This window comes from Phyllobates terribilis, unplaced genomic scaffold (genome assembly GCF_046119375.1).
Source record: "Phyllobates terribilis strain yellow unplaced genomic scaffold, ASM4611937v1 Scaffold_3__8_contigs__length_932513732, whole genome shotgun sequence".
NCBI lineage: Eukaryota > Metazoa > Chordata > Amphibia > Anura > Dendrobatidae > Phyllobates > Phyllobates terribilis.
Window position 1 is genome coordinate 170,108,125 of NW_027362763.1, and position 72,089 is coordinate 170,180,213.

The window sequence follows — 72,089 nt, forward strand, 5'->3', positions numbered from 1 at the left end:
GCTCTCCCACTCCTCCTCTACTTTATTATAAGACCCTGATAACGTCTTCTCCAAACCCCTAATTCATTATAATCAGGGACTTATAATGAATGTGTGGGGGTAGGGTGACTCAGAACAGGGACTAGGACTATGTGCACACATTTAGGATTTGCAGCAGAAAATTCTGCTGCAAATCCTTTTGTGTTGGCAGGAAATACGCTGCTTAAAATATGTGTTTTTGCCGTGTTTTTTACATGCATTTTATTGCGTATATTTCCCCACTCATTAGAATGGGTGAAATATGCTGCAATAATGCTGCAAGAATTTATGATGCACATTTTAATTTGCTGAAAAACTAGAAGGAAAAAATAAGCAACATGTGCACGACAATTCTGAAATCTCACTTTGCTTATGACGCGCCCCCTAGGCCGTGGGGTACTCGGCAGCCGGGCCTCTGGTTGCCGGTATGGGGGTTATCACGGTGGCTGGCCCGGTCCGTGACCCAGGGCGGTCAGTAAAAAGGGGGGAATTATTATATGGGATTGGAAAGTTTGTGACGCCACCTGTGGTGTCTGGTGAGGATCACCAGCGCTGCAACAGTCCTCTGAGGCAGATGTTAGGGCAGCTTGTGATGGGATGGCTCCCCACAGGTGGAGCAGGCCTCAGGGCAGAGTAGGTGAATGGTGGTTGTGCTGGGCGTTGTAGTGCAGGGAGGGAATGATGGCGCTGATGAAATAATTGGACAGAGGTGGTGCAGTGCAGTCATCCGTGTCTTTACTCACAGTTCTTAAGGCAGTCCACAGGTGCACTGTACAGGTTAAGGCCTCCCACGTCGTCCTGCGTTCACTGGGCAGGGGTTCAATCCTTCCTCAGGCAACTTGGAAATACCTGGCAGAACCCCACTTTCTCGTGTTCCTATTTTGACAATCTTCACACTAGGTCCTTCTCCCTCCTGCTCTGCGCTGCCCACTCTTAGTCCTGTTCAGGTACTCTAGACCCTCAGGAGACTAGAATGCGGCTACGATCCCTCTGTCTTCTGACAGATGCGGGGTGTACGGGTGCCGTCCTGCACGCGCCGTACCCCCTGGGATCCTTTCTTAGAACGGAGCCTACTCCATGCTCCCCACCTGGGCCTCCTGACTTGGCCCTACTTGTGGAGCAGATCTCCTAATGAGACTCTGCTCCCAGACTGTTCTTCTGAACTGTCCCGAGATGTTCTTCTGAACAGCTCCCTAACTCAACTGCCACCCTAAGATGGCTTCCCTATTTTATACTCCTACCAAAGTGCTCCCTCTAACTACTTCCTCCACCCACACACACTACTGGTTCCCCCTACCTTTGGGTTCCCCCTCACTCCAGCCAGGGTCAGGGTTCAGCAGCTGCGCTCTGCATGTTGCCCCTCCAGCCAGCCTGGAGCAGTGTAGTGTTGGATGCAGGTATTTGGGGTGCAGCACTCCCTCCTTACCTGAGAGAAGGAGACACCACACCTCTGGGTGAGGTGCAGTACCTCTGTGGCGACTGAACCCTCAGGGGCGCCACATTTATACTATAAAACATTATATATTTTCCACATCAAATTTGTGCAGAAATAAAGGAATAAAAACTCAATGTGTGCACATAGCCTTCAAATGAATTGGGAGTGAGAGTCATAGAGACTGATTAATTTTAGATTTATTGGGAGGTGTAGATTATAGGGGGCACAGTGCCGGCTTATCAATTTATATTTTGGTGCATGGTCAGTAGTATATTAAGGGTGGAGTACATATTTGTATTCAGGGCGCACTGCGGGGGATTTTTCATTCAGGAGACGAATGTATGTAAAATATATATATACAGTATATATATATATATCACCTTGTTATTTTCAGGGCTGCGGTGATCAGTGTGACAAAACGAATCGAGGCTGGAAGATGTCGACACAAGGGTCTGACCAGATGGAGAAGAAGTATCAGAAAATGGCTCTAATCAGAAGAGAGATCATCGGTAAGTAACTGGATGTAATTATTTATTCTTTATACTGTAAGACTTGGATTAATTCTGTTATTTGTAAAACAACCTCCCTTAGGGCAGATTCTCACATTCGTGTGTTATGTCCGTGTGCGGCCAGATTTTTTTATCAGATGGCATCCGGACACAGAGTTTCAAAGATCCATTCACATATCCGTGAAAATCACGGATCTGAGAATGAGATCTGGGAGACTTAGAGCATGTCTATTTCTGATTATATTTTGAGGATCAGAATAGGACTTACACAATGGGTCTGTGTGCAGTCTGTCAAAAAAATCAGGCAGCACACCGACACTTCACATGGATATAGAAATGAAGCCTTATTATGTATAGCACAGTACTGTAGCATATAATGTACTTTTTTGTTTTATATAGCAACATTCCTTAGTATATATTGTACTTTCTTGTTATATATTGGGCCGTCCCTTAGTATATAGTGTATGTTCTTGTTATAAATAGAGCAATCCTTAATTAAATACTTTCCTCTTTTATAATATATAACACCATCCCTTATTACGTAGCATCCTATCTAGTTATGTACAGCGCTATCCCTTAATATATGGCATTCTCTGAGAGGGCACTGTGTAATATGGAGCAGCAATATACAGTACATAATGAAAGGAAACTATGTAACATAAAACATGTACATATATACAGTACAGACCAAAAGTTTGGACACACCTTCTCATTTAAAGATTTTTCTGTATTTTCATGACTTTGAAAATTGTACATTCACACTGAAGGCATCAAAACTATGAATTAACACATGTGGAATTATATACTTAACAAAAAAGCGTGAAACAACTGAAAATATGTCTTATATTCTAGGTTCTTCAAAGTAGCCACCTTTTGCTTTGATGACTGCTTTGCACACTCTTGGCATTCTCTTGATGAGCTTCAAGAGGTAGTCACCCTCAGAAATCACAGGTTAACAGCAGCTCAGATTAGAGACCAGGTCAATGCCACACAGAGTTCTAGCAGCAGACACATCTCTACAACAACTGTTAAGAGAAGACTTTGTGCAGCAGGCCTTCATGGTAAAATAGCTGCTAGGAAACCACTGCTAAGGACAAGCAACAAGCAGAAGAGACTTGTTTGGGCTAAAGAACACAAGGAATGGACATTAGACCAGTGGAAATCTGTGCTTTGGTCTGATGAGTCCAAATTTGAGATCTTTGGTTCCAACCACCGTGTCTTTGTGCGACGCAGAAAAGGTGAACGGATGGACTCTACATGCCTGGTTCCCACCGTGAAGCATGGAGGAGGAGGTGTGATGGTGTGGGGGTGCTTTGCTGGTGACACTGTTGGGGATTTATTCAAAATTGAAGGCATACTGAACCAGCATGGCTACCACAGCATCTTGCAGCGGCATGCTATTCCATCTGGTTTGCGTTTAGTTGGACCATCATTTATTTTTCAACAGGACAATGACCCCAAACACACCTCCAGGCTGTGTAAGGGCTATTTGACCAAGAAGGAGAGTGATAGGGTGCTACGCCAGATGACCTGGCCTCCACAGTCACCAGACCTGAACCCAATCGAGATGGTTTGGGGTGAGCTGGACCGCAGAGTGAAGGCAAAGGGGCCAACAACTGCTAAACATCTCTAGGAACTCCTTCAAGATTGTTGGAAGACCATTTCCGGTGACTACCTTTGGAAGCTCATCAAGAGAAAGCCAAGAGTGTGCAAAGCAGTCATCAAAGCAAAAGGTGGCTACTTTGAAGAACCTAGAATATAAGACATATTTTCAGTTATTTCACACTTTTTTGTTAAGTATATAATTCCACATGTGTTAATTCATAGTTTTGATGCCTTCAGTGTGAATGTACAATTTTCATAGTCATGAAAATACAGAAAGATCTTTAAATGAGAAGGTGTGTCCAAACTTTTGGTCGGTACTGTATATATATATATATATATATATATATATATTTATATATAGACATATATACAGTACTGAAGCAACCTACAAAGATTGGCTGCAAGCCAATAGGCCTGAGAAGTAGTAAAAATTATACATGTGGCCATTACAGCATATACGCAAAACCTACAAGTATGACCACATAAGTCTTAAAAATTATTTTTATTAAATCCACATAAAAAATGTTATACATCTAATAAAAAGTGGGTGATAACATTACAGATAAAGTATATATATTGTAGCACTCTATGTTTAAAGGCAGTAACATGAAAGGTATCCAGTCCACATTACATTCTTATCATAATGTTAATAAGGGTACTAATTAGAAGAGAATGATAAAACCCATATATCCCAAATACAAAATATGCATTGTGCTTTAAGTAGTGGGGATATACATAAAGATACCATTAGGATATGGTGGGCATAAGTCCTGAATAGCACAGACCCTAGTTTTAACCACACATATTAGCCATATATTGATATCATGGTGCAAATATATATTAACTTGTGATGTCGGTTCTTCCTGGAGCAGCCTATATATACAGAGAGGAAAATAAGTATTTGATACACTGCCGATTTTGCAAGTTTTCCCACCTACAAAGAATGGAGAGGTCTGTAATTATCGTAGGTACACTTCAACTGTGAGAGACAGAATCTTAAAAATATTTCAGAAAATCACATTGTATGATTTTTACTTAATTAATTTGCACAGGGGCCCCAAGCTGTCAGTGTCCGACCCTGAACAGGATGACTACTAATGACTTGGTGCTAGACCCTCCGAATGCTCTCAAATTTTAGACAGGTGAGTTTAATGTTATGGCCGAGTGTTCATGTTTTTTTAAAGGGGAAAGGAATACACAGCCGCAGCTTATGTTCTATAGACACAAAGCATCATGCAGACTGAAATCCAACTTGGCAAACATATATAAAGTCATGGTCGAAAGTGTTGGCACTCTTGAATTTGTTCCATAAAATTTAGTATTTCTCCCAGAAAATGTTTGCAATTACACATGTTGTGTTATACACATGTCTATTTCCTTTGTGTGTATGGGAACAACAACAAAAAATGAGGAAAAAAGGCAAATTGGACAAAATTTCACACAAGTTAGTTGACTCAATCTTTGCATTGTGTCTCTGTGTCTACCACACTAAGGATGGAGAACAAAAAGAGGAAAAGAGAACTATCCGAGGAATTGCGAACCCAAATTTTAGAATAATATCAACAATCTGAAGGTTACAAGTCCATCTCCAGAGATCTTGATGTACATTTGTCCACGGTGCGCAACATAATCAAGAAATTTAAAACCCATGGCACTGTAGCTAGTCTCCCTGGACATCGACGGCACAGAAAAATTGATGAAAGCAGGATAATCTGGATGGTGTAAAAGCAGCCCCAGTCAAGTTCTAAAGAAATTCAAGCAGTCCTACAGGCTCAGGGTCCATCAGTATCTTCGCAAACTATCCGTCTACATTAGAATGAAATTAAAAGCTATGGCGTGAAAACAAAGAGGACCCCACTGCTGATGCAGAGACATAAAAAAGCTAGACTGCAGTTTGCCAAAATGTATTTGAGTAAGCCAAAATCCTTCTGGGAAAGCGACAGATGAGACCAAGATAGAGCTTTTTGGTAAAGCACATCATTCTACTGTTTACCAAAAATGGAATGAGGCCTACAAAGAAAAGAACAAAGTACATACAGTCAAATATGGTAGAGGTTCAAAGATGTTTCGAGGTTGTTTTGCTGCCTCTGTTACTGGGGGCCTTGACTTAGTGCAAGGCATCATGAAATCTGAAGATTACCAAAATATTTTGGGTCGCAATGTGGCACCCAGTGTCAGAAAGCTGGGTTTATGTCCTTGGTCATGGGTCTTCCAGCAAGACAATGACCTCAAACATACTTCAAGAAGCACCCAGAAATGGATAGAAACAAAGTGCTGGAGAGTTCTGAAGTGGCCAGCAATGAGCCCGGATCTCAATCCCATTGAACACCTGTGGACAGATTTTAAAATTGCTGTTGGGTAAAGGCGCCTTCAATATGAGACCTGGAGCAGTTTGCACAAGAAGAGTGGTCTGAAATTCCAGTTGAGAAGTGTAAGAAGTTTGTTGATGGTTATAAGAAGGGACTGATTGCAGTTATTTATTCCAAAGGGTGTGCAACCAAATATTAACCCCTTAATGACAAGTGCCATACATGTAGGCACATGGCATGTCTCTCCCTTTGGCGCAGGCTCCGGAGATGAGCCCGCACCTTTCCGGGTACATGACAGCTAATCTGATCAGCTGTCATGTGCCCCTAACAGCTGCAGGTGGAGTCACGATCTACCCGCGGCTGTTAACTAGTTAAATGCAGCTGTCAATCTCTGACAGCAGCATTTAACATGGCTGCGGCTGAAGGACTTTACTAGTTCTGTCCATCATTGCCTGTGTCACATGACCACTGGTCGCTGACGGGTTGGTCTGCAGGAGACTCCTGCAGTTGTCATTGCTAGGATGCTATGAGTGCCGCCCAGTGGTCAGCGCTCATAGCAAGTGAGCATTTCTGCTACACACAGGCGATCTGATGACCGCGTGTGGTAGGTGCTGGGTGCTTGCTGGATCAGAAATGGGTTCTGAGTCATCAGTGGACTCTGTGATCTCCCATTCTGGTCCAGCCAGGGCTGATGCTGCTCAGTATCGCCGTCAGTCCCAACGCCTAGCCAATGCACGAGATGTACAAGTGATATCTCATGTATTTGTGCCTAGCAACATGAAGCACAGGTTGCGGAGAGAGACTAGGCTACGGCAGCCTAAGTCCGAAAGGCACCACACTGAGCATGCCCGTGACCTGGCGGACCATGATTGGTGGTTTGGCAACCACCTGACCCGGTGACCTGGCACCGCCTGATTGGTCCACGGGTGGCGTCACCAATGGTGCGACGGTGGGCAGGGCTTAGTTTTTAAAAGGCCCGCCCACAAACATGGCGGCGCGCTCTGATCTTTGAGCAGTGATGGTGTTGTGTGGACGATTGGCCTTTGAGCTCCACGTGTGCTTTAGTGGAAATAGGCAGGTGTAGTGGAAATAGGCAGGTAGCTTGGCCGTACAGACTGGCTCTGACTAGGGGGTCGCCATACACCCCGAGCGGTCTGCAGATGCCGTATTCCCGGTGCCGCCTGTGAGCCACGTGGAGTGATCCTCTTCAGTCCGGTAGCACTTCACACCGGCGTGAGTCACACACGCATCCTAGCGCCCACTGCGTAGCCCCTGTGTTGTTAACAGGGCTACAGCTACTTCCCCGGTCTCGCATCTCCCGTGCAGTTAACGGAGATAGAGCGAACCGCTATACCCGTTCCTGTGTGCAGTAACACGGAAGGGTTTATCATTTAAGTTGGTTGTCTTCCTTCTCACCCGGGAGGTGTTCGGCAGCAGTCCTCCAGGCTGCATTGCGGACCCCGGGGTCAGTTGCTTTCCATTATAATAAAGTTTGTTTGCAACCGTCCCCATAACAGCGTGTGTGTAGCACAGGCGATCAGATGATCGCAGCTTCTAGTCTCCCAAGGAGACTATTGAATCATGTAAAAAGTAAAAAAAATAAAGTTTTTATAAATATTAAAAAAATTTAAAAAATATAAAAGTTTAAATCACCCCCCCTTTCGCACCTTTCAAAATAAAACAATAAAAAAAACAAGTATACACATAATTAATCCGATCGGTAAATGGCGTAACGAGAAAAAAACTCAAAACGCTAGAATTACAGGATTATGGTTGCCATAACATTGCAATTAAATGCAATAACGGGTGATCAAAACATTGTATCTACCCCAAAATAGTATCAGTAAAAATGTCAGCTTGGTGCACAAAAAACAAGCCCTTAAATGGCCCCAGATCCCCAAAAAATGGAGACGCTACGACTCTCGGAAAATGGCACCATTTCTTTTTTTTTTTTTTGAAACCTTGGATTTTTTTTTTCACCACATAAATAAAAAAGAACCTATACATGTTTGCTATCTACAAACTCGTAATGACCTGGAGAATCATAATGGCAGGTCAGTTTTAACATTTAGTGAACATGGTAAAAAAAAAAAAAACAACTGTGGAATTGCACTTTTTTTGCAATTTCACGGCGCTTGGAGTTTTTTTCCTGTTTTCCAGTACATGATATGGTACAACCAATGGTGTTGTGCAAAAGCACAACTTGTCTCGCCAAAATAAGCCCTCACATGGCCATATTGACCGAAAAATAAAAAAGTTATGGGTCTGGGAAAAAGGGGAGAAAAATAAGAAAGCCCAAAAATGGAAAATGGGGCGAAGGGGTTAAGTTGAGGGTGCCAACAATTTTGTCTAGCTCATTTTTGGAGTTTTTTGTGAAATTATATCTAATTTGCCTTTTTTCTTTTGTTCTGTTGTTCCAATATACACAAAGGAAATAAAAATGTGTATAACAAAACATGTGTGATTGCAATAATTTTCTGGGAGAAATACTTCATTTTCTGGAAAAATTTCAAGGGTGCCAACACTTTTGGCAATGACTGTATATTGTATTCCTCATATGGCAGTAGATAAGTAGCAAAGGCCACTGAATTTGGCTGCTTCTGTCAAAATTTTCCTAAAGTGTTGCGACATATAGTTTAAGATCAACATTATAGAATTGAAGTCGAATTTCCTGACATTCACGGTTTCATGAGAATTTGAATACTTTGAGATTTGATATACGGTTTGCAAAAAAAAAACTTGCCCAGCACCATTTCCCACACTGCTGAAGCATCAGAGGGGACATTTTGCATTGTCGTATGGGCCTCCCCATAATGCCCTGCAGCTATGACATCTAGAAGATTATCGTATCTTGTACAGTGGTGGTCAGTACCTGGGCCTTCACAGGTCAGCGTTTCCCAATGGATCACAATTTGTACGGCAGAGTCATTTTCCATCTCTAGAGTCACTTGGTAAGTCTCTCTCTACTGTAGAGTGTAAGCTCTTATGGTCAGTGGAATCCTCTCTCTCTCATCTTGAGTGTAAGCTTTTAAGGTCAGCGTGGTCCTCTCTCTCTCTCCTGTAGAGTGTAAGGTCTTATGGTCACCGGGGTCCTCTCTCTCCTGTAGATTGTAAGCTCTTATGGTCAGTGTGGTCCTCTCTTTCTGTCCTGTAGAGTGTAAGCTCTTATGGTCAGTGGGGTCCTCTCTCACTCTGCTGTAGCGTGTAAGCTGTTATGGTCAGCGCGGTCCTCTCTCACTCTCCTGTAGAGTGTAAGCTTTTATGGTCCGCATGGTCCTTTCTCTTTCCTGTGTAGTGTAAGCTCTTATGGTCAGCGGGGTCCTCTCTTTCTCTCCTGTAGAGTTTAAGCTTTTAGAGTCAGCAGGGTTCCTCTCCCCCCATGTGCATTTTCTGAGCAATTACAAGCTTTCCAGTATTAAGATTCGTACAAATTAATTTGCCGCAAATCAAATTTTCTGGAAAAATTCGGCAAAGCTGGTGAATTTGAATTTCAAAAAATCCCCTTATCTCTATTGGACAACCATCGTAAGTGAATATTTTTGACCATACCACGCTGGATAAATCCCTAATGTGGCTTGGTAGGTATCCGTTTGCTAACTAACATTAGGTCCATGTGGCAGACACTATTTTTAATTTAGCACTTTGTTGTAAATGATTTCTTTAGATCTGTGGATCAAGTCTATGACCTTATTGAGCGACTAAATAAAAAATGTAAGATCTTAGAAAAGATAAAACTCAGTTTAGATATTTGGTGTTTGCAGGGAAAACACAGGGACATTGAGTTCATTATTGTCTTTTGTCCATGCTTATCTACATGTATATTTTTAGCCCAGGTACTTATAAACTGTGGAAAAACTTTAACACTGTATTATTAACCATTGTATGAATAGGATTTCCCCACAATAGTCATAAATTATATATGTTATATTGCTCCACTGGATATAAATGGATTTGAGTTTAGTGACAGTTTTTATAGAAAGGAGATAAATGAATCAAATGTATATTCCGTGAATAAAACAATTCTCTATACACTTAGATGAAGGCGATATTAGATATATTTCCTCGACCTTATTCACATCATCCCATGTCGTCAGTGGTAATTACATCATTGAAGAATAATTAGCACAGATTTAGCCTAAGGCGTTCCAGGAAAAGTGCGGAACTGATAACATGTTGGAGTGCCAAGATATTCACAGATGTGTGCCAGGAATGTGATTACTCTCTCCTACACATCAATCAGTGTTATAAAATAGGAACCTGTTTTTTTTTAACGCCCACAAGGTGTAAAATCATTCTTTCTCTTAACCCAAGTATCGTGTCTACTATGCAAGCCTTAAAGGAGCCGATAAGTCTGCAGTCACTTTGTGTGACTGCAGACTTATGAATCCCCCCAGCGCACACACTGTGCACTGCGGGGATTCGCCGGTTTCTGAGCTGGAACCAGAGGGTATGTATGACTTATACATACTCCCAGCCAGTGGGAGCGGCCTCACCTCAATACACTTGTATTGATTGAGGCCGTGCCCTCTAGTCGGCCATGCCCACTGACTGGCCACGTCACTAGACGAAGCGCGGCCTCGATCAATACAAGTTTATGGAGCAATGGACCCTGGCCAGGAGTATGTATAACGCATACATACCCTCCGGTCCTGGGTCAGAAACCGGTGAATCACTGCAGCACACAGAGCATGCGCTGGGGGGGATTCATAAGTCTGCAGTAACACAGAGTGACCGCAGACTTATTGATTTGGACCGGACAACCGCTTTAATATATGAATCTCAGATAAATGCAAATTAGCAAATTTTGGTCATAAGGGCGATTCCAACTTTCCCTTTCCATACCTTATGGTTTTAGTGGTAATAATTTCTTTCATGCAGCAAAGTAACATTATTCAGTTCAACATGATATTTGAATGCCTAGCATCTTTATAATATCATCTATGTAATACATAGTAACATAGTAAGATACATAGTAACATAGTTGTTATGATCTGCAACATGAACTAAGGAAAGATAGGGGAAAGCTGTCCCTACAGTAAGACTAAGCTGAATCCCTATGATGTAGCGGCTGCCTGTTCCTAGTGAACAGACCCGCCTTCGTCCTCGGCTAGTCTGAACGAAGACCTATAGAAATAAGGGAGGGGTCCCTAAAAGAACTAAGGACTGGGACAAAAATGGGACACCTCCTAACAGAAGTTGTTGTAGAACACAAAAGACAAACTGACAAAAATGTACTAGAGGTCCCAGACGACCAAGAACTGACAGAGATAGGCACCGAAGCACCAGGGTAGCAAGACAGTCAAACAACACTGCAGTCCAGCAAGGCCAGAAGGGCGGAGCTGGAATATAAAGGCAGATGGTCACGTGACCGCAAAACACAAGATAGAAAAAACTAACAGGAGGGTTCTAACAATAGTAAAGTAGGTTGAATAAAGACCTAGGTTCATCAAGTTCAACCTCCCTCCCCCAATTGTACATTTTGTCTAATTTAACTGTAACCCATAATGTTATGTGTATCAAGGAAATCATCCAGCCCTTTTTTGAAAGCCATTATACAGTAGTGTCAGCCATTACTACCCCTTGTGGTAGGACTTTCCATATTCTGACTGCTCTGATTGTAAAGAACCCTTTCCTATTTAGCTGCCGGAATTGCCTTTCTTCCACCCGTAATGAGTGCCTCCTGGTCCTTAGTATGGTTCTTGGAATGAACAAGTCATGTGCCAGTCCCTTTTACTGACCACACATTTTTTTATACAGTACATGTAAATGAGACCTCTGAGGCGTCTTTTTTCTAAGCTAAACAAGCCCAACCTTTTCAACCTCTCATCACATGAGAGGCCCTCCATCCCTTGTAATAATCTGGTTGTCTGCCTTTGAACTGACTATAACTTCTGAGCTCAATTCTCTCAGCATCCGTGGATGAAAGCCATCTGGACAGGGGTAATTGTCAATGTTTAATTTGCTCAGACACAGGCATACTTTTTGTGTTAAACTACTTATATCAGGTGGTGAACTTTGATTTTTGCCTTGTTGAAAGATCCCTGGAACAGACTGTTCGTTGGTGAACATGAATGAAAAGTGCCTGTTTAATATCTCAGCCTTTTCTTTGTCCTCTATAATTATCTTGTTTTTATTGTCTTGTAAGGGGCCGCTACCTTCTGTTTTTTTCTTTTTGGCATTGATGTATTTGTAAAAATTTTTGGGATTTATTTTAATGTCGCTGGCAATTTGTTTCTCTGTAGATAAATTTGCTAGCTTGATTTCTTTTTCACATTTTTTATTTAAGTCTCTTTATTCCTGAAATGCTATTTCTGTATTTTCGGTCTTCAAGATTTTGAATGCCCTTTGTTTTCGTCTTATTAAACTTTGTACTGTCTTATTTATCCATAATGGTTTCTTTTTATTCTTTGACATTTTATTACCAGAGGGTATACATTTTCTACAGGATTCTAGTAGTATTTCCTTAAACATGCCCCATTTATGTTTGGTATCCCCAGTTACCATGACATGGTCCCAGTCTACACGAGTAAGCTCTTCCCTTAATTTGTTGAAATCAGCTTTCCTAAAGTTACATGTTTTTGCATTTACCTTTTGAAATGTTTTATTGAATATTACATTGAAGCTTATCAATTTATGGTTGCTGCTTCCCAAATGCTCCCGGACCTGTAGATCTGAAATTGTATCTGGTCTGTTTGACAGAACCAGATCCAGCAAATTACCTCCCCTAGTTGGTTCATCTACCAGCTGAAAGAGGTAATCGCCCTGAACTGTGGATAAGAACTTGCAGCTTTTAGCATAACCAGAAGATTCTATGTCCCACTGAATATCCTGGTAGTTAAAATCTCCCATAATAAGGACCCTATTATTATCTGCCTTTATAATTTGTTGCAGCATATCATCCTCTACCTGTTCAGCTATATTAGGAGGCTTGTAACAAACTCCAATTAGAAGTCTTCCATTATTGCCATGCCCATGTACATTTACCCACATTGACTCTACATTGTCGCTGCTCCCCCCAATGTCGTCTTTGAGCACAGATCTTAAGTTGGATCTTACGAAAATACACACCCCCTCCATCTTTTTGTCTTTCCTGTCATTTCTAAATGTAGTGTATCCTTCTACATTTGTCACCCAGTCATGGCTTTCATCTAACCAGGTTTCCGTAATGCCCACATCGTATTCTGTGACCGACATAAGAGTCTCCAGTTCATTCATTTTGTTTGTAAGGCTTCTTGTATTGTCAGCAAACATTTAATACTATTAGCACATTTGTTACTTCTACTCAACTCCCTACTTTCTTTGCATATCCCAGACCGACCTAAATCCTAATTAACCCCTACTGTCTCAGTCTCTCTGTCTACTCTAGCTATGCCCTTATTAGCAAAACTATCCTCCCTCCCCCCCAGATCCTAGCTTAAAAGCTCCTCCATCCGTCGGACCACTTTTTCTCCAAGCACAGCTCCACCCTACCCATTGAGATGCATCCTGTCCCTACTGTAGATCCTGTAGCCGACAGCAAAGTCAGCCCAATTCTCCATGAATCCAAACCCTTCCTTTCTGCATCAATTTCTAAGCCACTTCTTTATCTCCAAAAGTTCCCACTGTCTTTCTAGTGACGCTCGTGGCACTGGCAGTATTTCTGAAAACACCACCTTGGAGGTCCTGGCCTTCAGCTTCTCTCGTAGTTCTGTGTAATCATTCTTAAGGACCTACCACCTCCCGCTAACTTTGTCATTGGTACCGATGTGTACCATAACTGCTGGGCTTTCCCCAATACCACTCAGCAATCTGTCTATTCGATGCGCAATATGTTGAACCCAAGCACCCGTTAGACAACATGTGACATGCAGAAGAAGTGCTGTTGCTTTAAAAGCATTCAGCAACTATTAGAAGTAACACAAGCACAGGAGACAGGAAGTGTTGTGCTCCAGAAGCATCTAGCAACTAGAGGGGTTAACACAGTCACAAGAGAAGGGGAGTGTTTTTAGCAGAGCCCCAGGGGGATTGTGGGGAAGTTGCTTACTGTCTGGCTGGAGCCGAAGAGAACGGTGGTGTGTCTGTGTTCTGCATCTGACCGAAGCGCCCCTGCAAGTGAAAAGGATTCAAGTCAGGAGTGAAGCTAAGCACAGGTCAGGTAGAGTTCCTGAACTAGCAGTGCAGAGTATTGTCAAGCAGAAAGATAAGGACTGTAAGAAATGGTGTCACAGGGATCATCTCCCTCAGCAAACTCCACCCTCCTCCATCTCACTGTGCTGTAAAGAATGCCTTTGCATTAATGTGCCTTTGCATTAGAACTGTGATGTCCTGTACTACTGGGAAGACTGTGAACTTCTGTGCTGCTAAGGAAACTGTACTGTTTGTCACTGGAGCCTGTTGCTCATAAGACTTAACTTGCACTGGTTGTGCGGCTTCTTATTAAATGCTACTGTTCTACCGTTTATGAGAACTCTTGTCAAGTGTGTCTGGTCAGCAAGTGAAACAACCTATGTGTCTGTGCCTGAGGGTCAGTACCCCTGTGTGCCTGAGAGAAGCTGCAGCACATGGTCTATGGTCGCCCTGAGTAATAGTTCCCCCAGGATTCCAAAGACTTCATATAACCTGTCTCACCCCTATCTGAACCTAGAGGCGTGCATGTAAAAAACACAGTATTCAGCATTCATGGTCTCGGCGACAGATGGCCTAATAATAGAATCCCTGTGAGGAGCTGCCCATTTTCTAAAGACTATGATACTTTTCCAGCAACGGACCACCATTTTTGTTAATATTATCATTGTGTTTTATTAGTGATTTACTTGTTATGTTTTATATAGTTCTGCTAACTTGTCAGTATGTGCACTAGATTCACTTGTAAAATGTCCAGCATTCCACTAATCTGTATCTCAGGAGTATCTAAGCATTGTTCCAATAGCCAATAATCTCGTTATGTGTGTGTAGATTGTAGACACAGTGGAGCCGTCCCCACAGGGGGTCTTACATGCTGTCTTAGATGAAGGCTTCTAGAATATTCTTCATTGTTTAGCGAACAGTGAATGTTTAAGGGGGAGGGTGTGATCACTTCTGACCTGGGAGGAGACTGAGCCCAATGGAAGAAAGGACAGACATGTTTTAGGATAGTTGTGTTGAAGGATTGAAGAAAGAGGATGGAGACCGTGGACTTGGAAGGATGAATGGATAAACATGTTGCCATTATGGATTATGTCGTTTGGATTTACACTTTCTTAAAAGGACTGCTGCTACTGGATACCTGTGCTTTCATCGTTTTATCTGCCATCTAGAGGATCATGGACTGTGGCTACAGACTATACTGGCTGGAGATATGAAAACTGTGGGCCAACCAAAAGTTGGGAGACAGTGAGTATGGCCTTATACAAAGCCAGTGGAACTAATGAACCCAGATTGGGAACTTGAGGACTGAGATAACTGTACTTTGGCCATTTACTTGGAATTGCTTTATTACCATGGCTGTGATCAATAAAATATTGTTGCATCGTTAACCTGCCTAGGTGATTACTTACAACCCACAACCTCAGATCTTTACAAGTGGTGGCAGCGGTGGGATCACCTATCTCTGGAGAGCATACCAGGGAAAGTTACCGAGCGGTGATTTGGCAGAAGAGATGACGGAGGATGAACCGACTGAGTTGAGGAGGATGCTGGACGCGCTAGGGGAGCGGGCCACGGAGATGGAGCGGGCGGCAGTGTTAAACAAATTTCTGGGTGTGCATGTAGCGATACCCCCACCCGCCCCAGTGCAGAGGACAGTGGATAACAGGAGAGAGGGGCCTACATCTTTAAGGTACCGGGATATACCACAGTTCAATGAGGACACCTCGGATATTGATGAACATCTCCGGTTATTTGAGAACCTCTGTATGCTGCATGAGGTGTCAGTCAGTGACTGGCCCAGATATTTGAGTGTTGGCCTGACCGGAAAAGCAAGAGAAGCTTTTAATAACTTGTCTTCGGTGGATCAGAGATGTTACTCTACCATTTGTAGTGCATTGCTAGAGAGTTATGCTGTCACGCCGGAAACCTACCGGAGGAAGTTTCGGGAGACTAACAAGGCCGCTGCACACACACATCGGGAGTTTGCCAACACACTACATACGGCATGCACTCAGTGGATAGAAGGACTGAGGGCTCAGGAAGCAGAACATGTAATGGATATAATCATTATGGAACAATTTATGTCAAAGCTCCCAGGTAATTTGAAAGAATGGGTGGCAGATAGAAAACCACTCAGCCTGGATGAGGCTGCAAGATGGGCAGATGATTGGTCTGCTAATCAACCAGGGCAATGAGGAAGTACAGCCCCAGTGAGTCAGGAACAGGATTTTACAGGGAGGCCATCGAGACCCATGGATCGGCCAGATGAGGAACGGCAGGGAGTTCAGACTTCACAAAGAGGGGTAGGTTGCCCAAGCCCCCAAGTACAGCCCGTGTTGGGGTGAGGAAGGCTTAACTGCCATAACTGTGGATGCATGGGACACTTTGCCAGGGAATGCTGGGATCGTTCTAGCCCATATCACAACCTAGGACAAGGATTGGTGTGCCACTGGGCCAATGTCGTAACCCAAAGCCAAAGACCGGCTCTCACTGCTTCAGCCAAGAGGGAGCAGCACTATCGGCAGACTAACCCCCCACCCTGTGATGAGTAATACACAAAATGCCATGACTGTCACAATGAAGGAATGTAATCTGGGGGAGGTAAATTACATCAGGGAGGAGGCCCAGGGACTTCGGGACACTGGATCTACCCTCATCCTGGTCAGCCCAGATACTGTCTCCCCAGAGCTCCCTTTACCAGGCCGCCAAGTGACCACCCCCCTAACTGGGTGTCAGCACTCTGGGGTTGGTCGCAATGGATACAAGTTTGGTTCTCATTGGGCACGTGTGGAGTTTCACAGGACAAACTGGGGATCAGGGGGGGTATGGAGGACCCCACGGAAAGGACAGACCCCTGATCCTGCGAACTAAATACAGAGTCCTTGTCTCAGGGCTTCCCCCATCAGGTAGTTGGCAGGATCTGAAAGACCATATGAGAGAAGCTGGAGATGTCTATTACACTGACGTATACCAGGGTGGAATGGGGACTGTGAAGTATATTCACAAGGAACGACATGGAATATGCTTTGAGGAAACTGGATGATACAAAGTTTCGTTCTCATAAAGGCGAGACCTCTTACATTCGTGTCCGTGCTGAAAAAGTGGGGGAGGTATGTGAGGAGCTGCCCATTTTCTAAAGCCTATGATACTTTTCCAGCAACAGACCACCATTTTTGTTAATATTAGTATTGTGTTTTATTAGTGATTTACTTGTTATGTTTTATGTAGTTCTGCTAACTTGTCAGTATGTGCACTAGATTCACTTGTAAAATGTCCAGCATTCCACTAATCTGTATCTCAGGAGTATCTATCCATTGTTCCAATAGCCAATAATCTCATTATGTGTGTGTAGATTGTAGACACAGTGGAGCCGTCACCACAGGGTGTCTTACATGCCCTCTCAGATGAAGGCTTCTAGAATATTCTTCATTGTTTAGCGAACAGTGAATGTTTAAGGGGGAGGGTGTGATCACTTCTGACCTGGGAGGGGACTGAGCCCAGTGGAAGAAAGGACAGACATGTTTTAGGATAGTTGTGTGGAAGGATTGAAGGAAGAGGATGGAGACCGTGGACTTGGAAGGATGAATGGATGAACATGTTACCATTATGGATTATGTCGTTTGGATTTACACTTTCTTAAAAGGACTGCTGCTACTGGATACATGTGCTTTCATCGTTTTATCTGCCGTCTAGAGGATCATGGACTGTGGCTACAGACTATACTGGCTGGAGATATGAAATCTGTGGGCCAACCAAAAGTTGGGAGACAGTGAGTATGGCCTTATACAAAGCCAGTGGAACTAATGAGCCCAGATTGGGAACTTGAGGACTGAGAGAACTATATTTTGGCCATTTACCTGGAATTGCTTTATTACCATGGCTGTGATCAATAAAATATTGTTGCATCGTTAACCTGCCTAGGTGATTACTTACAACCCACAACCTCAGATCTTTACAATCCCCTACCACCAATATCTGTCTGGCCTTTGCTGCACTCCTATTTCCCTCCTTCATACAGCAGTTGTCTTCCTGGTTGCTAGGAGCAACGTCCCGCTGCAGTGATCCCAGTCCTGGGCTAACATTCCTAATAACAGCCAAATAGGCATATTTACCAGGTTGTGCCAGATCAGGACTGGGCTTCCTGGCACTTTTCCCCCTACTCCTTCTTGTAACATTTACCAGCTACGTACTTCTCTGTCCTGATCTTCCCCACCTCCAGCCTCCTCCATATCACTGGCTCAAGTCAGCACAAGTTCAATGAGCTCTAAACTCCTTTCCAGTTTGCAATGCTCCTGAGTGTTGTTAGCTGCACATTTAGATCCAGTATAAGGGCTTCCAAACATGTAACTCGGTGACATCGAGTGCAGACAAATTCACCCTCAAACGACTGTTCAAAGCATGCATACACCTCACAAGATGCACACCTGGTAGCAATGTCCATGTCCATTGTCCATGTTTATGATGTTTAGTACTACTGTAATGTAATGCAGATGCCAGAATGCAACGCACGGAGACACAAGACGAGAACAGTCAGGAATTGATATAACCACTTTTTATGTATAACAATTATTCTACAAAGGGGGTTAGTAGCAAGGGTAATAAACAGCAACTTGGAATAGCAATGAGAAATATTTCAGTGAATAACAGTACAGTCCTTTGTAACAATGTGATGCACCCAGTCGTGGGAGACACCACATGAGTTCTTTAACTCTGTATATGGCCCTAGCGAGGGTCACCGGTTATACTAGGCTGCAAGTCTCTTCCGTATAAGTCTATCAGATCCCGTTTAGATTCCCACGGACCAAACGGCCCCCTCCCAACCTGAATTCCTAATCCCAACTGTGCCCTATACCGTAGGTGGAAGTTGTAAGTGACAGCTCTGTTCATTTGCGCTGTTCCTCCGCTGTTGCTGGCGCGTCTTTCCTGTCGCTGTCCTCTCTATGCTCTTCTCGGCTTGGCCGTCGACGGTAGTCTCTCACGCTTGGGGTAAGGGGGGTCCCGACCTCGGCTCTTGACAGTCGGCGTCGGATCCTGGGAACTTACTCTATGTGGGGCGCAGGTCCTGACTCTGACCAACATGTGCAGGGCTCAGAGGGGCTTCTGTGAGGAGTACGGAGCCTCTCAGGCTATATCCAACTGTGGTGCAGTGCAGCCCTTTGGCTGAGGCCTGTCGCGCTGGGCTCTGCTGTCCCTCTGGAGCACGTCTGCTCTAGTCTGCAACTTGGCGCCAAAACTCTCTAGCTGCAGCGTCTCCTGCGGTGCACATCCGCACCCTGCGCTATCTTGGCACCAAAAAGCCCCTGCAATCTGGCACACAGGAAACCCAGGAAACTCTCTGGGTCACATGATCAGGTCCAGACACACAGTCTCTCCCCCTGCCCATCTGCCAGCAATATTTAGTTCCTGCTAGCACAATTCTTTGTTTATTTTCATTTTCAAATTGTTCAAGCAGAGGGTGGTGTTTTCTTACAGTTACTTAGTTTCTCTTTTCCATCTCTCTACAGTAACACTTACTGATGTTACAAATGTATTTATGATTTTTATACAGATTTTTAATCTAGTATTTAGAACATGCAAGTATGTTATCTTATTTCATTTTATCACTTGCAAACATAGATAGTAACAAATTGGCACTGGCAACATTTAAGGTCCCCATACACATTACACTTATGACTGCTGAGTCTGACGTGTCAGCCGATGGCTTTCTCATAGAGAACACAGGAGCGCTCCTCTCCATTGGAAAGTCCACTGAGATGGATGTCTCTCTAAACTTTCATCTCGAACAAGGAGAAGACTGATTAGAGATGCAGCCAAAAGGCCCATGATCACTCTGGATGAACTGCAGAGATCTACAGCTGAGGTGGGAGAGTCTGTCCATAACACAACAATCAGTCGTACACTGCACAAATCTGGCCTTTATGGAAGAGTTGCAAGAAGAAAGCCATTTCTCAAAGATATCCATAAAAAGTCTCGTTTGAAGTTTGCCACAAGCCACCTGGGAGACACACCAAACATGTGGAATAAGGTACTCTGGTCAGATGAAACCAAAATCGAACTTTATGGCCACAATGCAAAACGATATGTTTGGCGTAAAAGCAACAAAGCTCATCACCCTCAAAACACCATCCCCACTGTCAAACATGGTGGTGGCAGCATCATGGTTTGGGCCTGCTTTTCTTCAGCAGGGACTGGGAAGATGGTTAAAATTGATGGGAAGATGGACGGAGCCAAATTCAGGACCATTCTGGAAGAAAACCTGCTGGAGTCCGCAAAAGACCTGAGACTGGGACGGAGATTTATCTTCCAACAAGACAATGATCCCAAACATAAAGCAAAATCTACAATGGAATGGTTCAAAAATAAACGTATCCAGGTGTTAGAATGGCCAAGTCAAAGTCCAGACCTGAATTCAATTGAGAATCTGTGGAAAGAGCTGAAAACTGCTGTTCACAAACGCCCTCCATCCAACCTCAATGAGCTCGAGCTGTTTTGCAAAGAAGAATGGGCAAGAATTTCAGCCTCTCGATGTGCAAAACTGATAGGGACATACCCCAAGCGACTTGCAGCTGTAATCGCAGCAAAAGGTGGCGCTACAAAGTATTAACTCAAGGGGGCCGAATAATATTGCACGCCCCACTTTTCAGTTTTTAATTTGTTAAAAAAGTTTAAAATATCCAATAAATTTTGTTCCACTTCAAGATTGTGTCCCACTTGTTGTTGATTCTTCCCATAAAAATTAGAATTTTATATCTTTATGTTTGAAGCCAGAAATGTGGCAAAAGGTAGAAAAGTTCAAGGGAGCCAAATACTTTCACAATGCACTGTAATTGGACAGGGAGAGACTATACAGTGGGAACGGAAGTATTCAGACCCCTTTACATTTTTCACTCTTTGTTTAATTGCAGCTATTTGGTAAATTCTAAAAAGTTCATTTTTTTCCTCATTAAAGTACCCTCTGCACCCCATCTTGACTGAAAAAAAACAGAAATGTAGAGATTTTTGCAAATTTATTAAAAAAGAAAACTGAAATATCACATGGTCTTAAGGTTCCTAAGAGCACAGTGGCCTCCATAATCCTTAAATGGAAGAAGTTTGGGACCACCAGAAGTCTTCCTAGACCTGGCCGTCAAGCAAAACTGAGCAATCGTGGGAGAAGAGCCTTTGTGAGAGAGGTAAAGAAGAACCCCAAGATCACTGTGGCTGAGCTCCAAAGATACAGTAGGGAGATGGGAGAGAGTTCCACAAAGTCAACTATCACTGCAGCCATCCACAAGTCGGGCCTTTCTGGCAGAGTGGCCAGATAGAACTTTTTGGTGATAATTCTAAGCGGTATGTGTGGAGAAAACCAGGCACTGCTCATCACCTGCCCAATACAATCCCAACAGTGAAACATGGTGGTGGCAGCATCATGCATTGGCGGTGTTTTTCAGCTGCAGGGACAGGATGACTGGTTGCAATTAAAGGAAATATGAATGTGGCTAAGTACAGAGAAATCCTGGATGAAAACCTCTTCCAGAGTGCTCTGGACCTCAGACTTGGCTGAAGGTTCACCTTCCAACAAGACAATGATCCTAAGCACACAGCTAAAATAACAAAGGAGTGGCTTCAGAACAACTCTGTGACCATTCTTGACTGGCCCATACAGAGCCCTGACCTAAACCCAATTGAGCATCTCTGGAGAGACCTGAAAATGGCTGTCCACCAACGTTCACCATCCAACCTGACGGAACTGGAGAGAATCTGCAAGGAAGAATGGCAGAGGATCCCCAAATCCAGGTGTGTAAAATTTGTTGCATCATTCCCAAGAAGTCTCATGGCTGTACTAGCTCAAAAGGGTGCTTCTACTCAATACTGAGCAAAGGGTCTGAATAATTTTGACCATGTGATATTTCAGTTTTTCTTTTTTAATAAATTTGCAAAAATTTCTACACTTCTGTTTTTTTTCAGTTAAGATGGGGTGCTGAGTGTACTTTAATGAGAAAAAAATGAACTTTTTAGAATTTACCAAATGGCTGCAATGAAAGAGTGAACAATTTAAAAGGGTCTAAATACTTTCCATACCCACTGTATAATGACCCCCTCCCAACTGTTATCACCCAGTTGTCAATTTATTAAAGGGAATCTGTCACAAGGTTTTTGCCACCTAATCTGATAGCAGAATACTGTAGAAACAGAGACTCTGATTCTATCAATGTATCACTTAGTGGGCTGGCTGCTGTAGCTTCAATAAAATCCCTGTTTTAGCAGCCAGAAATTATCACTAGAGGACAAGCCTGCTGCCATGTATTCCTACATATTCATGAGCTCTGAATAACCCCACCCCCACCACTGATTGGCAGCTTTCAACCTATGCACAGTGTACTTGGAAATCTGACAATTAGTGGTGTGGGTGGGGCTATACAGAGCTCAGCATTCAGAGAACTGCTAGATCTGCAGCATATAAAACTGATTTTTCTTTTCAAAACTATAGCCCCCCGTAAAGTAAAGTGATACATCATTCAAATCAGGATCTGTCCCTACATTATGCTGCTGTCAGATGGAGTAGCAAAATTCTGGTGACAGATTCCTTTTAAGTGTCAAAATCAGCATTAATACTCTCCTTTGACTAATTTTTAGCTTAAAATTGGTCTACCAAAATGTATTTATTCTGTTTTATAGAGGTATCATTGTTTCCAACGCAATTGTTTGGTAGTACCGCTGCCTTCATGTTTTTTCCACATTACAAATCGATTGCAATAGTGCTCTCAAATTATTAACTTGTTCATGCTTTCTGTACTAAAGGACTGAGAAGACTGTGAGCAAAACAGGGTAAAGGACAAAATGGAAAATCCGTTGAACGACTTGTCACAAGCGCAGCGTATTAATTATTAATTAAAATGGCTGATATGAAGTGATCTTTAGAAGTGTGAGTAAACAAGGAAGATAACGACTGAAGCAATGGCTAAAGAGCTGTGTCAGTTATGTTCATTGTTCTTTGTTTCCAGGGTTGCCTTAAAAAGCCTAAAACTCAAAGAGCAGTATGATTAAAAAACATAGACAAAAATTATATTAAAGTTGTATGCAAATATTACTGGTAATCACATACTATATATTTGAAGCTTACATGTGATCTATCCTTAAAGAATCATAGAATCATAGAATCATAGAATGGTAGAGTTGGAAGGGACCTCCTGGGTCATCTGGTCCAACCCCCTGCTCAAAGCAGGATTCACTAGATCATCTCAGATAGATGTCTGTCCAGCCTCTGTTTGAAGACGTCCATTGAAGGGGAACTCACCACCTCTCGTGGCAGCCTGTTCCACTCATTAATCACCCTAACTGTCAAAAAGTTTTTTCTAATATCTAATCTGTGTCTCCTCCCATTTAGTTTCATCCCATTGCTTCTAGTCTTTCCTTGTGCAAATGAGAATAAAGATGATCCTTCTACAATGTGACAGCCCTTGACATATTTGTAGACAGGTATTAAGTCTCCTCTCAGTCTTCTTTTTTGCAAGCTAAACATTCCCAAATCCTGCAACCGTTCCTCATAGGACATGGTTTGCAGACCAGTCACCATTCTGGTCGCTCTTCTCTGAACTTGCTCCAGTTTGTCTATGTCTTTTTTAAAATGTGGTGCCCAAAACTGTACACAGTATTCCAGATGAGGTCTGACCAAAGAGGAGTAAAGACCGATAATGACTTCACGTGATCTAGACTGTATGCTTCTGTTAATACATCCCAGAATTGTATTTGCCTTTTTTGCTGCTGCATCACACTGTTGACTCATGTTCAGTCTATGATCTATTAGTATACCTAAGTCTTTTTCACATGTACTGTTGCTTAGCTCTATTCCTCCCATTCTGTATATGCTTTTTTCATTTTTATTGCCCAGATGTAGTACTTTGCATTTTTCCCTGTTAAAAACCATTCTGTTGGTTGCTGCCCACTGCTCCAGTTTATTTAGATCTTTTTGAATCCTCTCTCTCTCTCTTCTCTAGTATTAGCTATCCCTCCTAGCTTTGTGTCATCAGCAAATTTAATCAGTTTACCCTCAATTCCTTCATCTAAATCATTGATAAAGATGTTGAACAATACAGGTCCCAGGACGGAGCCCTGTGGTACCCCACTTGAGACATTCATCCAGCTGGATGTGAAGCCATTTACAACCACCCTTTGAGTCCGATCACTAAGCCAGTTATGAATCCACCTAACAGTTGCCTGGTCCATTGCATACTTGGTCATTTTTTCAATAAGGATGGTGTGAGATACTTTGTCAAATGCTTTGCTGAAGTCAAGATATACTATATCTACAGCATTTCCCTGATCCACCCAGTCAGTGATTCTGTCATAGAAGGAAATTAAGTTAGTCTGACATGACTTGTTAGTTACAAACCCATGCTGACTCTGGTTAATCACTTCATTCTTATCCATGTACTTACATACATGTTGTTTAATAATTTGTTCAAAGATCTTTCCTGGTATAGAAGTCAGACTCACCGGCCTATAGTTCCCTGGGTCCACCTTCTTCCCCTTTTTGAAGATAGGAACAACATTTGCTCTTCTCCAGTCTTCTGGGACTTCTCCTGTTCTCCAAGAATTTTCAAAGATTATGGAGAGTGGTTCTAAAATTTCTTCTACGATCTCCTTCAGTACTCTGGGGTGTAATTCATCTGGACCTGGTGACTTGAACTCATTTATGTTAGCTAAATATTCCCTCACAATCTTTCTGTTTACAGATAACTTGGATTCCTCTATTCCTTTAAAAGGACAGTGAAGATCAGTTGATGTTACATTTTCTTTCTGAGAGAAAACAGATGCAAAATAGGAATTAAAAAGTTCGGCCTTCTCAACATCCTCTCTTACCATTTCTCCATTTTCATCCTGTAAAAATCCTATAGCATCTTTGACTTTTCTTTTACTTTTGACATACCCCCAAAATCCTTTTTTATTGCTTTTGACATCTCTTGCAAGCCTTAATTCATTGTCAGCTTTAGCTAACCTGATACGTGCCCTGCAGGATCTGCAGACTGCATTATAATCTTCTTTAGATATGCCTCCCTCTTTCCATTTAATAAACATTTCTTTCTTTCTTTTTAGCATGTGTTTAAGTTCTGTGTTCATCCATCCTGGTTTCCTTAAATGCTTCCCATTCTTCCTACTTTTCGGGATTGTTAACGATTGTGCTTTGAGAATCTCATTTTTAAAAATTTCCCATCCTTCCTGGACATTTTTGTCCTTAAGGACATCCAGCCATTGGATCCCTCCTATTCTCTTTCTGAGTCTCTTAAAATCTGCCTTTCTAAAATCTAACCTTGAAGTTTGAGTCTTCACATGTCTTCCTCCTCTAGTTATCCAAAATTCTATAATAGCATGATCGCTGCCTCCTAGGGTCCCAGCCACCTTTACCTCCTCAACCATTTCCTCCCTGTTTATAAGGATTAGATCCAAAGTAGCAGATCCCCTTGTTTTCTCCCCTACCTTTTGGAAGATAAAGTTGTCAGCAAGAGAGGATAAGAATTTGCTTGACCTGTTAGTTTTACTTGAGAGAGATTCCCAACAAATGTCTGGATAGTTGAAATCTCCCATGACCACTACGTCATATTTTTTGGAGAACTTGGTCATTTGATACATAAAGAGTTCATCCATATCTTCAGCTTGCCCAGGTGGCCTGTAGTAAATGCCTACAATGGTGTCCTTTCCGTTGTTCTCTCCTTGTATTCTTACCCAAACAGTTTCCACAGAACTCCCAGTCTCTGAAGCTTCCATCTCTGTGCAGATATACGCTTTTCTAACATACAATGCAACACCTCCTCCTCGTTTATCAAGTCTGTTTCTTGCAAATAAGTTGTATCCTTTTAGCCTTTTATTCCAATCATGTGTATCGTCCCACCAAGTTTCAGTGATTCCAATGACATCATATTCCTTTTCCTGCATTAGTAGTTCCAATTCTCCTTGTTTGTTGCCCATGCTTTGTGCATTTGTATAAAAACATTTTAGTTTGTGATTGGTTTCTCTTCCTCCCATATTTTTATTATTTAAATTGTTTTGTCTTTGTTCTTCCTTTCCACTTCCAGTAGCAGAGATCTCAATAGTATTTGTCAGCTGTATGGCTTTTTCTGGCCTTTTGCTTCCCTTCCCACATTGTTCTAGTTTAAAGCTCTTCTGATGAGTGTAGCAAGGCGACTTCCAAATACATGTTTTCCAGTCTTCGTAAGGTGCACCCCATCTCTAGCAAGTAGTCCATCGTATAGGTAATTCATTCCGTGATCCAGAAATCCAAATCCTTGTTGACGGCACCATCGACGTAGCCAGTTGTTCACCTGTAGAATCTTATTCCACCTCATTGTTCCATGGCCATCCACTGGGAGGATGGATGAGAAGACCACCTGCGCTCCCAATTCTTTCACTTTCTTGCCTAAGTCTTCAAAGTCACTGCAGATGGTTTCCAGGTCCTTTCTTGCAGTGTCATTTGTCCCCACATGTATTAGCAGGAATGGGTAGTGATCTGTAGGTCTGAAGAGTCTTGATATCCTGTCAGACACATCTTTAATTTTTGCTCCTGGAAGACAGCACATTTCTCTTGAGGTTATGTCTGGTCTGCAGATAGCGGCCTCTGTTCCTCTTAACAGGGAATCCCCCATGACCACCACTCTCCGTTTTTTCTTCACAACATTCTTCTTTCTCCATCCAGGAGGATTCTGAGGGCTTACAAGGTTATTCATTGCTGGCAAAGTCTTATCTTGCTGTATTTCTTCATGGTGCTCCTGCGAGAGAGCCTGGTACTGGTTCCTGAGCAGTATGGGTGCTGACTGCCTCTCGATCCTCCTGCTTCGGTGGGTCACATGCTTCCATTCCTCTGTTTCGTCAGGTGCAGTTCGAATTTCTTCTCTTTCTGAATCATGAAGAGATAATTCTGCTCTGTCTAAGAACTCTTCACCTTCCTTAATGATTTTCAAGGTAGTTAACCTCTCTTCTAGATTTCGCAACTTTTCCTCCAACAGGGACACAAGCTTGCATTTCTGGCATGTGAAGTTTGGCTTTTCCACTGGCAAGTCTGTGAACATGTAGCAGGATATGCAGCTCACCAAATGGCTCCTGGACTCTTCCATGTTCTTATTGTTAATGTTCTGAAAACAGTGAAAAAAGCTTAAAAAAAAAGCTTCAAAATGCGCGCGCGGTTTACCGATGTCCTCTTTTCAGCTCCAACAGCCAAAATCCAGTGTTCTTTGAGCTCGCGGAGACTCTTCACTTACCCCAAAATGCAGTGGGAATATGCAAATTATCTCCTCAGGACTCCTCCCCTGGTTTACCGATGTCCTCTTTTCAGCTCCAACAGCCAAAATCCAGTGTTCTTTGAGCTCGCGGAGACTCTTCACTTACCCCAAAATGCAGTGGGAATATGCAAATTATCTCCTCAGGACTCCTCCCCTGGTTTACCGATGTCCTCTTTTCAGCTCCAACAGCCAAAATCCAGTGTTCTTTGAGCTCGCGGAGACTCTTCACTTACCCCAAAATGCAGTGGGAATATGCAAATTATCTCCTCAGGACTCCTCCCCTGGTTTTAAATCTAGATGCATCTAGATTTTTTCCTGCCCACAGAAGTGTCTGTGTGAATTACATTTCTGCAGTGCCTCAAACCAACATTTCAATACCATAAAATAAGGGCATAATAAAAAGTAAACTTTATTTCAAAGTTATCAGCTATCTAGCAGCCATGGCTGTCGGTATGGGGCGTAGAGTTTAAGGGAGATCATTTATGTGCATTCAATGTGTAGTCTGCTATCCTGCTCCATTATGTAATGAAGATCTGATACTAAGCATTGTATGGATGTTCCTCAATTAACCCCTTAGTGACGGAGCCAATTTTGACCTTAATGAACAAGCATCATACTGGGAATAAGGGATATGTTCTCTGTACTCACCTTTTATGTATATTCACTTTTATTCATTGTATTTTGATTCATTCATTTCTAATCACGGCTTTTATTTGCAGTGTTATGTCAGTTATACAAATGTAGATACTTTTTTTCTCATCTATATAATAGCAGTTGAGTTTATATTTTTTCTTTAAATTAAAGTATCTGCCTTTTTTAGCCTAAGGTATATATTTATCTAGGACTATATTCAGCATTTTGCTCCATAAGATTTTGCTCCATAAGATTTTTTTTCCGTGTGATTGGCTTCTCTATCGTATTTACCAAATGTTATTATTGGACCATGGTGGTATAATTCCCTCCTTAATGGAATCTAATACATAGTGCTTTTATACGATGTATGTTCACCATGCATACGCCCATGTATAGACCATGCCATACCCGTATTTAATGGTGTGGGGACATGGCTCTGAGCAGGCGCATGCGTATTGTGTAGTTTCGTTGCTCACATTGCAGTTATCCATGCATGCGTGGCAATTCAGGACTTTACTTCCACCACACATCGCATAGACGTCGCTCTTTTGTGTCGTCATTATTTCACTATTGTACCATAGTTAATCATGTGGTTACTGTCACTGTTTATGCGCCACTTGCTGTACTGCGCATACGCAAGATGTTCCGGGACTCCAGACGCTGAATACTCGCTCACCGTCAGCTGGTAATAATTATCTAACTTATTTTACCATACATTAATGCTAGCAGATTGTCATTACTTGCACATTTTCCTCTGACAAAGCCCCACATCGTGCGGCGAAACACGTGGAGCTTCACCCCCTTTTCCACAATTTAGACCATAGGCACAGGTTGTATGTGATCGTGTTGCCCGTCCTTTTTGGGCTATTGCCTTTGACCTATTTATCTCGTGCAGGGCTATTCCAGGCGTTCACAACTATTCTTGTATTTTTTCTTTCTGACATATATTTGTTATCTCATGTTTGACATGTTATCTGTATTTATTCATGTGCCCCTATTGGGTTAGACCCCCTTATTCCCTAGCACACAGTTGTTTATTGTGATGCACATATATTCTATTGTAGTGTGCCTATTGGGATAACCATTCAGGTGTACATGTGTCTGTGCCTGTTGTGGAATAGGGTTGCCACAGCTTTATTATGAGTTTGTGGGATGAGTTCTTCCAGGCATTTGGGATTTTTAAATGTCTTTATTCTGTCTTTTTGCTTATATATATATATTTTTGTATCAATAAAATTGATTGTTATTTTTCTAGAGGTCCCTGTATATTGCATATCCTTTTCTTTTTTATCATTGTTGATATTTCCAATATATGCATTAGGCTGACCTTAATGTTACTTGGTGGTGCCCACTTTTCATGTTATTGAAACAGATTTTCCATGACATTTTGTACTTTATGATAGTGGTAATTTATATTGACATGTTTTGCAATTTTAGTTTCATGAAAAAATTTGAAATTTGTAAAAAATTTTGAATACTTACACCCTTAAACCAGATAGTTACACCACACATACTAGGTAACATTGTTCATAATGTCTACTTTATGTCAAAGTCCTTTTTCGAATGTTCTTTTATTTCATATTTTAGGACATTAGAAGAGTTATAATTTAGCAGCAATTTTATAATTTTTCAAGGAAATTTACAAGTCCCATTTTTTATGCACCCAATCAGTTTTGAAGTGACTTTGAGGGGCCTACATATTGGAAAATCCTCAAAAATAACACCATTTTAAAAACTACACCCTTCAAATTGTACAAAATTCAAATTCAAAAAGCGGCAAAGGTTCAACAGAGATTGTCTTGTCTGGACCACAAATCACCTGTCTTGGAGCCCTCTAGGTAACACTGGATTTTTAGTAACACAATGGGTTACTCACCGTGGATCATCATTCAGTATTCCGAGAGAGATATCCTTGCATTCGGGTCCAAAGGAGGTCCAGTTCATGGTTTTCGGCACCATGTAATGACGGAGAAACCCATATGAAAAGTTTTAGGAGAAACTCAAGAGGTTTCACACATTTGCCAGTTTTGTTCAAATCAGGGAGTCAATTGATCAGAGACAAGAGAAACACAATCAATTCTGTCTGTGTCCCAAACTTGTCTGCCCTCAGATGCCTGGTTACAAGTTTTTATTACAAACCACAAAGATAAGGAAAGTGGGAGTGGCTTACATTACGTTGCTTAAAAAGGAAGATAAGTTGGGAAAAACAAAGTTGTAAATTATGTATTCTGCGCATTCCTTAGGATCTGGCTATCTGGCTAGTTTACTATACGTTCAGAAACAAAGGAAGGCTTTAATACATCTCTATATCAGAGACAACGCCCTGTTATTTATGAATAACACTTATAAAGCTAATATTAAAATACAAAATTATCAAAGATATATGAATTATCTAAATAATAAAGCAAAGCATAAATATTTACCATAACACCGCTCACCCTTCCGGCCATCCCGGCTACTCCCTGCCCGGCTTCTCCACGCCTCCATCGCTTTGCATCTCTTGAACAGGGTTTACTTTAGGTCGGGGCCTCAAGAGAGGAGCAAGCCTCGGCTTTAACTATGCATGTGCAATGACCTCTGAGGCCAGTGTTCACTGTTCCCTGAGACTTCAGGTCATGAGCAGTGAACTCCGAGGTTTGCTTGAGACCAGGAGCTCTGGCCTAGTGTGAACATCGGGCCGGAGATGCACTGCGACAGAGATGCGGAGGACCGGACAGTGTGCCAGAGAGATGAGTGGTGAGGTATGTTTTTTATTTTCAACCTTTTGCAGGCCCTCTACTATTCTGTTGGGAATTTGTGAATTTATGTGGCGCCAATTACAAAAAATCTGTATTCTCCAGAATGTGTATTTTTGTAAAATTTGAGCAGAATTAATTTCAACTGTAATAAAATTGCCCATCTGTAATACGGAGAGACCTGCAATCATAGTGACTCTAGCAGGGAGAAGCGGGCAGGGACATACTTTTCATCTCAGTCATCCTTCATCTTTGGCTGCCTTAATTAAAGGGGTTGTCCTGGCTTTTTCCAATTCTGTGTGTGTACCTAGACTGCAGAATGCTGACAGTTTTTAATATACTCCCTGTCAGCATTCTGCACTGTTGCCTAAATACCAAACCTGGGGATGTAACCAGCTTTCTCCTGTTTCTGGAAAAGCTGATCACACCCTGTCTAGAGTTTTTCTGTCTGGCAGAGACTGGATGTAACATCACAACAGACAGCACACCCCCACCGTGCCAGACACTCGCCTTGACTTTTGCCTCAGCCTCCCTGTGCCAGCACAGTGTAAGCCAGTAGTGGCAGGATTCAGCTGATAGCAGGGACAGACAATGAAATTGAATGTGGAACAAGGAGCTGAAAGCTGAAAGCTCCTTCCTCCACTGTTCAATCTCAGCAAAGACTGAAGATACTGGAAGAAAGAAATAAAGATGCTGCTGCAGAATCCCAGGAAGGAAAAGGCTTCTACAAGGGTGGGTATAATGTGCTGTGTGTCTATCTAACCCATATCTATCCTATCTACTACCTACCTATGTATTATCTATCTATATATAATCAAAGATTTTTCTGTTTTATATCTATCTATCACATCATATACATAAAAAGCCTACCTAAAATACAACAACTGGTAAATGGCCCAAGGACTGGACAAAATCTGTGTTTATTCCTATTCCAAAGAAGGGAGATGCTATCGACTGTGGAAACTATCAGGCTATTGCGCTCATAGGTATGCAGCTACATCACACATGATGGCTTAGATACCCTGCTTACCGAACTGTACCGGCTTAGAGACACAGCTTCATCAAACATGATGGGCTTAGATACATGGTTCAGTGAACTGCATCACACATGAAGGGCTAGATACCCTGCTTAGCGGACTGTACGGGCTTAGATACACAGCTGCATCACACATGATGGGCTTAGATGCATGACTCTGCTCAGTCAGTGAAAAGCATTATTCAGATATCTTATATGTATGGACATCTGAATGAAGCTTACACTGAGCAGTTGTGAGTTAGCGTGCAAAGCACAGCTGCATCATGATTGCACTGCTGTGTTCTATACATGATGGTGACAGCGACAGTGAGCACAGGTCAACAGCCTGACATACTACTACTTATACCAGGCTTCCAACTTGTACAATCTACTAGAAGGAGTCTCTGACACAGCCTTGTTCTCACCGCTCAGAACAGAGCATTAGTAGTGACTTTTTCCAGTGGTGAGAACAGCTTGGTAGCCTGGCATTAGTAGTACAATACCAGGCTGCCCTATCTGTCCTGACTACCTCTGCCCTGATGCTTTTCTCACTGCAGCCGCCCAGACCTCATGTCACCATTCACCACTAAACACTGTGAGCAGTGAGAGGAGAAAATTGTAGCTCATAGCACAACTCTGGGCTACAAAAAAATGGCGCCTGGCGTCCCCTACAGCTTTGAACTGGACAGCCCATTAGTGTAGGAGATTCGGTCGGGCACTATCTACACTCTCCTATGGCCTGTGAAGAAAAAACCTGAAGGTCTGAACTGAAACGTAAGTAGATGTGCATGCAAAATGTAAATGCATGTTCACACAAGGCCATTAAACAGAGAGAAACCAAAGACAAGAAAAATACCCAAATAACTGAAAGTAAATGTATAAATCGCACAGTGCAAAAATAGTGATAAATAATAAGGGTATTTAGTTAACAAAATTTTGATCAAAATAATGTGCAAGCCATCCCGCCACTTCACAGCAACCCTTATGGGACAGTCCTAACTCTAATATTAAAAACCTTACCATTTGTCAAGTGACATACATATGGACAAGGGCAGAGAGACTGGATCCCTAGTGTGAGCATAAGACCGGGGCAGAATGGGCGTCTCAGCCCAGACGAAGGGCGGCCACACCCTTTTATATGCACTAAGCATACTGACTGCAAAGAAAAAACCTGAAGGTCTGAACTGAAACGTAAGTAGATGTGCATGCAAAATGTAAATGCATGTTCACACAAGGCCATTAAACAGAGAGAAACCAAAGACAAGAAAAATACCCAAATAACTGAAAGTAAATGTATAAATCGCACAGTGCAAAAATAATGATAAATAATAAAGGGTATTTAGTTAACATAATTTTGATCAAAATAATGTGAAAGCCATCCCGCAACTTCACGGCAACCCTTATGGGACAGTCCTAACTCTAATATTAAAAACCTTACCATTTGTCAAGTGACATACATATGGACAAGGGCAGAGAGACTGGATCCCTAGTGTGAGCATAAGACCAGGGCAGAATGGGCGTCTCAGCCCAGATGAAGGGCGGCCACACCCTTTTATATGCACTAAGCATACTGACTGCAAAGAAAAAACCTGAAGGTCTGATCTGAAACGTAAGTAGATGTGCATGCAAAATGTAAATGCATGTTCACACAAGGCCATTAAACAGAGAGAAACCAAAGTCAAGAAAAATACCCAAATAACTGAAAGTAAATGTATAAATCGCACAGTGCAAAAATAATGATAAATAATATAGGGTATTTAGTTAACATAATTTTGATCAAAATAATGTGAAAGCCATCCTGGCACTTCACGGCAACCCTTATGGGACAGTCCTAACTCTAATATTAAAAACCTTACCATTTGTCAAGTGACATACATATGGACAAGGGCAGAGAGACTGGATCCCTAGTGTGAGCATAAGACCGGGGCAGAATGGTGTGTAAGTGATGTGCTCAGACACTTACACACCAACAAATGAAAATGTCAGCTTCATTCGGCGGCAGAAAACAAATAATAAATAAATACATATTTAAACATTACATTTTATATTGTTTTTAAAATAAATGATTGCATAGTTAATATTATAATAATTATCAATGCGAAATCAAAATTGTAACATATTTCTTTTAATAAAGTAGTTAAAAACGAATGAACTAATAAACTAACGTTTGCTCTTTTCTTTTAGAATTATTTTAATTGGTTTTTAAAGAATTAGCATATTTACAGAGTATAATATTCTTAGACATAAAGTGTAACTGCTACAGATTCCTTAGTGAGAAAGAGATCATAAAACATTATCTCACCAACACATTCAGAACATGGAACATTGTCACTAATAGCTGTAACAAAAAAAAGATACAATAACAGGGTGGAAGGGAGTGTGAAACACAAAGACACAATGGTCTGGAGTATATTATCTTCGATCTGCATGGTCAAGGGAAGAAGGTCATTCAAGTCTAACCATGTGTGGAATTAGAGAAGTCGGACTCAGGTGGAGAGAATGAGGAAGGGGCATTAGTGGAAAGTAGTGGCGAAGGGAAATTGACCTGTCTGTTAGTGAGCATAGAGCCGAAAATATCAGAGAAGTGGGATTTTCCTCAAACTATTTGTACGTTTTATTCTAGCACATTAGTATGAGAAAAACAATGTTTTGAATTTTTAACTTTCAGGCTCCATATCTCACCATCCACTACTGCTTTGAACGTGAGACTACCATCATTTTATACACAATCATCTTGGCTATCTCATATATAAATTTGAATTGCGACCATTTTACATATGATTAGTTATGTCTTGCTGGAACACTATGTCATCCTTTTCATACACATATTACTCGAGTATATGAAGTAACACGTCTTGTAGGCTACTCACATATAGCTCAGCATTGAGACGACCATCAATCATCATCAAGTATCCAACACCTTTAGCTGTGAAACAACTCCATATCACCAGGCTTCCTCCACCGACCTTGACAGTTCCTTTAAATTCTTGATCCATTAGCCCTTATTCCCTTGTTTCTTCCAGACCCATTTGTACCCATCAGTGCCTAGCCTATTGACTTTTCTCTCATCACTCTAAATCACCAGTTTCCAATCTTCTACTGTCCACTTTTCGTACTTTTTTACAAATTTGATCTGACACTTCTTATAATATTGAAGTCGAAGCTTGTTCACCTTTTTTGGGGCCACCATTCCAGAATTGTGTAATGTGCATCGCATGGTGCTTGCATGGACATCTGAGATCTCACTATTACGAAGCATATGAGCCACCTCCACTGCCATATTTGTTATGTCAGAACTGATAGACCTTGTGATGAGCCGACTTGTTGACTCTGATATTTTGCCTGGACGTCCACCTCTTGGCTTTTGAATGGATGGACAGACTTCATTTCATAATCTTCCAAATGTCTTGGCACTCAAATGATGCAGTTTGGCAATTTTCTTTGCCGAGAGACGGCTATCGATGAGCTGCATGATGCTGTTTCTCTTTTCTTGGGAAATTTTCTTGACTACCCCTCGATTCGAACCAGTGACCTTTCACTTGGGAATAAACCTAATAACACACTGAGCCTTTAGGGAATAAGAGAACAGGTTGTATTTTGTAGTATACAGGATGAAAAAATGTTTCCACCACCAGAAGCAAAACAGTAACAATGCAGTGACATGACAAGAATCTTCATAACTAATCATATACTAAATAGTTGCAAGTCAAATTTATGCATGAGCTAGCCAAGATGATTGTCTATAAAATGATGGTAGTCTCATGTTCAAAGCAATAGTTGATGGTGAGATATGGAAACTTAAATTCAAAAGTTCAAAACATTGTTACCCTTTTGCTCATCAGAGTATAGGTGAATTTTATTGCAAAAAATATGGAAAAGTTTATTCTCACTTGCAGAAGCTAATATCTATAAAACTCTAGGGGTAAGTGAGGGGTTGGGTCACTGATGTCTACTCTTCTAATGTTGTGTACAGTGGGTATGGACAGTATTCAGACCCCTTTAAATTTTTCACTCTTTGTTTCATTGCAGCCATTTGGTAAATTCTAAAAAGTTAATTTTTTTCTCATTAATGTACACTCTGCACCCCATCTTGAATGAAAAAAAACAGAAATGTAGAAATTTTTGCAAATTTATTAAAAAAGAAAAACTGAAATATCACATGGTCATAAGTATTCAGACCCTTTGCTCAGTATTGAGTAGAAGCACCCTTTTGAGCTAGTACAGCCATGAGTCTTTTTGGGGGTGATGCAACAAGTTTTTCACACCTGGATTTGGGGATCCTCTGCCATTTTTCCTTGCAGATCCTCTCCAGTTCCGTCAGGTTGGATGGTGAACGTTGGTGGACAGCCATTTTCAGGTCTCTCCAGAGATGCTCAATTGGGTTTAGGTCAGGGCTCTGGTTGGGCCAGTCAAGAATGGTCACAGAGTTGTTCTGAAGCCACTCCTTTGTTATTTTAGCTGTGTACTTAGGGTCATTGTCTTGTTGGAAGGTGAACCTTCGGCCAAGTCTGAGGTCCAGAGCACTCTGGAAGAGGTTTTCATCCAGGATATCTCTGTACTTGGCCGCATTCATGTTTCCATCAATTGCAACCAGTCGTCCCGACCCTGCAGCTGCAAAACACCCATAGTTTAATGCTGCCACCACCATGTTTCACTGTTGGGATTGTATTGGGCAAGTGATGAGCAGTGCCTGGTTTTCTCCACACATACCGCTTAGAATTATCACCAAAAAGTTATATCTTCGTCTCATCAGACCAGAAATCTTATTTTTCATAGTCATGTGTTTTTGAGCAAACTCTATGTGGGCTTTCATATGTCTTGCACTGAGGAGAGGCTTCCGTCGGGCCACTCTAGGAAGACTTCTGGTGGTTCCAAACTTCTTCCATTTAAAGATTATGGAGGCCATTATGCTCTTAGGAACTTTGAGTAACGTAGAAATTCTTTTGCAACCTTGGCCAGATCTGTGCCTTGCCACAATTCTGTCTCTGAGCTCCTTGGGCAGTTCCTTTGAGCTCATGATTCTCATTTCGTCTGACATGCACTGTGAGCTGTGAGGTCTTATATAGACAGGTGTGTGCCTTTCAAATCAAGTCCTATCAGTTTAATTAAACACAGCTGGACTCCAATGAAGGCGTAGAACCATCTCAAGGGGGATCACAAGCAAATGGACAGCATGTGACTTAAATATGAGTGTCTGAGCAAAGGGTCTGAATACTTATGACCATGTGATATTTCAGCTTTTCTTTTTTAAGAAATTTGCAAAAATTTTTACATTTCTGTTTTTTTTCAGTCAAGATGGGGTGCAAAGTGTACTTTAATGAGAAAAAAAATGAACTTTTTAGAATTTACCAAATGGCTGCAATGAAACAAAGAGTGAAAAATTTAAAGGGGTCTGAATACTTTCCGTACCCACTGTCTAATTTAATATTGTTCATTTTTTAGATGAATTTACTTATAGATATTTACATACATATTAACTCAACCTCATATATCCACATATTTTTTTTAAATCAGATTATTCTAGTATGTGAATTTCAAGGCTACACATCTTTTACTTGGATAGCGTCCCTTCTCTCTATAAATCAGACCTTTTATTTGTTATATCCACCCTGTCAATGACTCAAAAGATCACAGTTGTTTTGCAAGCACGAGTTGGACCTACACAGGTGGTCTTAATGCTATAGCTGATCGATATATACTGTGTGGATATATACATACATAGTACATAGCATATGAACAAAATGATAGGGACTTGAGATCATGACAATTACATGAGCTTGTTGGACATCAGATTTCAAATACATGAGCATTATTCTTCAGTAGGTGCCCATTCTGTTGATGTAATAGCATTTTCTCTCCTAGTAGGGTTTCCCATAACATTTTTGAGTTTATCTATGGGAATTCATATCCAATCAGTCAACATATCATTTGTAAGGTGAAACAAAAAAAATTCTGGTTCTCAATTAGTATTCCAATTTATCACAAAAGTCTTTAAAGAGTTGAAGTCAGGACTCGGTACAGTTCCTCCACACCAAAGTCATCAAACCAAGAGCTCACTTTTTGCACATGGGCACAGTGATGCTGGAGCAGGAAAGATCCTTTCCCAAAAATTAAAAAAAATTGCTCCATGCAATTATTTTTTCTGCAACTGAATTTTAGAGTAGGCACTATGAATTTTAGCATGTTGCATTCTGTGGTCATCCACCAAACCCTGATGATTGTTTGACCCTCCATTCCATTTCCATGATCTTTGGATGACTTTCCCAACTAATTGATTGTTAACAATGCATCTCCACTAGCAGACATAGTCCAACACAGATTATCACTACCGCATAGTAAATTAGTTGAAACCAACCAGGGCCGAGCCCACAATTTCTAAGAGGTCCTTAAAATGGCATTGTATGCCTCTATAACGGAACATGGCAACACAGCATTGATCAAAATAGAGCAAGGTGTCAGACAACGCTGATACCTGTCACCATTTCTCTCCAGTTTATATGCAGAAGCTATTTTCAGGAAGGCTAGACTTGACGAAAAAGAAGGAATCAAAATTGCTGGATGAATTATCAACAACCTTAAATACGGAGATAGCAACAAGCGTAGAAGGAATGAAAGACGTATTATTTAGTGTTAAGATGGTAAGCTTGAACATAGGACTATTACTCAACACAAACAACTCAAAGATATTGACTACTGTCAGATACTACCGGGACTCATTTGAGATGGACCGTGATGATTTTGTAAAGAACTTCAACCTTTTTGGATCAATGATCACTCAAGATGCAGCGCCAACATCGGAAGTCAATAGGAAAATAGCTATGGGCAAAGCAGCAATGAAGTCACTGGACAAGGTCTTCAAATTAAGGAACAGCTCACTGGCAGCAAAGACAAAGTTCGTACAGAATTTGATCTTTTCTGTGGTAACATAAAGATGCGAAACCTGGACGATAAAGAATCAACTCCTTCGACATGTGGTGCTGGAGAAGGATGTTATCAATACCATGGATGGCAAGAAGAACAAACAAATACATTTTGGAACAAATCAAGTCAGACATGTCACTTGAATCAAGAATCATCAAGCTACGGCTTGCCTACTTTGGGCACATCATACAGAGAGAGCAATCACTGGAGAATAGAAGAAACAAGGTGAAGAGGAATACCAGCAACCCGATGGCTTGATACTATCAAGATAACAGCAGAGAAGACCCTGGTGGACCTATTTAGACTTGCACAAGATCTATCTTCCTACAGATCATTCATCCATCAAGTTGCCATGACTCGATATCAAGCTGAAGGCCATAAAAAAAAATACTATGACTTGCTTGTTGAGGACATTGCAAGAACTATGCTTTATCTTATCTATGTTCATTGGGGACCTCTGTCACAGATTTCACTGACTGACGCTACTGCTGTCCACTGGCAAAAGGATCCAGCTCTGTGACACAGAAAAAATCAGAGCTTTTTAGTATCATGACGTGTACTGTATATATTATATACTGTATCTGCATTTATATCTAAAGCTAAATTCAGCAGTTTTCCTCTTACTAGAGACCAGTGTGCTATGGGATGAGAGTTACAGAAATGAGCTGATAAGAGATTGGAAATTAAAGTCCAACCTATATAGCTATATGAATGTAGAAAACAACAATAAATACATTGGCAAAAGGTGATTTTTATTTCCTCGTTATCTTGCACTAACATGATTAAATTCGCAGTATACAAATTATACAAATTATAACACACCTGAATTCATTATGCCACATTATTTCATAAGATCCATGACGTTAATGTACCTTGTTCCGAATTACAGAATGTGGGCAGTAGTACTTTCCTGGCCACCTTTCATACTTTGCTAAATTTAAAGTTTAAACTTATGACGAAAAAGTGGAAAGTAAATGGGGAAATTTCAGGTTATGAGTTAAAAATGTGGGTGGAACGTGGTTGTAGGCAAAGTATATAACTACCTGTGCTCTGCACTCGTGTACTACACAGAAACCACTGAAATCTATCATGTCTGGTGTCAGCTCCCTGAGTATGCTGTTCATTCTTCTGCTGGGTTTCCAGTACAGCACATCTGGTGAGTGGGGTTTACTTATTTAATATACACCGACATCAATCTTGTACAATATATTCAGTATTACTTGATAAGACAAGACATTATGCAAATACAGTTCAGCTTCAATCACTTCGATCAGCTGCAATACCAGACATAGCCAATGGACAAAAGTGGAGCTGTTTCCAGCAGAAAGAGTAGATGTTATTTTTTTAATTTTTGACAGTCCCTTTAAGACACCAAGATGAATGAAGCAACGCATAACTTATTCTGTGTGCTTTGTCTCTTTAGTATTTGATTGTTGCCATAGATACACCAGGAAACCATTACCCCTGAAAGCTGTCAAAGGATACATGATGCAGAACTCTGCTGAGGTGTGCGACATTGATGCCGCCATGTAAGTGACATTCTTAATTGCATAGTTTGCATACTGAATTAATCTGCATAAAAAGTTAAGTAGTTTTGTAAATGCATTTCATCACCGATCTTACACTGAGTCACAGTCTTTATTATACACCGGAGCTGCATTTACATTTCTGCAGGCTTTAGAGCTGAAATCTAACTTTTTTGTTCTTTTCACGCCAGACACACTAAGGCTATGTTCACACATTATGTTTTTTTCAGCGTTTTTTGATGCATTTTTATGCAAATTCCCAGCTGCGTTTTGCAGTACCAGCAAAATCTATGAGATTCCAAAGATCTCATGCACACATCTTGATTTTTTTGGTTCAGGATTTTGTGCTTTGTATGTTTTTTTGCAAAATAGAGCATGTCACTTCTTTCAGAGTTTTTTCACTCATTGGAAGGAATGGGTGATGAAAAAAACGCTGAAAAAACGCATCAAAAATGCAACTGTCAAATTTTCAGTGTTTTTTTAGCGTTTTTTGTGCCTAAACCAGAATGAGATTTTTTTTTACTGAACTTTATGTGCAGGCATAACATTGATAAAAGGACAGTGAAAAAAAAACCGCTGAAAAAACGCACAAAACAAGCAAGAAAGCAGCAACAAAAATCCTGAACAACCTCCTGGCAAGAGATCAGGTTTTCCTGCAGAAAAAGAATGCTGAAAAAAACATGATGTGTGAACATAGCCTTTGAGAACTTAACTGCACCACAGCATTAAAGAAACACAATTTGGGGTACCAAATGACAGAAGAAAAATTCCAGCACCAACAGAAAAAAATAATAAAATGTATAAAAATATATTAACAAACAAAAACATAATAAAACAACATGAGGAAAAAAGGGGGAAGAAATTAAGGAGGACCTTACACGTTTCAGACAAATGTGTCCTTGATCATATTAAGGATACATTTGTCTGAAACGCGTAAGTTTCCCTATGATTAAGGACATATGTGTCCAAAACGTGTGAGGTATCACCTCCCATTTCTCTTCTCTTTTTCCTCCTCATGTTTTTTTATTATGTTTTTAATTACCGTATGTGATTTTATCATACATTAATGCATTTTTCTATATTTTACTTATTTTTCTGTTGATGCTGGAATTTTTCTTCTGTCATTTGGTTTTTATGCCAGGGATACTGGTCCCGTTCATTCTGTTCACCATAAGGACTATTTATTACTGTGTACCTTTGGTGAGCTGATATTTTCCTCGTTTTTTTCGTCCACAATTAGGGGTATGTGCACATGACGTCTCTTGCAGGCGGATTCTGCCTAGATCCTGTCTAAAAGTGCCCCTTCCCCTAAAAAAAATGCAAAAAGAATGAACATAATGCATAACAATGTAAAAATGACTTGCTATTCATAAGTTCTATATTTTTTAGACAGTTCAAAGACAGGTCCATTCTTCCGGCGGCTTCTCTTAGGAAGACACTCTTGATTTTAAATATACAGTCATTTAAAAAATAGACGCCAGAGGCAAAACAGTCAAAAAATGACCAAAGTAAGCCAAAAAAGATACTTCAGGAAATAGACCATTGGTATTTTCCTGCGGCATCTTCTGCTTCAAAAACGTACTAGGTACGCTGGTGTCTAAAAATCATTGGAGACAGAACTCCTGACTTTTCCAACAGAATGATGTTTCACACTATAATATAATAAGAGATAATCCAACATTATAAGTACAAAGCAACCATCCATACAGAACATAAGTCAGTGTAAGGAGTCGTTCGGATGACCGTATTAAACGTCTATGTGCTGTCTGTATGCAAAATGAGAAGGATACAGACAACATAAGAACAATGCAAGTCAATGAGGTAGTTCACAAGCGCGTTTCTACACACGCAACGGGGATCTGCGTGTAAAACATCGGATCAGTCACTACTTGGATCTGTATTCTGGATCAGACTCGCCTATTATAAGTCAATGGGTTCGTGAAAAAACAGACCAAATAGGGGTTATCACCTGTATGTCATGCAATTTTACAGATACATTATAATTATGAAGATTGCAAACTGTATTTGTCCTTTATTATTTATAATTGTTCATGTAAAAAACGGATGCCATATATATGTACTAAATGGATAAACTGATGGCATATGGATGACAATACAAATGAAAAATCGTCAGTTTTTCCTAGATGTAAAACGGATGATTTTACGTACATTCATGTGAATCCAGCCTAACACAGAGTTCAAAATCGTCAGGCTAATCTTGATCCAGGGGCGGACATATCATTAGTGCAACCTGTGAAGCTGCACAGGGGCCCAAGCAGTATAAGGGCCCATTTCTACCTCTAAAACTGGTGGAAAAGTGTATTTTGTTGAGCTATTGGACTGCAAAGGGTCCATATACTGTTCTTGCACTGGGGCCTTTTTTTGATAGTGTCCTGATCACATTAGCATCATGGCTTCTGCTCATATGTTGTCAATTAATCTTGCCGGATCTCCTTGACTTGTAATTGATTAGACTATCAAGGTTTCAGCATTTTCAGGGCATTTCGTAGGCATATGTCAGGGATGTCAATCTCAAATACACGGAGGGCCAAAATGAAAAACTTGGACAATATCGTGGGCCAACCAGCACACAGTATAATGGGCCCCACAAAATCCTCCATACAGAATAATGAGTCCCACATAGTCCTCCATACAGAATAATGGCCCCCACATAGTCCTCCATACAGAATAATGGGGCCCACATAGCCTCCATACAGAATAATGGGCCCCACATAGTCCTCCATACAGAATAATGGACCCACACAGTCCTCCATACAGAATAACGGCCCTACATAGTCCTCCATACAGAATAATGGGCCCCACATAGTCCTCCATACAGAATAATGGCCCCACATAGTCCTCCATACAGAATAATGGCCCCACATAGTGCTCCACACAGTATAATGGCCCCACATAGTCCTCCATACAGAATAATGAGCCCCACATAAAACTCCATACAGAATAATGGGGCCCACATAGTCCTCCATACAGAATAATGGGCCCTACACAGTCCTCCATACAGAATAATGGACCCATATAGTCCTCCATACAGAATAATGCCCCCAGATAGTCCTCCATACGGAATAATGGCCCCACATAGGGGTGGTGGTTCTGGTTTCGCGGGCCAAATAAAACCACCCCACGGGCCAGAGTTTGGCATGTGTGGCATATGTAAAGTCAGTAGAACTACAAGCTAAAATGTATCTCAGCCAAACTACATATTTCTACATTCTTATATTATTTCACCACAATTGTGTGTTGACAAGATAAATACTATATAAAGTGGCTCATTTATAGATCTGAGCATTTTAGGTTTGTTTCACATCCAACCATGTTCCTGCCTCCTTAGAAATGTGATTGCTAGGACTTAAATGATTTGCAGTTACCTATTAAATAGCTACATAGTAAGTTGCAAAAATAATTAGATGAATTAAGTTTCACCCCTTAAGGATTACTTATTGTACTTTAATTTTTTTCTTTTCTTCCCAAAGATATTGCTTTTTCACTAATTTACACTTATGAAGGTTTGGTTTTTTTGCGGAATGAGTTGTAGTTGTATGGATATCTGAAAATGGAAAAAAAAAAATCTAAGTTTAACAGAATGGTGAAAAAAATTCCACCAGTGTTTTTTCAGATATGTTTAACGGTGTTCATTGTACGGTAAAAGATGACCTGGCAGCATGATTTTTCCAGGTCAATACAGATATGGCGATACCAAACATATATAGTATATTTTATATTTTAATAGCCATTTTCTTACAACATGACTTTTTACATATTTTTCAGCAGTGTTTTATTGGTATCATTTTGGGGTACATACAATGCTTTGACCGTTTTGTATTGTATATTGTTGTGGGATTTGCTTTGACCAAAAAAATGGCGATTCTGGCATTTCAATATTTTTTTCATTACTGTGTTTACCTTACAGGACAAACAAATTATATTTTGATAGATCAGACTTTTGAGATTTTTCTATTTTTTTTTCACTTTATTTTTTTGTCCCGTTTGAATACTGGTACTATATATTATAATAATTTACTATTGTAGTATAAATCCAAATAACAATTTCCTTTGAAGCTCAGCCCATGGCAAGGCTTCAGAGACACTAAAATGGTCGAGTGCTAGAGGCCTTCAGAGCGTCGCTGTTTGCTATTAGCACCTCATGATCACATTTCTGGGGAGGCACTAGAATTGGCGTCCACACCCTCCCCTTCAAGATCGCATTACCAATTGCCACTGTCAGAGATTGACAGCAGCATTAGTGCTTAAAGAGCAGCGATTGGAGTTATCTATGAAAGCTTTTGTTACAGGCAGATGCCAGCTGTATATGGAGCAGCCTCAGCACGAGCCAATTGCATACACGCTTCATGATAGTGACGCGCCCCCTGGGCCAGTGTTGTTTGGGGGATACCCGGATCAGATGGGGGTTGTAGTCTCCGAGTGGCTGTGACCCGGTCCGTGCCCAGGGTGTCAAGCTCAATGTGTGGCAGTCCTACAGATGTTACTGGATGTTCTTTAGTGTCGACTACGCCACCCGTTGATTTGCGGTCACTACGGCCGCCGCTGCAGCAGGGTCCGCTGAGGCTGGTGGTGTGTGTGCAGCTCAGGTAGTATAACCCCCAACGGGAGGGGTATAGCCTCAGGGGGTCAGTTGTAGAGGGTGGTGGTTGTGGAGGTGCAGTGAGGATGGTAATGAAACTCAGAGTCGGGCTGTGCAGTTCAGGGTTTTTACTTACTGCTTTTGTGTTGGTCACTCCGGCCTTGAGTGACCGCCCGAGCCGTACTGCGTCCACCAGGTCCTGGACTCGGCCAACCCCCAGGTGATTCTGGAGCGTGTTCCTGAGCTCCCTTTCTGACTTGTCCTTCTCTCTGGCCTTCCCCACCAGGGATCCACCTAAGTCCGGCTCCCTCGGGCCTCTTGTTGGTAAAACCCTTGTCTCTGCGTTCCCTGACCCTATTCTTGGTTTGCCTTCCGGGTGGATTTAGTGGGTGGTCGTGGCAGATCCTGCCCACGACCTCCGGTCTCTGGCTAAGGATTAGTGCCCTCCACCAGCTTGGGATCCGGTACCCTTGTGCCAACTCTTCACCCTCTGGTCTAATTTTGGATTCTTGGAGTTCCCTCTTCTCCCCCTCTGGGTCCTTCTTTTCTCCTCTCTCTCACTCTTTTGGCCTTGGAGCTGGCCGAGCTGCTCTGCTTGTCGGACCAAACCTCTACAAAAGACCCTGTTCTAAGATGGTTCCCACCTTATATACTCCCTCTATGTGTGAGCTCAGGTGACCAGCACCCAATGAGCTCCTAGCATTACCCAGACTGCTCCCCCTATCTGCCCCTACACTACTGGGATTTTCCACCCCCCTCCCACTCCAGCCAGGGACAGACGCTGTCGTACCTGCACATTTCTCTAGTGGGAGTACCATTGGTCTGTCCCCCGGAAATGGGATGTATGTAGTGCATGCAGCCTACTGAGCTCAGTTCCACACTCCATCCTTACCCGGGAGTGGAATACCACACCTCTGGCTTGAGGTGTAATACCCCTGTAGCAGCCGAATCCTCAGGGTGCTACATTAGTATGCCAAGGGGTTAACTTTGGTATTGCAGCTCAAACCTATACAAATGAATAATGCAATACAGAAACATAATCTCTACTGTGTAGAAACATATACATGTAGATATGGAGTAGTGGCGTTACTGCAAGCACTCTTGAATTTCATCATTTTTATTATGGTTTCAGAGCTGTACATATGCGCTGCATCTTACCTTTTCCTTTGCTTCATATCCTGAGATAATTGGCTTAAAATTACCTTTTAAAAATGAACATGATTTTTTGATACTCTGTCAAGAGAAGCTTATGACACATGAGGCTATGTTTGGCCACCTTATGGTTTTGTAGTGAATTTGCAGCCTGGCAAGTGTTTTAGCAAATTGCAATATTTTATTGAATTTGTATGATGAGAAATTGGAGTCTTTAACCAAATTCAAGAGAAGGTAATAGTGGACACATTTGTTAGTTGATTACAATTAGGATGAAATGACACTTTTATGATCTTACAGATTGATCACCAAGAAGTTTAGAGTTTGCGCAAATCCCAAAGAACCATGGGTCATTAACATCATTGCAAAACTGAAGTAAGTAGATATTTTTCTCCTGCATGCTGCATAAGCTCTATGATCCCATAAACCTAATAGTTGCTTTGCATTTATTTTATCCTTACTGGTTTAGTTTTATTTCTGCACAATTTATATTTATCAATACTAAAAAGGGTTAACCCATTATTAAGTCTGTTGCACTGTTCGGAGTTCCGGGGAAAGAGAGAGAAAGAGAGAGAGAGAGTTCACAGGTCCACTCATCCCTAGTCACTAGCTCAAAAGAAGATAGTTTTTTCTTATTTTATTCCCGCTGTTCTCCCCTTTTTGTTTTAAATCATGTGCTTTTTAAAAATCCATCACATTGTTCCAGAGATTTGGGGCTTATTATTTAGTGCTAATTTTTGTGGTCTTTACATAAGAGACATTGCTAATAGGATTCTCTGGGGGTGGTCTTTAGATTGCTCTGTATAATTATCCTGTAAGCACTGCCCCCTCGGAAAAGACCATAAAAGTTAGCTTATTGGGTGTTCTAAATTAAAAAGGCTCAGATCTCTGATTTTAAATAAGAAAAATAAAGGCATAATCAGGGGAACAGCAGACATAAAATCTGAGCTAAACTGTAATTTACTTTGTAATTTACTGCTTTTATTATTTTTTACATTCTTTAGATGTAGCGTTTTATTCTTTTTTATTAGCACTCCCTAGTGTCCCTTTTGCATATCTGTGTGATGCACACAGATATATCTATGCAATCTGCCAGCTCTTCAGAGAACAGCTCATTGATGATTATGTTGTGTATAGGCTTTCTCTTTGATTTTCAGATAGAAATAGTAAAGATTAGAGTACAACACTTAACACTGCAATAGATTTTGAAAAGTGGAAAAATAAAAAAATATTAATAAAATATGGCATATGGCATTCATACAGCTCAAAAGTGGTGCAAATGGATTGATGAATTTCCTATTATATGTGTTTGTGAGACTTCAGCATGTGGTATTGTCTCTGGTCCATATAGTGAATGTATATCATCCACTTTTCTGTAGTATATCTATTTTGTTATAGTCAAAGACAACCTTTCACTGAATTTTTTAATTTGCATTGGCTCTAATTCACTGATTCTGGAACAATATTACTTTTTTATCTGTGTCCCTCTATTACAAAGTTATGCCCCCCTCGTAATAATGGTGTAAATTTTCCATTGAACAACTGGGTGTATAGCAATAATAATAATAATAATAATAACCTCTTTATTTATATAGCGCCAACATATTCCGCAGCGCTTTTCAATTCAGACAATTTACAGACATTATCATCACTGTCCACATTGGGGCTCGCAATCTAAATTCCCTATCAGTATGTCTTTGGAGTGTAGGAGGAAACCGGAGAGCCCAGAGGAAACCCACGCAAACACGGGGAGAACTTACAAACTCCTTGCAGATGCTGTGGATATGGCCATGATTTAATTGACTATCCTCAGAGGATAAAAAGCAAACGCCCACAGGGAAGTTCTGTAGTTCACGCCCATTTGGCTGAAGGAAAAATTTGAACCATTATTGCCAGGGGGTATAACTTTGGAACGGAGGGGCACAGAAGGAAAATAATAATTGTTCCTGAATCAGTGGAGCAGTGCCAATTGGGGGAGGTACTTGGTTTAAATTTAAAAAAATCCAGTAAAATATCCTCTTTTAAAGGGGCAGCTAAGACTACACATCTAGAATTATGTTACAAGCTGAGGTCCTATCTGCATTGTCAAATTAATGCTATATAAGAGGTCTATACACCACAGACTCTTGTGCTCACACGATATCAACTGTCAACTGTAACCAGAAATATAGTGCAAGTGAAAAGCAAAGCCTAAAAATCCAATGAAAAACATTTTTCTTTTTAGGCTTATCAGCTATATATTTATAGTATTAAAAGTGAATCTTTAGTAGAGGATTAGTAAAATGTCTATATTTTTGCTTGCAGGAAAAAGAAGACAAACATTGAAAAATCCTTGAAGAACGTAACCATCATTTCTGGAATCTGAGCATTTTACAATGATATTATTTTTTCTTTCAAAAATAAGCTATTCAAATCTGTATTTTTCAGAGACTGCTAATTTACTTTTTCATATTGCATAATTTCAGCACTCTCTTAACAAATTTGTTATGTATTTATTATTGATCTTGTAAATTACAGATGCAATGTTTTTTATATTGCATTTATAGGAACCCCTCCCTGTACTTTTTTCCAATCAGCATTATAGAAATAAGCAGAGTAGCTCCACTATATGAGCGTCTATGCTCGGTACCAAAGCTCATCCCATTCAGGCGATCCTGGAGATTTAATTCCAATAATGAAACATTTATGCCCCATGCTAATAAAAGGCTATTAATATTAATTCTAGAGTCCTAGAAAACACTTCTTAGTAATTCAGTGAGTACCATCACATGAGAATCAATAAGCGGGTACATTTTTCAAATTGGATCAGTAAAGAATTTGATTGCACTGTCCTCCTTCTATGCGCTAGTCTACATGCAATGTCTTCTGTACCTTCTCAGCATGGACGCTCGGTGGCTTACAATTTAGTCTTGCAGCAATAGACTCCTGTATGCAAATTGGAGCCAGGTGACATCTGTATGAAGTTTAAAAGACATAGTCCACTACTTTTTCATTGATGACTTATCCTTAGGAAAGATCATCAATGACTGATTGTCCGAGGTCCGACACCTGGCACCCCCGCAGATCAGCTGTTTTCGGTGTCAGCGGCAAAGCTGGTTATCTTCTGAGAGTGGCTGCCGCAGGGTACTACATATCCAACTCCTATTGATTTGAATAGGAGGCGGATGTGTAGTACCAAACAGTGGCCACTACCAGAAGATGGCCTACTTCACAGGAACACCCGGCTGGTGGCGACCGCCGCCAACACCAGTAACAGCTGATCGGCAAAGGTGCCGGTTGTCGGGCCCCAGCCGATCAGACATTTATGACCTATCCGCTTTAAAATTAATTTTAAAATACCAGTGTGAAAAAGATATAGCGGCACTCACCATCTGAAGTAAAAATGTTTCTTTATTATGATGCGTTAAAACATACGGGCAGGTTGTAAGTTTGCAAGGTGCAGCCAGACGACGGCAATTTTGCGTATCCAAACGCTTCTATGGGTCTGCATAAACATGCTACTATATCTTTTTCACACGTCTGTATGACGTTTGCCTATTTCATCAGACATATGTGAGTTTCTTGTCAAAACCTGTGTGAAAAATTGGATTGGAAGTCACACTGTGGACAAGAATCAATTGTTGAATTTTCTTTATATATTTCCCAAGTAATTTGACAGGGCATAAATGTCAATGGCTGATCTGCACACGGCCTTAATGAATGCTAGATCTGTATGAATTAATATATTTTTGTACGCGTTTTGTTTAAGTTTTTCTTCAATGTAGCAGCAAATCTAATAAAAGAATAATGGATCCAAATTTTTCCTATTGCTTGAAACAATTTAAGTGAAGTTTAGATTTGTTGAAGGTTCCTCCACATGGAGGACTTATTCGCAGCAAGAAATCTGCAGTGAATTCCTCCCCAAAACTGTGTGCATTTTGTAGTGAATTTCATTGTAGAAATGCTGGTAATGTAATACTCTGTCTGGAAGATCCACTGAGTATATGTGGCATCTGCACAAATCCTTAGGCCACGTTCACACCTTCAGTATTTGGTCAGTATTTTACCCCAGTACTTGTGAGCCAAAATCAGGAGTAGAACAGTCAGAGGAAAAGTATAATAGAAACACATGACCACTTTTGCATTTTTGCCCACTCTTGGTTTTGTCTTACAAATACTGAGGTAAAAAACTCACCAAATACTCAACGTGTGTACGTGGCCTTAGAGTGCTGTGTACATTGAATGAGGACTTTAGTAATGATTCCCATATCTAGAAGCATGTTGAACCTCCTTTGTCCTTCGGAAACCAAAACACAAGCAAAAATTTTAATATAATTTTAGAGAACCTACTTCTTAAATACCCTAGCTATGGTACCATGAAAAAACTACTTTATTTGGCCATACAAGAGATTGCTTTTGGCCGAACACTCATTCAGCAGACATTCATCTCTTCCGACTCCCCCAACATATGAGCTCTCAGTTCACCAAATCATTCGTGTTTCCACGTATAGAAAGGAGAAAGCCACTGCTCTAACAAAAGGATCGGCTGCTAAAATTTCATCTGCCCACTTCCCATACAAATGACATGGTCTGCCGGTCATGCCAAAATCATCGGGTTCATCTAATTCTTTAGGGGTCATTGTGTCTCTTACTTCTTACAACACCATGTAAAGCTTCAAAATCCCTTGAGGGCCTGGAAATTGCTTGTCACTCTTATACACGGTGGTCTGCAAATTGACTTTTCTATCCTAAATACTGATATAATTAGATACTTTAATGTTCTTTGGTCACTATGATTTCCACTGTGGAAAGACCATACTGTAAATAATAAGTGATGGAAAGGTAATGGTTGATGCTATCTACAATATGTTTTTGGAACTTGCACCTTACTTTCACATATAAAAGGAAAAAAAGACACTCAATAATCTTAAGGGGGTTTCAAGAATATTTACAAATTTGAAAAAAATAGGAAATGTTCTAAAATAAAGAAGTATTACTTACCTCTTGAATCATCACAGTTTGCAAAATGTCGATTTAGTGGCAGCTGATACCAAAAGCGATGACATCCCATCTATAAGTCACTAGAGATCTTCTGCAGCTCATCAATGAATTAATTTGGGATGTCATCACTACTGGTACCAGCAGAGACCACGAGAGTGTTGATGCTGGAAGGAGGATTCAAGGAGTAAGTAATGCTCATTTATTTTAGAACATTCATTGAAGCAAATCTGGGGAAACTCCTCTAATATTGTACATTGATGTATTGACGGCACCGACCAGCTTCAGCTACTCATTTGCTGACTATCTGTGTCTTGCACGATGCAAGTCAAAGTATTACATCCTAGTCAGTGCAGGAGACATCAAAGATGATAGGTGACTTAAGACGCCAAAGATGCAAGTACCTAAAAGAAGCCAAAGATGACCCATTGAAGTTAGCATTGGTAACCAGATCGAAGAGTAGAGGTGAGGGCGGCCAGATGAGTATTCGTTTTTTTATTGTTATTTTTTTTACCCCTTCCCAGGGTAGACTTATGAAAATTGAATTGTAAAAAAAAAACCCTGGTTCCTGGCAAATCAGAATTTTATGAAATTCAAGGTGAATTTAATTAGCCACAAATCATTTTGCTCATCTCTTACATTGGTATTATCCTGCAGCCCAGACCTTTTGGAATAATGTAAAACTCCTAATCTAAAACTTTGCTGGAGTTACCATTAAGCTTCAACTCGAGATCTGTATCATGAGTAAGCAGAGACTATAATTATAACCCATGTCATAACATTTATGAATATCTTTTATTTCCAAATTTCTGCAATTGTCCCAATCTTCTGAAAGGCTCTTTCATAAATCCATGCACGTGTTGTAGAGTGTTCAGCTATAAGAAACTGATTTTTCTGTTACAAAAATGTATGTCACATAAACATACCCTACGACTTCCATCATTCAACTAGGTTCTTTTTCCTGCACTTTTCTCATTTTACAATGATCAGTCCTTTTATTAAAAACACTGATGTGAGAACTGAATAGCTTTGATCAATTGTCATGTTATAATGGCGCCTGGGATAGGTTGGGATACATAAAGGAGCAAGTAAACAGTCAACTCTAGAAGCTGAGATGTTGGAGGCAGGAGAAATGGGTAAGAATAAGGACCCGAGTGTCGTAAACAAAGGCCAAATAGTGATGGCTAGAAAAGTGGCTCAGAGTATCTCCAAAGCAGCTGGTCTTGAGGGGTGTTCCCAGTATGCAGTAACTAATAATATATACCAAAGGGGGGCCCAAGGAAAGACAACTGGTGAATTGGCAACAAATTAATGGGCACCATTCATGCTGGCAAGGAGCAAAACCTAGCCTATCTGGTTCAATATTGTGTTGAATATCAGTCTAACTCGACAGCCATTGTCATTAGTAGTGTCGCCATCTCACGTCTAATTTGATAACATTGGGAAAGAGGTTCCGATAATTATTTGGCAGGAAGAGATGTCATTAAAGGGAACCTGTCACCAGAAATAACACTATTAACCTGCAGATATGTGGTTAATCTGCAGGTTAACAGCGTCATTATGCTGCCCAGTGCCTACACGCAGCTGAATGCAATGGGGAGAAAATTAACTTTATTCTCCCGGATAGTATTCGGTTTGAGTCATGGGGATGGGGGCACCGCAGTTTCGTCATTGCTCTGAGAATACAGAACGGCGGCTGTAACCGTGCCCCCCGCCATGACTGACAGCCGGCTGCAATGCAGAGCCAGTGTCAGTCAGGGCGGGGGGCGCAGGTTACCACTGCCGCTCTGTGTTCCCAGAGCAGTGACTGAACCAGCGCCGCCGCCCCCATGCTTGACACCGAATGTTGGTAGGGAGAATAAAGTTCATTTTCTCACCGCTGCATTCGGCTTCGTGCAGTATAATAACACTGTTAACCTGCAGATTAACCGCATATCTGCAGGTTAATAGCATTATTTCTGGTGACAGGTTCCCTTAATAAAAAGGTGGTGAAATACCAGCAAAATGTCCCTAAGTAAGGCAGACTCTGATAGTTGGTAGCTTCCCCGAGACCCCTCATGGCATTGTTTGTTCCAGCATTAGTTGTCAGCCATCTTGGGCACAACCTGACCTCATAAGTTCTATTGTTTTTTTGTGTACTGTCTTCTACACCCAGAAAAAAGACCAAGCTAAAGTTCAGCATAAAGTTCATAATTTTTTTTACTAGTGTTGTGACATGCCAGTGGAGTGTGTGGCGCCCTGCTCCGCACAGGTGCCACAGAACCCAGTAGGGTGCATGGATGAACTTCTCCACAAGAGGCTCTCACACATTCACACACCTCCACCCTACCACCTCACACCACCAGAGGGAGCCCGATAGGGATATATATGGAGGGTGGAGCCAGGCAGTTCAGTGAGTTGTTGGAGAGCGTGCTGACGCTAAGAGCAGCGAAGACGCAGCTCGTCTGCTGCTGCCGCAGTGAGGGCCCCTAGAGTGGCCGACGGCAAAGAGGAAAGGGTAGAGAGTAGTTGAGGGGGCAGAGGAGTGTACCAGGCTCACCCCGAAATATACACCGGACACCGGGTCCGCGCCTACCAGGTCCCTTTATACCCAGTAGGGACCACCGGACACCTGGAGGACTACAAGTCCCAGGTCGACCAACGCTGACTACAGTACCAGGGCTAGGAGTCACGGAGTCCCCAGCATCCAGGGAGAGTGATTTCCAAGAGAAGGCCCTACCACCAGGTCAGCAGGTGCAAGAGAAAGAGACAGTAATTAAGCTAGGCCTAGCTCCAGGCAGGTCAGAAGCTTAGCAAGTGGAAGCAACGGATCAGGAGGCCCTATACCCACTCACTGGGGAGAGTCCAGAAGTGCTCCCTGCCTACCGAGTACCCTGGACCATACCTGCATCCACACCAGTAAAGGTACCGAAGCGAACCCCCGTGTGAGTGTCCGTCATTTCTTCCTGAACCGTCCTGGCCGTCTCTCCCCTGCACCACCATCCATTACCCCACACTGCCCTGTGGCCCGCTCCACCTGTGGGGAGCAGTTCAATCGTAAGCTGCCCTAACATCTGCCTCAGAGGACTGCTCCACAGTCGCTGGAGCACCAGTTAACGCTTCTGATGCCCAACCTGCGCCCTGCGCTACACAGGCCAGAGCGGCCGCTCCACCAGCAGGGGTCGTGACCCCGCTGACACCCATGGCCGTGCCATATATCCCTGTAGCGAAATGGCTTCCTCAGTATGATGGCAAACCAGACACCCTGTCTGGATTCAAGAGAAAAATATGCGGTGTACTGGACATGTATTCTATGACTGGCAAGCAGAGAGCCGCTGTTGTGCTGGGACAATTGGCTGGTGCAGCAGAGCGGGAAGTTGAAACCTGGCCAGCCGCAGACCAGGAATCAGTATCCATCATCTTTAAGAGACTGCAAGCTATGTTTGAAAACCGCACTGAGACAGATCTCCGGATGAGGTTCTACCACTGTGTCCAGCAACCAGAGGACAGTATCCAGTACTATACCTGGCGCTTACAGGAAGCCCTGCGGGCCCTGAAACAGGTTAGTCCAGCCAGCATACCAGATGAAAATAAAATGCTGACGGAACAGTTCATCCGGGGGTTGAGGTCCCAGGAGGAGAGCAGAACTGTACGGTGGTGGGCTTTAGATCATCCAGACGCCACCTTTGACACCCTGAAGGACATGGCTATTAAGGGTCTACAGCCCCTGGAAACATCAGGGACTGCTATCCAGCGCTACCAGGGTGGGGCCACCCCAGTGCCCGCAGCACCCACTGCTCCTTCATTAATGGCTGAAACAAAGATGCAAACAGTGCCCCCTAGCGAGCTGGACAGCCTGCGCTCTGAAGTGCGTCAGCTAAGTAAAACCCTGGCCACTGTCCTGAGCACCCTGCAGCTACAGATGGAGCCCGAGCCGGAAGGAAGGATCCTACTCGCCGACAGCCCTAAGGATGTCCCCTGGATGAGGAGAAGAAGGAGGACAATGCCACCCCATAGGAGGACAATGCCATCCCGGAGGAGGACAACGCCACCCCGTGGGAGGACCAATGACCAACGTCGCCCTCCTGGAGACTTCAACTACTACCACTGCCACAAGGCAGGCCATACAGCGCAGAACTGTCCTTTAAACGAGCAAACCCTGGGGCCGAGGGCCGACACCCAGGAGTAAATCAACCAGGCCCATCAAGCTGGTATCACTGGTTCGTAGGAGGAAGGCCTTTCCTGTCCATCGTGCTGGACGGCATAGCTACACCTGCGTTACTGGACCCGGCTCGCAGGTAACCATCATACCTGATGTCCTCTACAAAAGGTACTGGTCCGTAGATGAACTCCAGCCGCCAGCCTCGAACCTCTCAGTGTATGCCTCTAACGGCCTTCCTCTTAACCTAGTAGGGGTTAAGGATGTGACAGTGAAGGTGGAGAGAGCGGAACTAAAGGACCAAGGACTGATTGTAGTGGAGTCTAACCCTTGTGATATAGACTTGTATATGATACTTGGTACAAATATTGTTGGTAACTGTTTGGGAGAAGTGTTGTTTTTGCTCCAACAGATTGCTGACACTGCCAAACCAGGGCAGAGGAAGGTGCTCCAGAGAGAGATACGAGCCCTCCTGTACCAGCAACAGGTAAAGCTAACAGGTGGTGAGATTGGTAATGTACGGGTGACAGACCCGATACCCATTGTGATTCCCCCGATGAGTGAAATGCTGATTTGGTGTAGGGCAGCAATAGGTCTCAAGGGACAGAACTATCAGGCGGTAGTGGAGCCCATTAGCTCAGAGCACAGACCTACACTCTTAACTGCTAGAGGGGTGGTTGATGTACGCAATGGGAGGGTACCCGTACGTCTCCTAAATTGTGGGGAGGATGAAGTTAAATTACCAAGATACCCCACTGTTGCCAGGTTGTATACTGTGAATGATGATGCCATGCACACAGTGGAATCCTTGACCCCACCAGATACAGTGGAGGACAATGACTCCGAAGCTCAGCAGGAGGATTGGTGTCAACAGCTCCATGTTGGGACTGACGCCACTCCTGTCCATCAAAAACAAGGTGTATACAGGGTGGTCCAGGAATACGAACAGGTATTCAGCAAACACCCACTTGATTTTGGGAGGATTAAAGGGGTACAACACCATATACCCACAGGTGACCATCCACCAATCAAAGAACGTTACAGGCCCATACCACCAGCACACTACCAGAAAGCGAAGGAAATGTTGCATGACATGAAGAAAGCAGGAGTAATAAGAGATAGCTGTAGCCCCTGGGCAGCTCCCCTGGTCCTGGTCAGGAAAAAGGATGGAAGTATGAGAATGTGTGTAGATTACAGACAGGTAAACCGCATAACACATAAAGATGCATACCTTTTGCCCCATATAGAGGAATCCCTGGCTGCACTAAAGTCGAGTATTACCGGAGATTTGTAAAGGACTACACCAAGAAGGCAGCGCCTTTGCAAAATCTCCTGGTAGGACAGACCAACAGAGGCAAAAAAAACCCCTTCCAGTGGGGTAAAGAGCAGGCTGAGTCCTTTGCAGTGATGAAAGAGATCCTGACTGGCGAAGAAATCCTGGTCTACCCTGACTACAGCCAACCTTTCCTGCTGTACACTGATGCCAGCTACAAGGGACTAGGAGCTGTGTTAAGTCAGAAGCAGTATGGCAAAGAGAAGGTGATTGCTTATGCCAGCAGGAAGCTTCGTCCTACCGAGAGGAATCCAGAAAACTATAGCTCCTTCAAGTTGGAGCTCCTGTCCTTGGTCTGGGCCATCACTGAACGATTCAAGCACTACCTAGCCTCCACTAAGTTCACGGCCTATACTGACAACAACCCCTTGACACATCTAGAGACAGTCAAGTTGGGAGCCATGGAACAGCGTTGGATGGCCCGACTGTCAAACTATCAGTTCACCATCAAATACCGGGCAGGCCACAAGAACGCCAACGCCGATGCCCTATCCAGAATGCCTCACCAGTCGGACACTGAAGAAGAAGTGGATGACCTGGAGGAGATTGAGCTACCTGCCTTCACAGAAATGGCATGGTCCACGAGCAGCTCACCTCCAGGAGGTATCGTGGTAAGACACTAAACCCTTTACCTCATCACAGTTGGAAGGAGACCCAGGACAGCGACCCGGTTGTCAGCCGTATCAAAGAACTGATAATCCAGGAAGGTTCCTCCCTGTAGAAGGATGCTCCTCCACAAGCCAAGCAACTGTGGAATGAGAGAAGCCGGCTGTTCATCTATAGAGAGAAGCTGTGCCGAAGGTATGTCAACCCTAGGACCCATGAGATGGTATGGCAGATCATAGTGCCCAGGACAGACATCCAGATGGTGTTGGAGGCCTACCACGATCAAGCAGGGCACTTTGGCTGGAAGAAGCTGGAAACCCTCCTGAAGAGTCGGTTTTATTGGGTTGGAATGCGGAGTTCCATAGAGAGGTGGTGCCGGGATTGTGGACCCTGTAGCCTCAGAAGAAAAGACTACAGCAGCCAGAAAGCACCCTTGCAGTCCATCAAGACAACCCAGCCCCGGGAGATCGTCGCTCTGGATCACGTCAAGCTGTCACCCAGCAGGTCAGGCTACTCCTATGCCCTGACCATGGTGGATCACTACTCCCTGTTCCTGGTGGTAGCCCCCGTCAATGATCTGACGGCAGAAACTGCAGCAAGGACGTTTCAAGCATACTTCTGTGGTCCCCATGGATACCCGGATAAGGTGCTGACGGATCAAGGCCTTGCCTTTGAACCCGAGCTGTTCAAAGAGTTTTGCCATCTGTACGGGTATAAGAAGATTCGGACTACGCCGTACCACCCTCAAACCAATGGTCTATGTGAAAAGATTAACAATATCGTCATAGACCTGCTGAAGACCTTACCTCTAGAAGAAAGGAATCAGTGGCCAGACAAACTACTTGACCTTGTAGATCTGTACAATCACATACCTGTGAGTTCCACCAATTGTACTCCAGCGTACCTCATGAGAGCAAGATCCGGAAAGTTGCCCATGGACCTGGAGCTTGGAGTGGTAGAGCGAGAAACAGATATGTCCACTGAAGACTGGGATACGACTCGACAGGAGCAGTACAAGAGAGTACAGGCCTGTGTTGAAGACAGTCTAAATAGGGTGAGAGATAAGCAGGAAGCCCAGTACAGCAAGAGTGCACCAGCAGAAACCTTAGCACCTGGAGAAGTTGTGCTGAAGCGAAAGAGAAGAAACCACAAGCTTGACGACCAGTGGGAAAGAGAGCCTTACACTGTGTTGGATTCCAGGTTCGACAATAGAAAAACCTGTCTAATCAGTAAAGATGGAGGTAAAACAACTGCAACAGTCTCAAGAGACCATTTGAAGTTGTGCCCAAGTCTATTGAAGCCACAGGAAGAAGTACCTCTTATAGTGACTGAAGAACCCAAAGAAGAAGTACTCCATACTGTCTTAGGAGATTTCCCGGCAGATTGGCATCAACTGGATGGAGCTGTGATAATACCTGTGATGCACTTCTACCAACAGCCAGAAGACCCTCCACTGCAATTAAGACCTGTAAGTGCCCCAGAAGCGCCTGCTCAGGAAGAATCCCTGGAAGAAGGATCACCCGTAGAAGCAGAGCCAGAAGGCCCAGTAACCAGTGTACTGGCCAGTCCCATCGAGAGGTTAAGACAGTTCTACAATTTACCCACACGTAGATCTGACAGGGTAGTAGACAGTGCCAACACAGACATCAACAACACCCCAGTACTACGTAGGTCAACACGCAGTACAAAAGGCCAGGTCCCTGCCAGGTATAAGGAATAAGTTAGAAATACCTGCAGTGTAAATAGTTACCCAGTTGGGTATTGGCTACTATTGTTTATTGTATAAACTGAAATTTATATGTGCATTTAGTTACCCGTAAGGGTATAAAGACTTGTAGGCTGAGGACTGTGAGCAGCCCAAAAACTGTCCTGTACATAGTTGCACTCCCTGGAGTGCCCCTTAAGTGACCACGGAACAAAAACCCGTTTGGCGTGGCCGAAGACGTGGTCCAGCACCTGGATCACCTATGCCCTGTAGCCACGCCCAGGGCCTACGTTGAGGGTTTTCAGGCGGGTCCCTCATGTTCTTTCATCGGTGAAATGGACACCAGGTTACGGGACTTACTGTAACCTTATTATTGTTATTGTTATAATTATTATTGTTGTTACCTGTTTTGAAAAAAAATGCTTCAGTCCAGGAGTACTGAGTTGTACTAGGGGGGAATGTGGCGCCCTGCTCCGCACAGGTGCCACAGAACCCAGTAGGGTGCATGGATGGACTTCTCCACAAGAGGCCCTCACACATTCACACACCTCCACCCTACCACCTCACACCATCAGAGGGAGCCCGATAGGGATATATATGGAAGGTGGAGCCAGGCAGTTCAGTGAGTTGTTGGAGGGCGTGCTGACGCTGAGAGCAGCGAAGACGCAGCTCGTCTGCTGCTGCCGTAGTGAGGGCCCCTAGAGTGGCCGACGGCAAAGAGGAAAGGAGAGAGGAGCTGGGGGGGCAGAGGAGCGTACCAGGCTCACCCCGAAATATACACCGGACACCGGGTACCTTTATACCCAGTAGGGACCACCGGACACCTGGAGGACTACAAGTCCCAGGTCAACCAACGCTGACTACAGTACCAGGGCTAGGAGTCATGGAGGCCCCAGCGTCCAGGGAGAGTGATCTCCAAGAGAAGGCCATACCACCAGGTCAGCAGGTGCAAGAGAGAGACAGTAATTAAGCTAGGCCTAGCTCCAGGCAGGTCAGAAGCTTAGCAAGTGGAAGCAACTGATCAGGAGGCCCTATACCCGCTCACTGGAGAGAGTCCAGAAGTGCACCCTGCCTACCGAGTACCCTGGACCATACCCGCATCCACACCAGTAAAGGTACCGAAGCGAACCCCCGTGTGAGTGTCCGTCATTTCTTCCTGAACTGTCCTGGCCATTTCTCCCCTGCACTACCATCCAGTACCCCACGCTGCCCTGAGGCCCTCTCCACCTGTGGGGAGCCGTTCCATCATAAGCTGCCCTAACATCTGCCTCAGAGGACTGCTCCGCAGCGGCGGCCCCCTTTGGCCGCATTCCACAGGTGGCGTCACGAACACTTCACAAATCCCCTAAAAATAATTCCCCTTTTGGTGACCGCCCTGGGCCACGGACCGGGCCAGCTACCGTGACATCCCCGACCGGCATCCATAGGCCCGGCTGCCGAGTACCCCATTGCCCTGGGGGAGCGTCAAGTGCAATGCTAATAAAGTGTTCTGCTAGGAAACCTTGGATCCGGGTATTCACGTGGATGTTAATTTGACTTGTACCACCTGCCTAAACATTGTAGCAGGAAAGACGGAAGTATCCTGCGCCGCTGAATAACGATGACAATCCAAGACAAGAATGAAGGTTTAATGTCAATGCATATCAGAGTCACTCCGACTTCTTCCTCAGGACGATAACAAATTGATTGACTATATTTTACTGTTTACATTCTGTCCTCATACTGCATCATGTCAGCAGCACATCTACAGTTTACACGGGGCAATGTGCTGCCGACAACAATGATGTTTCTGCCTACACAAACCATTACAGTAAACAATCTGAACACACAATAAACAAGCATTTTGCAGATTCATCGGGCGATCAGCATGTTTACACTGGCCGATAATTTGGAAAAAGCATTCTTATGTATGCTTTTCTTGCCAATTATTGCACTATGTTAAAGGATCTTAAGACCACCTCTGATTAGCAGAATACAGAGGCCACAGTGCTTCGGTGAGCGCCTTCTCCACAACACTGCTTACACAAGAACAACGCCCTCTTTAATATATTGGTCATGTCCTATAAAAAGCTCTGTCCCAGCATCAGTCACAACACCTGTATGAATGCTCCGCTGTACCTGCGTAGCCACTTCGCTGTGCTGATCGCTTGAGGTCCTGGAGGTACCACTTCCACTCATCAAATATTGAAAAACTATACTAAGGTATGATATATTAACCCCTTTCTGATGTCGGACGTAATAATACGTATCTGCCCCCTAGGCCTATTGGACCAGGTACGTATTATTACGCCCTGGCGATCGTGCACACATAGAAAATGTGCGGGCGCGATCGCCGCTGGGTGTCAGCTGATTCTAACAGCTGACACCCGGCACTATGAGCCAGGAGCGGAGCCACACCGCTTCCGGCACATTAACCCCCAAAATGCTGCGATCGAAGTCGATCGCAGCATTTCCAGGTCAAGCATCGGTAAGAGCGTCTTTCTTACCTTCTATCCGGTGTCCGCCGCTGTCGGTACTGGGTCCGGATAGTTGACATAGTGACCCAATTTAGTCATGATGACATCAGGGTCACCAGATATCAGGAAGTTAGGTGCTAAGTGCACGCTCTACCTAACTTTTGTGTGCAGGGCTGACAGCCTACACAGCATAGGGGATACTGTTGCATCTCTATGCTGTGCAAGCGATTGACGCGCCCCCTGGGCCAGTGCTGTAGTGCGGCGCACGTGTGCGCGGGGGAATACCCGGAGCCGGATCCGATGGGGGTAGTAGTCTCCGAGTGGCGGGGACCCGGTCCGTGCCCAGGGTGGTCAAACTAAGTGTGTGGCAGTCTTTGTAGATGTTGTTTAAGTGTCGACTACGCCACCCGTTGATTTGCGGTCGCAAGGCCGCCGCTGCAGAACAGTCCGCTGAGGCCGGTGGTATGTGTGCAGCAATGGTGGTATAACCCCCAACGGGAGAGGTATGGCCTCAGGGCAGCTGGTGCGGGTGAAGGGAGTGATAGAAAGGGCGTCCCGGTACCTTTAGTGCTGGTAGTGCGATGGAACACAGAGACTGATTGCAATTTTCAATGCTTTACTCACAGATGTTATCAGTGTCAGTCCTGCAGGTGATGACGACCCGAGCCGTGCTGCGTCCACCAGGTACGGGGCTCGACCAACCCCCAGGCAGTTCCAGAGTGTGACCTTGAACTTCTTTCTCCGTTCCTTTCTCTGGCCGTCCCCACTAGGGACCCACCCATGTCCAGCTTCCTCGGGCCTTCTGGTGGCGAAACCTATCTCCGGTTTCCCTGACCCTATGTGGCGTGCCTTCGTGGTGAGTGTAGTGAGTGGTCGCGCCAAGACGTGGCCACGACCTCCGGTTCCTGGCTGAGGATAAGTGGCCTCCACCAGTTCGGGATCCGGTACCCTGATCTGCCAACCCTTCACCCGCTGACTCCTAGCGTGTTCGGGTTCCCTCTTCCTTCATGTCTCTGGGCCTTTCTCCAGGTTCCATTCCTTCCTTGTTCCTTGTTCCTTTCCTCTTGTCTTTCTCTCTCTTGCTCCCTTCAGGAGCAGCACCCAGACAGGGCTGCTGCTCCCTGTCACTACTCTTCTCCTCTTCTTCTGTCTGACTGAACTCAACTCCTAAGATGGTGCCCACCTTTTATACTCCCTCTGACACCCGAGCCCAGGTGACTAGCACCCAATGGGCTCCTTCCTATGCCCAGAGTCCCTCCCCTCTCTGCTCCTGCACCACTGGGATATTCCTCCCCCCCTCCCACTCCAGCCAGGGACAGACGCTGTCGTACCTGCACATCTATCTGGTGGGAGTACCGTTGATCTGTCCCCCAGAAATGGGATGTATGTGGTGCATGCAGCTAACTGAGTTCTAGTCCACACTCCATCCTTACCCGGGAGTGGAATACCACACCTCTGGTTCGAGGTGCAATACCCCTGTAGCAGCCGAGCCCTCGGGGTGCTACATTCCCCCCTGGTAAACCACAGCACGTCCTCGGGCTGAAATAGAGTAAAAACAATTTTTAAAGTGTACGTACACATAAAACACATCAACTTTCATCCATCCCTTTATGGGAGGTTTTCTCAACAGCTGGCTAATGCCACCGGAACTCTTTTACAAAAACACTATGTAAAACTTTGGCATCATATCAAATTTCACATTAAGGCATTCTCAAATAAAACATTCTTGAATTCTCGGGTTCTTGGGATCTTGGGATCTGGCCGCTCTCAGTCTTCGGCCAGGTAGAGGGAAGGGATGACCGCTCTCAGTCCTCGGTCAGGTTAGGGATTAGGGCAAAAATAGGCAACAGTTCTCTTTCTGTCCCAACGGGGACCACACTCTTAGTGGAAACAGTCCCACAACAGTCCTTATACCCGGTCGGGTAACTATTTACATCTCCTCTTTTACCGTTTACGATTAACGGTGTGCTCCACACGCTCCTTTCTCTTCCTCAGGTTCAGACCCGTCCGGGCCCTCTTTCTCCTCCTCCTCCTGGTACGATTGCTCCTCTTCTTCCTTGACCCGGTGGACATGACGGGCGTACCACCCCTTCACTCCCTTATGCCTGGTATAGGTGACGGTATCTCCAGGCACCAGGTCCCGTCCACTGTGCCCCTCCGGTAGGTGGGACTCTACGTCGCTCCTGTTTACAAACACCTGGCTTATGGTCTTCGGGTCTTGGATGATGCCCCAGCCACATGCCATGTGAAACTTAACAACAGTCCCGGTGACTCGGGGACCGTGAGCTGTACGGGGGGGTCCTGGCGGGTCCTTGTCTTCTGCTCCACGTTTTTAATGTGGAGCCACTCCTCCTTCACTTTCCTCTCTCTCCGCTCCCGCTCAAACGTTGCCAGCTGTTGGCGGCAGGTCTCATAGCGCCGGGCGGCGCCCGCCCGGGTCTCCTGAGTGAACCCCATCAGGTCTTCTCCAGTGGGGTCCCCCTCGAATTGGGCGTCCTCCAGTGGGGTGAAGAGAGGTCCACGGGCTCCGGAGCTGGGATTAGCGGTTCATCTGGGGCCCTTGCTCCTACGGGATGACTCTTCCTGGAGCGGGGGTTGGTGTACTCAGGCGGCCAGACGAATGGTGTCCCATCCGGGCAGGTGTGCTGCTCATACAGGTCTTTCCACAATGATGGCACGACTGGGGGCCCCGGCTGGGGTGCAGCGCCCGCGGGCACTTGGCCTTTTAACCAGGCCGGTGACTTTCTGATCGTGCCCGGTGTTGGGGAGCACGGTTCAGGGCGAGGCTCCGCTGCAGAGCTTGCTGCTGGAGGGTTGACTACTGGTGGTGGAGGTACGGTGGGCGGTGCGGCACCCAGAGCTTCGGGTCCCGCGGCGGGAGGTAGGGGCAGGTCCGCGGCCTCAGGGCCCGGAGTAACGGCGTTCCCCTTACTTGTCGTTGCGGCCTCCCCTGCGGCGGCGTCCCCGGCCTCCGGTCCGCTTCTGCTGCCTCTCGGGATCGACGCGGTGCTGGATGGTGGCTGCACCTCCGGTTGGCAGGTCAGCGTGCGCCGGGTCAACTCCTCCTTCCACCCGGCGAGCACGTCTCGTTGCGCCCAGATCATCCTCCTGTTCAGCTCTTCCAGCGCGGCCTGCGCGTACTCCGGTTCTTCCTTCTGGAGCACCGCTAGCAGCTCTGCAATCTGGTATGGCGGCTGTGGCGGTGAAGCTCTCCTCCGTATCCGACATCCCCCTCCCCCCTAGTGGACCGTGGCCTACCTCGCGATGATCCTCTTCCGTAGGCCGCGGCTCCGCAGTGGATCGTCAGGGTTGAGGACCTTCCGTCGCGCTCCTGTGACGTCGGCGTCGCTGGGCTCCCTCTAGGACCTGACGCAACGTCCGGACGTGAGGCAGGGCTTCAATTCTCGCGGGCTTTCGGAGTCCACGCCCCTCTTCTTCCCGCGCGGCGTCCTCAAGATGGCGCCCAATGGCGGGAAAACTCCACGGATGGCGGGAAGAAGGCAGAAGATGGCGTCGGATGGCGGGAATCGGCTCCGGATGGCGGGAAACGACTCCGGACGGCGGGAAACTTCACCACAGGTAAGTAAAAAGTCTCTTTTTCAGGCACGCAGTACCCGGTGGTTACGGGCACGAGATCCTGCCGACTACGCCAAAGTTGACGCGCCCCCTGGGCCAGTGCTGTAGTGCGGCGCACGTGTGCGCGGGGGAATACCCGGAGCCGGATCCGATGGGGGTAGTAGTCTCCGAGTGGCGGGGACCCGGTCCGTGCCCAGGGTGGTCAAACTAAGTGTGTGGCAGTCTTTGTAGATGTTGTTTAAGTGTCGACTACGCCACCCGTTGATTTGCGGTCGCAAGGCCGCCGCTGCAGAACAGTCCGCTGAGGCCGGTGGTATGTGTGCAGCAATGGTGGTATAACCCCCAACGGGAGAGGTATGGCCTCAGGGCAGCTGGTGCGGGTGAAGGGAGTGATAGAAAGGGCGTCCCGGTACCTTTAGTGCTGGTAGTGCGATGGAACACAGAGACTGATTGCAGTTTTCAATGCTTTACTCACAGATGTTATCAGTGTCAGTCCTGCAGGTGATGACGACCCGAGTCGTGCTGCGTCCACCAGGTATGGGGCTCGATCAACCCCCAGACAGTTCCAGAGTGTGACCTTGAACTCCTTTCTCCGTTCCTTTCTCTGGCCGTCCCCACTAGGGACCCACCCATGTCCAGCTTCCTCGGGCCTTCTGGTGGCGAAACCTATCTCCGGTTTCCCTGACCCTATGTGGCGTGCCTTCGTGGTGAGTGTAGTGAGTGGTCGCGCCAAGACGTGGCCACGACCTCCGGTTCCTGGCTGAGGATAAGTGGCCTCCACCAGTTCGGGATCCGGTACCCTGATCTGCCAACCCTTCACCCGCTGACTCCTAGCGTGTTCGGGTTCCCTCTTCCTTCATGTCTCTGGGCCTTTCTCCAGATTCCATTCCTTCCTTGTTCCTTGTTCCTTTCCTCTTGTCTTTCTCTCTCTTGCTCCCTTCAGGAGCAGCACCCAGACAGGGCTGCTGCTCCCTGTCACTACTCTTCTCCTCTTCTTCTGTCTGACTGAACTCAACTCCTAAGATGGTGCCCACCTTTTATACTCCCTCTGACACCCGAGCCCAGGTGACTAGCACCCAATGGGCTCCTTCCTATGCCCAGAGTCCCTCCCCTCTCTGCTCCTGCACCACTGGGATATTCCTCCCCCCCTCCCACTCCAGCCAGGGACAGACGCTGTCGTACCTGCACATCTATCTGGTGGGAGTACCGTTGATCTGTCCCCCGGAAATGGGATGTATGTGGTGCATGCAGCTAACTGAGTTCTAGTCCACACTCCATCCTTACCCGGGAGTGGAATACCACACCTCTGGTTCGAGGTGCAATACCCCTGTAGCAGCCGAGCCCTCGGGGTGTTACACGATCACACTGCAAAAAATGAAAGTCCCATAGTGGGACAAAGTATAAAAGTAAAAGAAGTGTCAGAAAGTGAAAAAAAAAATTGTACAAATATAAAAAAAGAAAAAATAATCCAAAAAAATAAAAATATACTGTACCCATAAATAAATATTATTCTGAAAAGAAAAAAAAAACAATAAAAGTACACATATTTGGTATTGCCACGTCCGGAACAACCTGACCTATAAAACTGTCCCACTAGTTAACCCCTTTAATGAACACTGTAAAAAAAAAACGAAGCAAAAAACTATGCTTTATCATCATACCGCCAAACAAAAATGGAATAAAATGCGATCAAAAAGACGAATGTAAATAAAAATGGTACCGCTGTAAACTTCATCTTGTCCCACAAAAAACAAGCCGCCATACAGCTCCATCAGCTGAAAAATTAAAAAGTTACAGCTCTCAGAATAAAGCAATGCAAAAAAAAAATATTTCTTCTATAAAATAGTTTTTATTGTGTAAAAGAGCTAAAACATAAAAAAAAAAATATATAAATGTAGTACCGCTGTAACCGTACTGACCCAAGGAATAACGCTGCCTTATCAATTTTACCACACATGGAACGGCATAAAAAAAACCAATTCCTGAATTGTTGTTTTTTGTTTATTCTGCCTCCCAAAAATTGGAGCGATCAAAAAATTTCACGTGCTCGAAAATGGTACCAAGAAAAACGTCAACTTGTCCCACAAAAAACAAGCCCTTACATGACTTTGTCGGCCAAAACATGGAAAAATTATAGCTCTCAAAATATGGCGATGCAAAAACTAGCCTTTGCAAAAAAAAAGGTTTTTTTAGTGTGTGACAGCTGTCAATCATAAAAACCCGATATAAATTATATAAATCTGGTATCGCTGTGATCTCACAGACCCAAAGAATAAAGTCGTCTAATCACTTATACCACACGAGGAATGGCGTAAAAAATAAAAGCTATGGTTAGGGTTGTGCTAGGGTTAGGGTTGTGATAGGGTTAGGGTTGTGCTAGGGTTAGGGTTAGGATTGTGCTAGGGCTAGGGGTTGGGTTGTGCTAGGGTTAGGGTTAGGGTTGTGCTAGGGTTAGGGGTATGGTTAGGGTTGTGTTAGAGTTGTGTTGGGGTTGGGATTTTTTGAAAAGTAAAGAAAAAAAAATAATGACAATATGGCGACTAGTGTTTAGCACAAGTGCTCGCTACTTGAGTTTGCATTGGGTGCTCGGGTATGCACCGAGTATCTTGGGTGCTCGAGTGACATGCTTGAGTCTCCGTCCCATATGTTTCAAGGCTGTTGTACAGCCAAAAAAAACATGCGGGGATTGCCTGCCATGCGCGGGCGATTCCCATATGTTTTTTTTGGGGTGTCTAACAACCGTGAAACATGAGGGGCAGGGACTCGAGCATGTCACTCGAGCACCTGCGATACTTGGTGCATACCCGCGTACCCGATGCAAACTCAAGTAGCGAGCACTTGCTCTCAAGGCTAATGACAACTTATTCAATATGATGACCTAATGTTATCAAATTCTGTGACGTACCTCTTTGTTCAAAATGTTAACTATACCCCTTGATAAAATCCTTGAGGGGTCTAGTTTCCTAAATGGGGTCACTTGTGGGGGTTTCCACTGTTTAGGTGCATCAGGGGCTCTCCAAACGTGACATGGCGTCCGCTCTCGATTCCAGCCAATTTTGGGTTCAAAAAGTCACAAAGTGCCCCTTCCCTTCTGAACCCTGCCGTGTGCCCAAACATGGTGCAATATCTCCTGTTACTCTTATGTAAATGCAAAATTGGGGGCTGAAAAACATTTTTGTGGGAAAAATGTGAAAATTTTAATTTTACGGCTGAATGTTATAAACTTCTGTGAAGCATCTGGAGATTCAAAATTCTCACTACACATCTAGATAAATTCCCTGAGGAAGTTTCCAAAATGGTGTCACTTGTGGGGGGTTTCCACTGTTTAGGCACATCAGGGGCTCCCCAAACGCAACATGGAGTCCGCTAATTATTCAAGCAAATTTTACATTCAAAAAGTCAAATGGCGCTCCTTCCTGTCCAAGCCCTGCCGTGTGCCCAAACAGTGGTTTTCACCAACATATGGGGTATTGGCATGCTCAGGAGAAATTGCACAACAAATTTTGGGGTCCATTTTTTCCTGTTATCATTGCGAAAATAAAAACATTTGGGTGTAAAATAATATTTTTAAGAAAAAAGTTAAATGTTCATTTTTTTTCCTTCCACATTCCAAAAATTCCTGTGAAGCACGTGAAGGATTAATAAGCTTCTTGAATGTGGTTTTGAGCACCTTGAGGGGTGCAGTTTTTAGAATGGTATCACTTTTGGGTATTTTCTGTCATAAAGGCCCCTCATAGTCACTTCAAATGTGATGTGGTCCCTAAAAAAATGGTTTTGCAAATTTTGTTGGAGGAGTGAGAAATTGCTGGACAACTTTTAACCCTTATAACTTCCTAACCCAAAAAAATTTTAGTTCCAAAATTGTGCTGATGTAAAGTAGACATGTGGGAAATGTTATTTATTAACTATTTTGTGTAACATATCTCTCTCATTTTAGGACATGAAAATTCAAATTTTTAAAATTGCTAAATTTTCTCCAAATTTCCGATTTTTTCACAAATAAATGCAAGTGATATCGAAGAAATTTTACCAATATCATGAAGTACAATATGTCACAAAAAAACAGTCTCAGAATCAGTGGGATCCGTTCAAGCGTTCCAGAGTAAGTACCTCATAAAGTGACAGTGGTCAGAATTGTAAAAATTGACCTGGTCATTAACGTGCAAACCACCTTCGGAGGTAAAGAGGATAATATTTAGGACTAAAAAAAACTTTTAATACAAAAAACTCTGTACGAATCCATGCTCAACAGTAGTTAGCATTCACACAGGAATGCGGTTTAGTCCAAAAGTGCAGTTTTATTGCTTTCATAAAACTCCAAGTGATTCACAACAAAAACAGCCTCTTATGGGCACAAACATATAACAGCAAATAAACAGTTCATTCAGCAGGCTCATTGCCTTCCCCTGGATCAACGCTGCGGAATAGCTGCAGTGCACAAGAAATAGGCTGAACTGGATGGACGCTTGTCTTTTTTCGGCCTTATAAACTATGTAACTATGTAACTATGTAACTACAGTATATATACGTCAGTGCAGACTCACCCAAACAGATTACAGTCCTTTCTCCAGGTGCAAACTTTACACACAGAGGAAGCACAATCCCACCAGTCTTGGTATCACTTTCAGCCTGAGATCCAGCAGCTTCCAGCGCCAAACAGAAGTGTTCAACTCCATGCACAGTTCACAGTAAACAGGTTGCTGCTTCCTTATGTTATTCTGCAGCTCCAACACACATATTGCTTGACTTTTTCTATCTGACCTGTGCAGTCTCCATTTAGAGAGAGACTCTAGCTTTTCTCGCTCCCAGCTATAGCTCACATTTTGATTGGTCACTCACCAGCTTCAGCATACTCCACTCTGCTTAACCCTAGAACGCATACCTGGGGCCTCGCAGGCCCGCCCTGTTAATTGTTTTCTATTTTCTGCAAGATTATTTTAGTTAGAATTTTGAAACTCTAGGTATTCCTCAGGAATATAGTTGTTTGTCATTTTTTGTTTGAGTTATTCCATGTTATTTGCACACGGGCCTAAAAGGCACCAGGTATGTGAAAATGTAGATTTTTATGGTCATGCGTTCTGGGGTTAATATCCCTGCAAACTGACTCAAGGTGAATCAATTTCCTGGTACTTAGTCAAAGCCAGCCAAGTGAATCTAAACAAAACCTGTAGTGCTAGGATTTAAACCAGCCCTACCTGGCTTTACTACAACTCTGATAGGATATTTCAAAATAAGTTTACAAAACCAGACAATCCATTTAGATTTTTTTTCCTTTTAAATACGAAAAAATCCATATGAAAAGTGTTTCAGATAAAATTGATTGCATCAACCAAACATGTTTCGGACATACGTATACTCATCCTTAATCATGGAACATGACTCCTAGAAATTGATTTCTCTTTTGTACCATGTCATCATTATTTGAGAAGATAATTGTTCTCCATTTCAAGTTTTTGTTTTGCCTGTCTTTCAAAGGATAATTGTTACTGAATAATTTACACATACTTTCCATTATAATGCATTGTGCAGTCATGGATGCATTGGCATGTTACTTTACTGGTTAGCCTAGTTGTACGGGAAGTGTTTAAAATTCTCATGAGAGGTTATGTCTGCAAACTTCTGTAAGACATATAATAATAAATCTTAAATAGCAAAATCAACAACATGGGGCCAGAATAAAAAAAATGAAATCAAATTAGGTATGTGGGTCACAAGATTAACTTCATGTGTCTACCACTTTTATTTGTAATGTTGCATTTTGCATTTTCTACCAAATATGTAGGGTATTTAAAGGGACTGTTTCATAAGAAAATGACCTATTGTTTAAATGTATTTTCTCTTCATTGTTTGTTCTTTTTGCTTTGATTGTTTTTATTTTATTTTCTATATCAGTTTTTGAATAAAAAAAATCTTGCAATTTTCACTTTGTCCACTAGGCATAATATTAGAATCATATATCTTGTTCTGTACAGACACTTTAACAATTCCACTCCTAAGTGTGTCTTATGGCGCAATGATTGACAGCTCAGTCGTCCAGTCTAGTGCAGCAGCTGCGAGCTGTAGCTTCAGCTCAGTGTGGTTTGTTTTTTTCAGTGCCTAGTGCTTTGCTAGTTGATCTATCGCTGCCTGACTTTGGACCTCATTCTGACCATCTGCTTGTTTAACCCCTTTGCTATGATCCGCTATCCTCCTAGTATTTTAATCTCGGACCGTTACTTGACTACGCCTTTGTCTCTTCCCTCTATTTATGACGTACCCTCTGACTCCTTGACTATTCCGACTCACGGCTTGTCCGTGAGAAGTTACTCATCGTGACATTATGGCTGGCCTTACATTTGTATTTTTTGCCACTATGGATCCTGTTCACACGCTCTGTGACAGGGTGACAAATCTGATGCTTATGATTTTGGATTTAGCTAAAGAATACCAAAGTCTTGAATCATTGCAAAATCAATTGCAGGGTCAGATAATTAGTTTGATGAAACCTTCCTATAGCTCTCCACTGCCAGCAGTAGCTGCGACTTCAGTACCCTCTGACTTATAGTTGGTCTCTCTAAATGTTTGGGAGAGGAAAATCAGTATGGGGTGTTCAGAAAGAGCTGTAGGTTATTTTTTACCCTGCATCCCCAGTCCTCAGGGGATGAGTTCCAGTGGGTGGGAATAATCATATCCCAATTGCAAGGGGGTCCTCAGACCAGGGCATTTTCCTTGTCCCCACAAGTCCCAGAATGGTCTTCTGTGGACACCTTTTTTGACGCTTTAGGTCTGATCTATGACGAACACGACATGTCTACTACACAGAGTTTCGGCAGTGGTCAACTGAAGTATTGTGGAATGATGCAGCTCTCAGGTACCAGTTCCACAAAGCTCTTTTCGAGACTCTTAAGCATGCTCTGGTTCTTTATGATGGCCCATGTTCTCTGGTGAAGGCCATGACCCAGACCATACGACCGGACCTCAGTATCCACGAGAGAAGTGATGAACAGCAGGCTGTCCATTATTCTTCCCCGGAGCAGGTCTATTTACCAGAGGTGGAGCCATGTGAGGTTAAAGTTGCCAGTCTTCTTGTTGTGGAGAAAAAAAGTAAATAAGATCTTGGACTCTGTCTGTACTGTGGTCTCACTGAACATTTTCTCAAGAATTGCCCAACTCATCCTCAGGGAAGCAACCCATTGGGAGAACGTCTGAGTCTGGGTGATGGCCAAGCCAGTAACCCAGACTCCCAGATATCTTTTTTTTTCTCTGATAAAGTACTGATGAATACAGTGTTATCCTTCAAGAACCAGGTGTTATCAGCATTGGCACTGCTACTAACTTTATTTATTTGCGACTGGTTCTAAAGTTAGGATTAGGGACAGTTAGTCTGGAAAGACCCATTTAAATTTTTGCCATTGACAAGACACAATTAGCACTGATTTGGTCAAGAGGGTAACATTGGACTTCATGCTCCAATTAGGAGCGTTTCACTCTGAATCCATATC

At 43.3% G+C, this 72,089-nt stretch overlaps 1 protein-coding gene across 1 annotated transcript; it reads left to right on the plus strand.

Annotated features, from left to right (window-relative positions):
- The first annotated feature begins 31,170 nt into the window (after positions 1-31,170).
- Positions 31,171-49,614, plus strand: LOC141257997 (C-C motif chemokine 20-like). The gene is made up of 5 exons (XM_073672986.1): positions 31,171-31,335; positions 39,611-39,695; positions 39,963-40,068; positions 46,118-46,192; positions 48,122-49,614. Exons 1-5 carry the CDS (start codon positions 31,294-31,296, stop codon positions 48,180-48,182), a joined length of 369 nt encoding a protein of 122 aa, XP_073529087.1. The 5' UTR covers positions 31,171-31,293; the 3' UTR covers positions 48,183-49,614.
- Positions 49,615-72,089: the final 22,475 nt, after the last annotated feature.

What these genes read in the sequence shown, in the direction of transcription:
- LOC141257997 (XM_073672986.1), top strand. Translation starts at nt 31,294, where the DNA reads ATGCTGCTGCAGAATCCCAGGAAGGAAAAGGCTTCTACAAGG. An exon ending in AGGAAAAGGCTTCTACAAGG is followed by an intron (nt 31,336 to 39,610) that starts GTGGGTATAATG and finishes TGTACTACACAG; the next exon opens with AAACCACTGAAATCTATCAT. An exon ending in TGCGACATTGATGCCGCCAT is followed by an intron (nt 40,069 to 46,117) that starts GTAAGTGACATT and finishes ATGATCTTACAG; the next exon opens with ATTGATCACCAAGAAGTTTA.